A 72,089-nucleotide genomic window follows, 5' to 3' on the forward strand; every position below is an offset into this window, starting at 1 on the left:
AAGGAACATTTGAAAAAAGTGGCGGTGTTTTTTTTTGTTAACGTTAGCACCACGGAGAGCGATTTGGCAGTCATTCAGATGGACGAGTCCATCTATTTAACATAGCCATTTCTGTGACCAGTCACAAGCTCATCACTCAGCTATTTCGATGCTAAATTATCCTGTTTGATTTGTACTAGGTGCCTCTGTGGATGTGTAGGCTTTGACTTTAACATAGCCATTTCTGTGACCAGTCACAAGCTCATCACTCAGCTATTTCGATGCTAAATGATCCTGTTTGATTTGTACTAGGTGCCTCTGTGGATGTGTAGGCTTTGACTTTAACATAGCCATTTCTGTGACCAGTCACAAGCTAATCACTCAACTATTTCGATGCTAAATTATCCTGTTTGATTTGTACTAGGTGCCTCTGTGGATGTGTAGGCTTTGACTTTAACATAGCCATTTCTGTGACCAGTCACAAGCTAATCACTCAGCTATTTCGATGCTAAATTCTCCTGTTTGATTTGTAATAGGTGCCTCTGTGGATGTGTAGGCTTTGACTTTAACATAGCCATTTCTGTGACCAGTCACAAGCTAATCACTCAGCTATTTCGATGCTAAATTCTCCTGTTTGATTTGTACTAGGTGCCTCTGTGGATGTGTAGGCTTTGACTTTAACATAGCCATTTCTGTGACCAGTCACAAGCTAATCACTCAGATATTTCGATGCTAAATTATCCTGTTTGATTTGTACTAGGTGCCTCTGTAGATGTGTAGGCTTTGACTTTAACATAGCCATTTCTGTGACCAGTCACAAGCTAATCACTCAGCTATTTCAATACTAAATTCTCCTGTTTGATTTGCACTAGGTGCCTCTGTGGATGTGTAGGCTTTGACTTTAACATAGCCATTTCTGTGACCAGTCACAAGCTAATCACTCAGCTATTTCGATGCTAAATTATCCTGTTTGATTTGTACTACGTGCCTCTGTGGATGTGTAGGCTTTGACTTTAACATAGCCATTTCTGTGACCAGTCACAAGCTAATCACTCAGCTATTTCGATGCTAAATTCTCCTGTTTGATTTGTACTAGGTGCCTCTGTGGATGTGTAAGCTTTGACTTTAACATAGCCATTTCTGTGACCAGTCACAAGCTAATCACTCAGCTATTTCGATGCTAAATTCTCCTGTTTGATTTGTACTAGGTGCCTCTGTGGATGTGTAGGCTTTGACTTTAACATAGCCATTTCTGTGACCAGTCACAAGCTAATCACTCAGATATTTCGATGCTAAATTATCCTGTTTGATTTGTACTAGGTGCCTCTGTGGATGTGTAGGCTTTGACTTTAACATAGCCATTTCTGTGACCAGTCACAAGCTAATCACTCAGCTATTTCAATACTAAATTCTCCTGTTTGATTTGTACTAGGTGCCTCTGTGGATGTGTAGGCTTTGACTTTAACATAGCCATTTCTGTGACCAGTCACAAGCTAATCACTCAGCTATTTCAATACTAAATTCTCCTGTTTGATTTGTACTACGTGCCTCTGTGGATGTGTAGGCTTTGACTTTAACATAGCCATTTCTGTGACCAGTCACAAGCTAATCACTCAGCTATTTCGATGCTAAATTATCCTGTTTGATTTGTACTACGTGCCTCTGTGGATGTGTAGGCTTTGACTTTAACATAGCCATTTCTGTGACCAGTCACAAGCTAATCACTCAGCTATTTCGATGCTAAATTCTCCTGTTTGATTTGTACTAGGTGCCTCTGTGGATGTGTAAGCTTTGACTTTAACATAGCCATTTCTGTGACCAGTCACAAGCTCATCACTCAGCTATTTCGATGCTAAATGATCCTGTTTGATTTGTACTAGGTGCCTCTGTGGATGTGTAGGCTTTGACTTTAACATAGCCATTTCTGTGACCAGTCACAAGCGAATCACTCAGCTATTTCAATGCTAAATGATCCTGTTTGATTTATACTAGGTGCCTCTGTGGATGTGCAGGCTTTGACTTTAACATAGCCATTTCTGTGACCAGTCACAAGCTAATCACTCAGTTATTTCAATGCTAAATTCTCCTGTTTGATTTGTACTAGGTGCTTCTGTGGATGTGTATGCTTTGACTTTAACATAGCCATTTCTGTGACCAGTCACAAGCTAATCACTAAGCTATTTCAATGCTAAATTATCCTGTTTGATATGTAAACCCATTTGTCAAGGTGCCTCACTTCTCTAAAGCAGCTTAAAAGACGCTACGAATCTTAACAACGTTCATTGAAGCTCTGTCGTCCCGACAGGTCTGTTCCTTTCACCTGAAGAAGGCCACTTGTAAATTTTGATTTAAAGCTTTCGTGACTGCAGTAATTCATAATCTTAGTTTTTTCGGTAAAGTCACGTTGAAGGGAAACAACAAAATAATAAAAAATATATAAAACAATAAAAAAATTCTCACGACGTTTCGACCATAACTCAAACGGTCGTCTTCAGGTGTGTTGGTTTGCATTAATTTATTTATTTAAAAACGGCGCATTTATTTATTTATAAAAAACGTTAGCGCCACGCGCAACGATTTGGCAGTTTATTTAGGACTAGTCCATCTATATTCTGAAAAGAGGAGGGGGGAGACGAAATTTTTTATAATGTATGCTGTCTGAAAGCCACTGTAAGTGTGAACAATCAATTAAGACCTGTTCACGCTTACAGTGGCTTTCAGAATATAGATGGACTAGTCCTGGGCAAACTGCCAAATCGTTGCGCGTGACGCTAACGTTTTTTTATAAATAAATAAATGCGCCGTTTAAAAAAATTTTTATGCAAACCAACACACCTGAAGACGACCGTTTGAGTTATGGTCGAAACGTCGTGATAATTTTTTATTGTTTTATATATATTTTATTATTTTGTTGTTTCCCTTCAACGTGGTGACTTTACCGAAAAAACTAAGGCCACTTGTGTTGTGGCCGAAACGTCGTGAGAATTTTATCGTGTTATTTTATTAAATTATTATTTAATTCTCATTCTACGTGACTTTACCGAAAGAACCAAATAAGATGAGTCCATCTATGTTCGGAAAAGAGGAGGGGGGAGACGAGAAGCCACCGTAAGCGTGAACAATCAATTAAGACCCGAAATGGTTTATCAAATCCTTCCAATGATTGCTCAGCCCAGAATCCATCTTCTCGGTTGAAATTGTCTCCGTGTTTGTATATGTGGATAGCCTCATGAACGAATCTCTCGCAGTAGCAAGATGGCTTGTAAAGAACCTATCTGTCTTGGAGAAGTCAATGTCATGTGAGCCTACTGAATTATAACAGTGATCTGCCACGGCCGAGGTGTTGGTCCTACCGTGTTTAAGGTCTGCTTTGTGTTCACGAATGCGGTCCGAGATATGGCGTTTGGTTTCTCCAATGTAACTACTACCACAGAGGCAACTTAGTTTGTAGACACCAGGGTACTGTACGTCCGGAATCACATCTTTTACAGACGGAACCACATCACGGATTTTATGTAATGTGTTGAAACGGACCTGAATCTTGTGCTTATTCAAGATTTGGATATCTTTTTTGTGATCCCCGCAATGTAGGGTAAAGTGATGGTTTTGAAAGGCTCCTCAAGAGGGTCCTTCTTCATGGTTTGAGTGATAGCTTTACGGATTGTGTAGTCGGAGTAACCATTAGCCTTAAGAGATTGGTGTACGTGCTTGAGTTCACTGGCTATGTGTTCCTGGTCGTATTGCATTGGGCTCTATGGTGCAGAGTCTTGATGAGGGAATTCTTCTGTGATGGATGTTGGTGGAATCCGGTTTCAGGTAAGCATCCGTATGGGTAGCTTTCCTGTAGACAGAGTGGCTCATTGAACCATCATGTCTCCTTTTAATTAAGACATCCAAAAAGGGTAGTTTGCCATCTTTTTCGACCTCCATGGTAAATCTGATGGCTGGGTGTATGGAATTGATGTGGTCAAAGAATTGGTCTAGAGCAGGCCGGCCATGTGGCCAGATGACAAAAGTGTCATCCACGTACCTCTTCCATGAGGTCGGGCGTGGAGTGGCAGTCTGGATGGCGTCAGTCTCAAATTTCTCCATGAAAATGTTAGCTATAACTGGAGAAAGGGGGGAGCCCATTGGGGTGCCCTCAGTTTGTTTGTAGAAAGTTCCATTCCAGGTGAAGTATGTGTTGGTTAAGCAATGTCTCACCAGGGGGAGGGGTACATCAGTGTGCAGTCCTTGATGAACCAAGTCTTCACGGAGAAATTTGAGACTGACGCCATCAAGGGAAACGAATGATGATTTCTTGCTGTGGTTTTCACCACCTGATGATGATTGCTTGTGCTGCAGTCGAAACGTCTTGAGAATTTAATTGTTTTATATTTTTATTATTTTATTGTTTCCCTATGTACGTGGTGGTGACTTTACCGAAAGAACCAATAATAATAATTTTATTATTCTTAGTTTTTTCGGTAAAGTCACGTTGAAGAGAAACAACAAAATAACAAAATATATATAAAACAATAAAAAATTCTCACGACGTTTCGACCATAACTCAAACGGTCATCATCAGGTGTGTCGGTTTGCATAAATTTATTTTGAAAACGGCATATTTATTTATATATATAAAAATAACGTTTGCGTCACGCGCAACGATGGCAGTTTGCCAGGACTAGTCCATCTATTTTTTGAAAAGAGGAGGGGGGAGACGAAATTTGTTTTTATGTATGCTGTCTGAAAGGCACTGTAAGCGTGAACAATCAATCAAGAACTGAAATGATTTATCAAATCTTTCCAATGATTGCTAAGATAGAATCCATCTTCTCGGTTGAAATTGTCTCTGTGTTTGTATATGTGGATAGCCTCATGAACGAATCTCTCATGGAAGCCAGATGGCTTACAAAGAACCTCCGTCTTGGAAAAGTCAATGGCATGTGAGCCTACTGAATTAGAACAATGATCTGCTACGGCCGAGGTGTTGGTCCTACCGTGTTTAAGGTCTGCTTTATGTTCACGAATGCGGTCCGAGATATGGCGTTTGGTTTCTCCAATGTAACTACTACCACAGAGGCAACTTAGTTTGTAGACACCAGGGTATTGTATGTCCGGAATCACATCTTTTACAGACGGAACCAGATCACGGATTTTATGTAATGTGTTGAAACGGACCTGGATCTTGTGTTTATTCAAGATTTTGGAGATCTTTTTTGTGATCCCAGCAATGTAGGGTAAAGTGATGGTTTTGAAAGGCTCCTCAAGAGGGTTCTTCTTCATGGTTTGAGTGATAGCTTTGCGGATTGTATAGTCGGAGTAACCATTAGCCCTAAGAGCTTGGTGTACGTGCTTGAGTTCACTGCTTATGTGTTCCTGGTCGGATATGCATTGGGCTCTATGATACAGAGTCTTGATGAGAGAATTCTTCTGTGATGGATGGTGGTGGGAATCCGGTTTCAGATAAGCATCCGTATGGGTAGCTTTCCTGTAGACAGAGTGGCTCATTGAACCATCAGGTCTCTTTTTAATTAGGACATCCAAAAAAGGTATCTTGCCATCTATTTCGACTTCCATGGTAAATCTGATGGCTGGGTGTATGGAATTGATGTGGTCGAAGAATTTGTCTAGAGCAGGCCGGCCATGTGGCCAGATGACAAAAGTGTCATCCACGTACCTCTTCCATAAGGTTGGGCGCAGAGTGGCAGTCTGGATGGCGTCAGTCTCAAATTTCTCCATGAAAATGTTAGCTATAACTGGAGAAAGGGGGGAGCCCATTGGGGTGCCCTCAGTTTGTTTGTAGAAAGTTCCATTCCAAGTGAAGTATGTATTGGTTAAACAGTGTCTCACCAGGGGGGGTACCTCAGTGTTTAGTCCTTGATGAACCAAGTCTTCAATGATTGCAACGGTGTCAGGTACAGGAACCTTGGTGAATAAGGAAACTACATCAAAACTGACAAGCAGGTCGTCTGGGGACAGGGAAATACCCTTGATTGTTGATACCAGGTGAGTAGAATTTTGTACCGCAGAGGTGGTCTTTCCAGTGAAAGGACGCAGGATTTCAGACAAAAAACGAGCTAGTTTGTAGGTGGGGGAGCTGATAGTAGAGACTATGGGACGAAGAGGTGTATCAACTTTATGTATTTTTGGTAAGCCGTATAATCTTGGTGGCCTGGCAGCAGAAGGTTTCAACGAAAACTGTTTAGATTGATCAATTAATGCGGTTGAATCAGAAATTATTTTGTTGGTTTGTGTGACGAGGCTGTTGGTGGGATCTCTTTTTATTTTTGTATAACTACCATCGTCGAGTAATTCTTTAATTTTGTTGTTGTATTCTATTTTATCCATGATAACAGTAGCATTGCCTTTGTCAGCTGAGAGAACTACAATATCATTCCTCTTTTTTAATTTATATAATTCAAAACGCTCATCTTTGCTGAGGTTGCTAGCTGGCATCTTAGCGTTTTTGAGGGTTGCAGCGATTTCAGATCTTGCTACGTCTGCAGCGATGTGACCCAGGCCCCTGAGAGCAACGTCTACTTGGGCAATTATATCATTAACTGGTATGTGTTTAGGTGTGACTGCAAAGTTTAGACCTTTAGCTAAAACGGATTTAAGACCATCGGAAATAGAACTGTTACTGCGATTAATTACGACTTTATTAACGTCTAACTTTTTGGTGTGTGGGTCCGGTCTTTTGTTTAAGAGGAGGTTAAATTTGGAAATCAGGTTTTCCTTACATTTGGTCGACATAGTAGCAGCTGAAGAGGCAGTCATATTGTCTACATGTTCCCAATCCGATGTGGACATTATTGCCGTCAATGATAAGTGTGATTTGTAGAGTGTCTTGTCTAACTGATCTAGTTCTGTGCGTATAAGTCTGATTTTTTCTGAGATAAGAGCTAAGCTAGTTTTGAAAAGAATTCGTTTCGCATTAGAAGAAGTTACAGTAGCAGAGGTGAGTGTAAATGCGATTGGTATTACCCCAGAGTCGCGGCATCTCTTCAGGAAGGTGAGAGACTCGATCAGCTGAGCTTTCTTATCCCGGAGTTTGTTGAAAGATCTTAAAGTTATGTGAAAACCCTCCCCGTAGAGGCGATTAAATTTTGATTTAAAGCTTTCGTGACTGCAGTAATTCATATTCTTAGTTTTTTCGGTAAAGTCACGTTGAAGAGAAACAACAAAATAACAAAATATATATAAAACAATAAAAAATTCTCACGACGTTTCGACCATAACTCAAACGGTCATCATCAGGTGTGTCGGTTTGCATAAATTTATTTTGAAAACGGCATATTTATTTATATATATAAAAAATAACGTTTGCGTCACGCGCAACGATGGCAGTTTGCCAGGACTAGTCCATCTATTTTTTGAAAAGAGGAGGGGGGAGACGAAATTTGTTTTTATGTATGCTGTCTGAAAGGCACTGTAAGCGTGAACAATCAATCAAGAACTGAAATGATTTATCAAATCTTTCCAATGATTGCTAAGATAGAATCCATCTTCTCGGTTGAAATTGTCTCTGTGTTTGTATATGTGGATAGCCTCATGAACGAATCTCTCATGGAAGCCAGATGGCTTACAAAGAACCTCCGTCTTGGAAAAGTCAATGGCATGTGAGCCTACTGAATTAGAACAATGATCTGCTACGGCCGAGGTGTTGGTCCTACCGTGTTTAAGGTCTGCTTTATGTTCACGAATGCGGTCCGAGATATGGCGTTTGGTTTCTCCAATGTAACTACTACCACAGAGGCAACTTAGTTTGTAGACACCAGGGTATTGTATGTCCGGAATCACATCTTTTACAGACGGAACCAGATCACGGATTTTATGTAATGTGTTGAAACGGACCTGGATCTTGTGTTTATTCAAGATTTTGGAGATCTTTTTTGTGATCCCAGCAATGTAGGGTAAAGTGATGGTTTTGAAAGGCTCCTCAAGAGGGTTCTTCTTCATGGTTTGAGTGATAGCTTTGCGGATTGTATAGTCGGAGTAACCATTAGCCCTAAGAGCTTGGTGTACGTGCTTGAGTTCACTGCTTATGTGTTCCTGGTCGGATATGCATTGGGCTCTATGATACAGAGTCTTGATGAGAGAATTCTTCTGTGTTGGATGGTGGTGGGAATCCGGTTTCAGATAAGCATCCGTATGGGTAGCTTTCCTGTAGACAGAGTGGCTCATTGAACCATCAGGTCTCTTTTTAATTAGGACATCCAAAAAAGGTATCTTGCCATCTATTTCGACTTCCATGGTAAATCTGATGGCTGGGTGTATGGAATTGATGTGGTCGAAGAATTTGTCTAGAGCAGGCCGGCCATGTGGCCAGATGACAAAAGTGTCATCCACGTACCTCTTCCATAAGGTTGGGCGCAGAGTGGCAGTCTGGATGGCGTCAGTCTCAAATTTCTCCATGAAAATGTTAGCTATAACTGGAGAAAGGGGGGAGCCCATTGGGGTGCCCTCAGTTTGTTTGTAGAAAGTTCCATTCCAAGTGAAGTATGTATTGGTTAAACAGTGTCTCACCAGGGGGGGTACCTCAGTGTTTAGTCCTTGATGAACCAAGTCTTCAATGATTGCAATGGTGTCAGGTACAGGAACCTTGGTGAATAAGGAAACTACATCAAAACTGACAAGCAGGTCGTCTGGGGACAGGGAAATACCCTTGATTGTTGATACCAGGTGAGTAGAATTTTGTACCGCAGAGGTGGTCTTTCCAGTGAAAGGACGCAGGATTTCAGACAAAAAACGAGCTAGTTTGTAGGTGGGGGAGCTGATAGTAGAGACTATGGGACGAAGAGGTGTATCAACTTTATGTATTTTTGGTAAGCCGTATAATCTTGGTGGCCTGGCAGCAGAAGGTTTCAACGAAAACTGTTTAGATTGATCAATTAATGCGGTTGAATCAGAAATTATTTTGTTGGTTTGTGTGACGAGGCTGTTGGTGGGATCTCTTTTTATTTTTGTATAACTACCATCGTCGAGTAATTCTTTAATTTTGTTGTTGTATTCTATTTTATCCATGATAACAGTAGCATTGCCTTTGTCAGCTGAGAGAACTACAATATCATTCCTCTTTTTTAATTTATATAATTCAAAACGCTCATCTTTGCTGAGGTTGCTAGCTGGCATCTTAGCGTTTTTGAGGGTTGCAGCGATTTCAGATCTTGCTACGTCTGCAGCGATGTGACCCAGGCCCCTGAGAGCAACGTCTACTTGGGCAATTATATCATTAACTGGTATGTGTTTAGGTGTGACTGCAAAGTTTAGACCTTTAGCTAAAACGGATTTCAGACCATCGGAAATAGAACTGTTACTGCGATTAATTACGACTTTATTAACGTCTAACTTTTTGGTGTGTGGGTCCAGTCTTTTGTTTAAGAGGAGGTTAAATTTGGAAATCAGGTTTTCCTTACATTTGGTCGACATAGTAGCAGCTGAAGAGGCAGTCATATTGTCTACATGTTCCCAATCCGATGTGGACATTATTGCCGTCAATGATAAGTGTGATTTGTAGAGTGTCTTGTCTAACTGATCTAGTTCTGTGCGTATAAGTCTGATTTTTTCTGAGATAAGAGCTAAGCTAGTTTTGAAAAGAATTCGTTTCGCATTAGAAGAAGTTACAGTAGCAGAGGTGAGTGTAAATGCGATTGGTATTACCCCAGAGTCGCGGCATCTCTTCAGGAAGGTGAGAGACTCGATCAGCTGAGCTTTCTTATCCCGGAGTTTGTTGAAAGATCTTAAAGTTATGTGAAAACCCTCCCCGTAGAGGCGATTAAATTTTGATTTAAAGCTTTCGTGACTGCAGTAATTCATATTCTTAGTTTTTTCGGTAAAGTCACGTTGAAGAGAAACAACAAAATAACAAAATATATATAAAACAATAAAAAATTCTCACGACGTTTCGACCATAACTCAAACGGTCATCATCAGGTGTGTCGGTTTGCATAAATTTATTTTGAAAACGGCATATTTATTTATATATATAAAAATAACGTTTGCGTCACGCGCAACGATGGCAGTTTGCCAGGACTAGTCCATCTATTTTTTGAAAAGAGGAGGGGGGAGACGAAATTTGTTTTTATGTATGCTGTCTGAAAGGCACTGTAAGCGTGAACAATCAATCAAGAACTGAAATGATTTATCAAATCTTTCCAATGATTGCTAAGATAGAATCCATCTTCTCGGTTGAAATTGTCTCTGTGTTTGTATATGTGGATAGCCTCATGAACGAATCTCTCATGGAAGCCAGATGGCTTACAAAGAACCTCCGTCTTGGAAAAGTCAATGGCATGTGAGCCTACTGAATTAGAACAATGATCTGCTACGGCCGAGGTGTTGGTCCTACCGTGTTTAAGGTCTGCTTTATGTTCACGAATGCGGTCCGAGATATGGCGTTTGGTTTCTCCAATGTAACTACTACCACAGAGGCAACTTAGTTTGTAGACACCAGGGTATTGTATGTCCGGAATCACATCTTTTACAGACGGAACCAGATCACGGATTTTATGTAATGTGTTGAAACGGACCTGGATCTTGTGTTTATTCAAGATTTTGGAGATCTTTTTTGTGATCCCAGCAATGTAGGGTAAAGTGATGGTTTTGAAAGGCTCCTCAAGAGGGTTCTTCTTCATGGTTTGAGTGATAGCTTTGCGGATTGTATAGTCGGAGTAACCATTAGCCCTAAGAGCTTGGTGTACGTGCTTGAGTTCACTGCTTATGTGTTCCTGGTCGGATATGCATTGGGCTCTATGATACAGAGTCTTGATGAGAGAATTCTTCTGTGATGGATGGTGGTGGGAATCCGGTTTCAGATAAGCATCCGTATGGGTAGCTTTCCTGTAGACAGAGTGGCTCATTGAACCATCAGGTCTCTTTTTAATTAGGACATCCAAAAAAGGTATCTTGCCATCTATTTCGACTTCCATGGTAAATCTGATGGCTGGGTGTATGGAATTGATGTGGTCGAAGAATTTGTCTAGAGCAGGCCGGCCATGTGGCCAGATGACAAAAGTGTCATCCACGTACCTCTTCCATAAGGTTGGGCGCAGAGTGGCAGTCTGGATGGCGTCAGTCTCTACAAACTAAGTTGCCTCTGTGGTAGTAGTTACATTGGAGAAACCAAACGCCATATCTCGGACCGCATTCGTGAACATAAAGCAGACCTTAAACACGGTAGGACCAACACCTCGGCCGTAGCAGATCATTGTTCTAATTCAGTAGGCTCACATGCCATTGACTTTTCCAAGACGGAGGTTCTTTGTAAGCCATCTGGCTTCCATGAGAGATTCGTTCATGAGGCTATCCACATATACAAACACAGAGACAATTTCAACCGAGAAGATGGATTCTATCTTAGCAATCATTGGAAAGATTTGATAAATCATTTCAGTTCTTGATTGATTGTTCACGCTTACAGTGCCTTTCAGACAGCATACATAAAAACAAATTTCGTCTCCCCCCTCCTCTTTTCAAAAAATAGATGGACTAGTCCTGGCAAACTGCCATCGTTGCGCGTGACGCAAACGTTATTTTTATATATATAAATAAATATGCCGTTTTCAAAATAAATTTATGCAAACCGACACACCTGATGATGACCGTTTGAGTTATGGTCGAAACGTCGTGAGAATTTTTTATTGTTTTATATATATTTTGTTATTTTGTTGTTTCTCTTCAACGTGACTTTACCGAAAAAACTAAGAATATGAATTACTGCAGTCACGAAAGCTTTAAATCAAAATTTAATCGCCTCTACGGGGAGGGTTTTCACATAACTTTAAGATCTTTCAACAAACTCCGGGATAAGAAAGCTCAGCTGATCGAGTCTCTCACCTTCCTGAAGAGATGCCGCGACTCTGGGGTAATACCAATCGCATTTACACTCACCTCTGCTACTGTAACTTCTTCTAATGCGAAACGAATTCTTTTCAAAACTAGCTTAGCTCTTATCTCAGAAAAAATCAGACTTATACGCACAGAACTAGATCAGTTAGACAAGACACTCTACAAATCACACTTATCATTGACGGCAATAATGTCCACATCGGATTGGGAACATGTAGACAATATGACTGCCTCTTCAGCTGCTACTATGTCGACCAAATGTAAGGAAAACCTGATTTCCAAATTTAACCTCCTCTTAAACAAAAGACCGGACCCACACACCAAAAAGTTAGACGTTAATAAAGTCGTAATTAATCGCAGTAACAGTTCTATTTCCGATGGTCTGAAATCCGTTTTAGCTAAAGGTCTAAACTTTGCAGTCACACCTAAACACATACCAGTTAATGATATAATTGCCCAAGTAGACGTTGCTCTCAGGGGCCTGGGTCACATCGCTGCAGACGTAGCAAGATCTGAAATCGCTGCAACCCTCAAAAACGCTAAGATGCCAGCTAGCAACCTCAGCAAAGATGAGCGTTTTGAATTATATAAATTAAAAAAGAGGAATGATATTGTAGTTCTCTCAGCTGACAAAGGCAATGCTACTGTTATCATGGATAAAATAGAATACAACAACAAAATTAAAGAATTACTCGACGATGGTAGTTATACAAAAATAAAAAGAGATCCCACCAACAGCCTCGTCACACAAACCAACAAAATAATTTCTGATTCAACCGCATTAATTGATCAATCTAAACAGTTTTCGTTGAAACCTTCTGCTGCCAGGCCACCAAGATTATACGGCTTACCAAAAATACATAAAGTTGATACACCTCTTCGTCCCATAGTCTCTACTATCAGCTCCCCCACCTACAAACTAGCTCGTTTTTTGTCTGAAATCCTGCGTCCTTTCACTGGAAAGACCACCTCTGCGGTACAAAATTCTACTCACCTGGTATCAACAATCAAGGGTATTTCCCTGTCCCCAGACGACCTGCTTGTCAGTTTTGATGTAGTTTCCTTATTCACCAAGGTTCCTGTACCTGACACCATTGCAATCATTGAAGACTTGGTTCATCAAGGACTAAACACTGAGGTACCCCCCCTGGTGAGACACTGTTTAACCAATACATACTTCACTTGGAATGGAACTTTCTACAAACAAACTGAGGGCACCCCAATGGGCTCCCCCCTTTCTCCAGTTATAGCTAACATTTTCATGGAGAAATTTGAGACTGACGCCATCCAGACTGCCACTCTGCGCCCAACCTTATGGAAGAGGTACGTGGATGACACTTTTGTCATCTGGCCACATGGCCGGCCTGCTCTAGACAAATTCTTCGACCACATCAATTCCATACACCCAGCCATCAGATTTACCATGGAAGTCGAAATAGATGGCAAGATACCTTTTTTTGGATGTCCTAATTAAAAAGAGACCTGATGGTTCAATGAGCCACTCTGTCTACAGGAAAGCTACCCATACGGATGCTTATCTGAAACCGGATTCCCACCACCATCCATCACAGAAGAATTCTCTCATCAAGACTCTGTATCATAGAGCCCAATGCATATCCGACCAGGAACACATAAGCAGTGAACTCAAGCACGTACACCAAGCTCTTAGGGCTAATGGTTACTCCGACTATACAATCCGCAAAGCTATCACTCAAACCATGAAGAAGAACCCTCTTGAGGAGCCTTTCAAAACCATCACTTTACCCTACATTGCTGGGATCACAAAAAAGATCTCCAAAATCTTGAATAAACACAAGATCCAGGTCCGTTTCAACACATTACATAAAATCCGTGATCTGGTTCCGTCTGTAAAAGATGTGATTCCGGACATACAATACCCTGGTGTCTACAAACTAAGTTGCCTCTGTGGTAGTAGTTACATTGGAGAAACCAAACGCCATATCTCGGACCGCATTCGTGAACATAAAGCAGACCTTAAACACGGTAGGACCAACACCTCGGCCGTAGCAGATCATTGTTCTAATTCAGTAGGCTCACATGCCATTGACTTTTCCAAGACGGAGGTTCTTTGTAAGCCATCTGGCTTCCATGAGAGATTCGTTCATGAGGCTATCCACATATACAAACACAGAGACAATTTCAACCGAGAAGATGGATTCTATCTTAGCAATCATTGGAAAGATTTGATAAATCATTTCAGTTCTTGATTGATTGTTCACGCTTACAGTGCCTTTCAGACAGCATACATAAAAACAAATTTCGTCTCCCCCCTCCTCTTTTCAAAAAATAGATGGACTAGTCCTGGCAAACTGCCATCGTTGCGCGTGACGCAAACGTTATTTTTATATATATAAATAAATATGCCGTTTTCAAAATAAATTTATGCAAACCGACACACCTGATGATGACCGTTTGAGTTATGGTCGAAACGTCGTGAGAATTTTTTATTGTTTTATATATATTTTGTTATTTTGTTGTTTCTCTTCAACGTGACTTTACCGAAAAAACTAAGAATATGAATTACTGCAGTCACGAAAGCTTTAAATCAAAAATAATTTTATTGTTTAATATTTTTATTATTTTATTGTTTCCCTATCTACGTGGTGGTGACTTTACCGGAAGAACCAAGAATAATAATTTTATTGTTTTATATTTTTATTATTGTATTGTTTTATATTTTTATTATTTTATTGTGTTATATTTTTATTATTTTATTGTTTCCCTTCTACGTGGTGGTGGTGACTTTACCGAAAGAACCAAGAATAATATTTTTATTGTTTTATATTTTTATTATTTTATTGTTTCCCTATCTACGTGGTGGTGACTTTACCGAAAGAACCAAGAATAATTATTTTATTGTTTTATATTTTTATTATTTTATTGTTTCCCTATCTACGTGGTGGTGACTTTACCGAAAGAACCAAGAATAATTATTTAATTGTTTTATATTTTTATTATTTTATTGTTTCCCTATCTACGTGGTGGTGACTTTACCGGAAGAACCAAGAATAATTATTTAATTGTTTTATATTTTTATTATTTTATTGTTTCCCTATCTACGTGGTGGTGACTTTACCGAAAGAACCAAGAATACGTGTTGTCTATAGTCACGTTGAAGGGAAACAATAAAACGATAAAATAATAAATATAAAACAATAAAAATTCTCACGACGTTTCGACCATAACGCAAACGATCGTCATCAGGTGTGAAAAACCAACGACAATAAACATTTGATAGAAGCGGCGGTCCTCATTTATTTATTTATTTTCGAGCGGCGTTTGTGCGTTTATTTATTTATTTATAATAAAAAAAACGTCAGCGCCACGCGCAGCGATTTGGCAGTTTGTTTAGAAGGACGAGTCCATCTATGTTCTGAAACAGAGGAGGGGGGAGATGAAACATTTTAATGTATGCTGTCTGAAAGCCACCGTAAGCGTGAACAATCAATTAAGACCTGAAATGGTTTATCAAATCCTGCCAATGATTGCTATTTTTATTGTTTTATATATATATTTTTATTATTTTATTGTTTCCCTTCAACGTGGTGGTGACTTTACCGAAAGAGCTAAGAATATGAATTACTGCAGTCACGAAAGCCTTAAATCAAAATTTGTCTATAGTTATTTAAAGTTGCGCAATTTGATGTGACGTCACATGTCTCAAACCCCTCCCCCCACCCACCTTCGTCACGCATCGTCGCAAATGTCTGACCCCCCCCTTCCTCCCCCCCCCCCTAGGTGCGTGACGTCATTTATGGACGGCCCCAAAGGACGCCAAAAGGCGTATGACGTAACTTCCGGAAGTCGTGTACCGTCACTTCCGGAAGATCGCGGCGGACATCTTCCGGAAGAACACACCGTAGAGCCAGAATGCCACCGGAAGACATCTTCCGGAAGATGGTGGCGATCTTCCGGAAGATGGTGGACGTCTTCCGGAAGACGGTGGAAGTCTTCCGGTAGAAAGGGTTGGAGGTTCTTCCGGGAGACGGTGGGAGATCTTCCGGAAGACGGTGGCAAGTCTTCCGGAAGACGGTGGGAGTGTCTTCCGGAAGACGGTGGGAGTAACTTCCGGAAGACGGTGGGAGTGTCTTCCGGAATAAGGTGGAAGTGTCTTCCGGAAGACGGTGGGAGTGTCTTCCGGAAGACGGTGGGAGTGTCTTCCGGAAGACGGTGGGTGTGTCTTCCGGAAGACGGTGGGAGTGTCTTCCGGAAGACGGTGGGAGTGTCTTCCGGAAGACGTCTACCGTCCGTTTTGGCGCGGTCGCCGTTGACGGCAGACGGAAGCGTCGCTGGAGAGAGCGCGAGACGGTGGTGAGAAAAAAAAGGCGCGAAAATTTTCACCTCAGCAGCGCGCGCCGATTAATCGATGAGCAATCGATTGCAATTGGCAAAACCGATTGGATTGCTGAGGTGATTAAGATGAGCGCCGTGGAGAGGGAAATGCGGCAGTTCCTGACGAATTACTTCAGGGGACGCGCAGACATCAGGTAAGGGTGGAGAAAGAGGCGTTGATATTTAATGTTATTGTTTAAAATAAAAACGACGTTTCGCCTTTTGGGGGGGGGTTTTGGTTGTTGTTGTTGTCATCATCGTCGTCGTAGTTTGCGAAGGAGTCTAAAGCTGCGTTGTTTCTGCAATGCATGAGCACGTTTTTGTCGCCTGAGTAGCGCTGATGACGGTGATATTTAAGTCCTACCGCACTGTACATTACACTACACTGTACACTGCACACTACACTATATACTACACTATACAGTACTATACACTACACTGTACACTACACTATACACTACACTATACACTACACTATACAGTACTATACACTACACTATACACTACTACACTACACTATACACTACACTGTACACTACACTATACACTACACTACTATACACTACACTACTATACACTACACTATACACTACTATACACTACACTACTACACTATACACTACTATACACTACACTACTACACTACTATACACTATACTACACTACTATACACTACACTACTATACACTACACTACTATACACTACACTATACACTACACTATACACTACACTTCACGTGGCATCAAGGTGCACATGGCCTGGCACAAGCGTCGTGGTGACGTCACCGCCACTTAGTGGCGAATGGCGGTTGTTGTTGTGTGTGTGTGTCTGTGTGTCTGTGTGTGTGTCTGGCAAGGATTATTCAGCATCGCCTTGCCAGGCACGCTGAGGAGAGGCTTGCGGAGCCCCAATGCGGTTTCAGGAAAGGGCAGTCCTGCACAGATGCCATATTTTCTGTCCGTCTGCTACAGCAGAGGTGTAGGGAATTCCAGCAAGACCTACATCTCTGCTTTATTGACCTGGTCAAGGCCTATGATACCATCAGTAGGCCTGGGCTCTGGATTGTTCTTCGTGCTTTTGGAGTACCTGACCCTCTGCTCACGATCATTAAGGACCTTCATGATGGTGAGCGGGCCCGGGTAAAACTACGTGGCCGGGAGTCAGAGCCATTCCCTGTACACCTTGGGGTGCGACAGGGATGTCCTCTGGCTCCCACATTAATTAACATCTATTTTGACCACGTAGTTCGTGAAGCCTTCAATAGCTGTACCGGGGGAATCTCCATATGGTACAGATATGATGGGAGGCTAATCGATGCCCGGGTGCGGTCAAGGGATGGCTCCCTATTGCTCAACCACGTTATGTATGCTGATGATTTGGTAATAGCTGCTCAGTCAGAGGAGGAGTTGGAGACGCTGCTGCTGAGACTGGAGCGTGCCACTAAGAGGTGGGGCCTTACCATCAGCCCCACCAAAACTAAGCACCTGCCTGGGTATTTTGTACCATCGGACACTCCACCCCCACAACTCCCAATCGGTGATGGGGCAGTTGTGGAGAGAGTGGAGAGTTTCCCATACCTGGGCAGTGTGCTTATGACTGGCTCCAGTTTAACAGCAGAGGTCTCACTCCGAATCAGTCGAGCGGCAATATCTTTTCATCGGTTGCGTAACGCTTTGTGGAAGCTACCTGGTCTGTCGCTCCGCACTAAGCTTCAGGTCTTCTCGGCCACGGTCATTCCCTCCCTCTACGCTTGCGAAACGTGGACCCCCCTAATGGAACATCTTCGCCGGTTAGAAACATTTAGGCTGGCCTGCCTACGATCCATCCTGGGTTTAACCAGACTGGATTGTGTGAGGAGCTCACAAATCCTTGAAAGATCTGGGCAGGGTCCCATCGGTGAGCTCCTCCGGCAGGCAAGGCTGCGATGGCTGGGTCATGTAGCCCGCATGCCCAGCCACCGCATGCCGAAACAGCTTTTGTTTGGCCGGATTGAGGGGGCTAAGCGGGCGCAGCACGGGCTAGAGAAGAGATGGAGTGATGTGGTACAGGAGGACATGGAGCTGAGTGGACTTGTCGATGACTGGTACCAGCGGTGTCAAGATCGGCCTCTGTGGAGGAGGCTCGTGAAGGATGCTACTGGGCAGTTGGAGGTAGTCGCCCTCCAACAACAACGGAGGGCGGAGGAGCGACGCTCAGAACAACGAGCGGAGCGCCGGGTGGCTAAAGCACAGCAGGTTGGCACAGTAGGGGGCACAGGTGGTGCATCAGCCAGTCATCTCAGTCAGTCGACCCGTGGCACCTGGGTCTGCCCCGTGACCTCCTGCCAGCGGGCGTTCGACACTTCACGTGGCCTCAGGGTGCACATAGCCTGGCACAAGCGTTGTGGTGACGTCACCGCCACTTAGTGGCGAATGGCGGTTGTTGTGTGTGTTACTGTGTGTGTGACTGTGTGTGTGTGACTGTGTGTGTCACTGTGTGACTGTGTGTGTGTGTTACTGTGTGTGTGTGACTGTGTGTGTGTGACTGTGTGTGTGTGTGACTGTGTGACTGTGTGTGACTGTGTGTGTGTGACTGTGTGTCACTGTGTGTGACTGTGTGTGTGTTACTGTGTGTGTGACTGTGTGTGTGTGACTGTGTGACTCTGTGTGTGAGTGACTGTGTGTGTGTGAGTGACTGTGTGTGTGACTGTGTGTGTGTGTGACTGTGACTGTCATTGTGTGTGTGTGTGTGACTGTGTGTGTGTGACACTGTGACTGTCACTGTGTGTGTGTGACTGTGTGTGTGTAGCTCGTTGACGCTACGCAAGGTGAGGGAGGCGTTTCTCTCCGCCTCGTCGAGGAGCAGCCTGAAGGAGACGGAGCACAGCGTCTTTAAACGTCTCGTCCTGGACGCCCTGCGTACCCACGTGGTACTAACATCATCACCATCATCACCATCATCAACATCATCACCAACATCATCACCAACATCATCACCAACATCACCATCAACATCGTCACTGTCAGCAGCGTCTTTAAACGTCTCGTCCTGGACGCCCTGCGTACCCACGTGGTACTATCATCATCACCATCGTCACCATCAACATCATCACCATCGTCACCATCATCACCATCATCAACATCGTCACTATCAGCAGCGTCTTTAAACGTCTCGTCCTGGACGCCCTGCGTACCCATGTGGTACTAACATCGTCACCATCATCACCATCATCACCATCATCATCACCATCGTCACTGTCAGCAGCGTCTTTAAACGTCTCGTCCTGGACGCCCTGCGTACCCACGTGGTACTATCATCACCATCGTCACCATCATCACCATCATCATCACTATCACCATCATCACTGTCAGCAGCGTCTTTAAACGTCTCGTCCTGGACGCCCTGCGTACCCATGTGGTACTATCATCACCATCGTCACCATCATCACCATCATCACCATCATCATCGTCACCATCATCACCATCATCACCATCGTCACTGTCAGCAGCGTCTTTAAACGTCTCGTCCTGGACGCCCTGCGTACCCATGTGGTACTAACATCATCACCATCAACATCACTATCATCATCATCGTCACCATCATCACCATCATCAACATCGTCACTGTCAGCAGCATCTTTAAACGTCTCGTCCTGGACGCCCTGCGTACCCACGTGGTACTAACATCATCACCATCGTCACCATCAACATCATCACCATCGTCACCATCATCACCATCATCAACATCGTCACTGTCAGCAGCGTCTTTAAACGTCTCGTCCTGGACGCCCTGCGTACCCACGTGGTACTATCATCATCCCCACCATCATCATCAACATCGTCATCATCATCGTCACCGTCATCACCATCAACATCGTCACTGTCAGCAGCGTCTTTAAACGTCTCGTCCTGGACGCCCTGCGTACCCATGTGGTACTAACATCACCATCGTCACCATCATCACCATCATCATCACTATCACCATCACCATCGTCACTATCAGCAGCGTCTTTAAACGTCTCGTCCTGGACGCCCTGCGTACCCATGTGGTACTAACATCACCATCGTCACCATCAACATCATCACCAACATCATCACCAACATCACCATCAACATCGTCACTATCAGCAGCGTCTTTAAACGTCTCGTCCTGGACGCGCTGCGCACACACGTGGTACTATCATCATCATCAACATCGTCATCACCATCAACATCATCGTCAACATCGTCACTGTCAGCAGCGTCTTTAAACGTCTCGTCCTGGACGCCCTGCGTACACACATGGTATCATCATCACCATCATCACCATCAACGTCATCATCAACATCATCGTCACCATCATCATCATCAACATCGTCACCATCATCACCATCAACGTCATCCTCATCAACATCATCACCATCATCATCATCGTCACTATCATCATCGTCACCATCATAACCAACATCATCACCATCATCACCAACATCATCATCACCAACAACATCATCATCATCATCATCGTCACTATCATCATCGTCACCATCATCACCAACATCATCACCATCATCACCAACATCATCATCATCACCAATATCATCATCATCATCAACATCATCATCATCGTCACTATCATCATCGTCACCATCATCACCAACATCATCACCATCATCACCAACATCATCACCATCATCACCAACATCATCATCGTCACCATCATCATCATTGTCACCATCATCATCATTGTCACCATCATCATCGTCACCATCAACATCGTCACCAACATCGTCACTTTTAACATCATCATCACCACCCTGTGTACCACCACCCTGTGTACCACCCACCCTGTGTACCACCCACCCTGTGTACCACCCTGTGTACCACCCTGTGTACCACCCACCCTGTGTACCACCCACCCTGTGTACCACCCTGTGTACCACCACCCTGTGTACCACCCACCCTGTGTACCACCACCCTGTGTACCACCACCCTGTGTACCACCCTGTGTACCACCCTGTGTACCACCCTGTGTACCACCACCCTGTGTACCACCACCCTGTGTACTACCACCTGTGTACCACCACCCTGTGTACCACCCACCCTGTGTACCACCACCTGTGTACCACCACCTGTGTACCAGCACCTGTGTACCAGCGCCTGTGTACCACCCACCCTGTGTACCACCCACCTGTGTACCACCCTGTGTACCACCCACCTGTGTACCACCACCTGTGTACCACCCACCCTGTGTACCACCCACCCTGTGTACCACCACCTGTGTACCACCCTGTGTACCACCCACCTGTGTACCACCACCCTGTGTACCACCACCCTGTGTACTACCACCTGTGTACCACCACCCTGTGTACCACCCACCCTGTGTACCACCACCTGTGTACCACCACCTGTGTACCAGCACCTGTGTACCAGCACCTGTGTACCACCCACCCTGTGTACCACCCACCCTGTGTACCACCACCCTGTGTACCACCCTGTGTACCACCACCTGTGTACCAGCACCTGTGTACCACCCACCCTGTGTACCACCCACCTGTGTACCACCCACCTGTGTACCACCCACCTGTGTACCACCACCTGTGTACCACCCACCCTGTGTACCACCCACCCTGTGTACCACCACCTGTGTACCACCCTGTGTACCACCCACCTGTGTACCACCACCCTGTGTACCACCACCCTGTGTACCATCCTGTGTACCACTACCCTGTGTACCATCCTGTGTACCACCCACCCTGTGTACCACCCACCCTGTGTACCACCACCTGTGTACCACTACCCTGTGTACCACCCACCCTGTGTGCCGTTAGGCCCCCGCCTCATCCTCCTGCTCGTCTGACGAGGAGCCTCTGGCACAGATGCAGGGGCACAGTGAGGCCAAGGGCAGCCGCTCACCAGTGAGGCTCACCCACTCGCTCACCCACTCGCTCACCCACTCGCTCACCCACTCACCCACTCACCCACTCACTCACTCACCCACTCGCTCACCCACTCACTCACCCACTCACTCGCTCACCCACTCGCTCACCCACTCACTCACCCACTCACTCACCAGTGAGGCTCACCCACCCACTCACCCACTCGCTCACCCACTCACTCACCCACTCACTTGCTCACTCACCCACCCACTCACCCACTCGCTCACCCACTCACTCACTCACTCGCTCACCCACTCACTCACTCACCCACTCACTCACTCACTCACCCACTCGCTCACCCACTCACCCACCCACTCACTCACCCACTCACTCACTCACCCACTCACTCACCCACTCACCCACTCACCCACTCACTCACTCACCCACTCACCCACTCACTCACCCACTCACTCACTCACTCACCCACTCACTCACCCACTCACTCACCCACTCACTCACCCACTCACTCACCCACTCACTCACCCACTCACTCACCCACTCACTCACTCACTCACTCACTCACTCACCCACTCACTCACCCACTCACTCACTCACTCACTCACCCACTCACTCACTCACTCACTCACCCACTCACTCACCCACTCACTCACTCACCCACTCACTCACCCACTCACCCACTCACTCACCCACTCACTCACCCACTCACTCACCCACTCACTCACCCACTCACTCACCCACTCACTCACCCACTCGCTCACCCACTCACTCACTCACCCACTCACTCACCCACTCACTCACCCACTCACCCACTCACTCACCCACTCACTCACCCACTCACTCACCCACTCACTCACCCACTCACTCACCCACTCACCCACTCACCCACTCACTCACCCACCCACTCACTCACCCACTCACTCACCCACTCACTCACCCACTCACCCACTCACCCACTCGCTCACCCACTCACTCACTCACCCACTCACTCACCCACTCACCCACTCACTCACCCACTCACTCACCCACTCACTCACCCACTCACTCACCCACTCACTCACCCACTCACTCACCCACTCACCCACTCACTCACCCACCCACTCACCCACTCACTCACCCACTCACTCACCCACTCACCCACTCACCCACTCACTCACCCACTCACTCACCCACTCGCTCACCCACTCACTCACCCACTCGCTCACCCACTCACCCACTCACTCACCCACTCACTCACCCACCCACTCACTCACCCACCCACTCACTCACCCACTCACTCACTCACTCACTCACCCACCCACTCACCCACTCACCCACTCACTCACTCACCCACCCACCCACTCACTCACTCACTCACCCACTCACCCACCCACTCACCCACTCGCTCACCCACTCGCTCACCCACTCGCTCACCCACTCACTCACCCACTCACTCACCCACCCACTCACCCACTCACCCACTCACTCACTCACCCACCCACTCACTCACTCACCCACTCACTCACCCACTCACCCACTCACTCACTCACTCACTCACCCACCCACTCACTCACTCACTCACCCACCCACTCACCCACTCACTCACTCACTCACCCACCCACTCACCCACTCACTCACCCACTCACCCACTCACTCACCCACTCACCCACTCACTCACCCACTCACTCACCCACTCACCCACTCACTCACCCACTCACCCACTCACTCACCCACTCACCCACTCACTCACACACTCACTCACCCACTCACTCACCCACTCGCTCACCCACTCACCCACTCACTCACTCACCCACTCGCTCACCCACTCACCCACTCACTCACCCACTCACTCACCCACTCACTCACTCACCCACTCGCTCACCCACTCGCTCACCCACTCACCCACTCACTCACCCACTCACTCACCCACTCACTCACCCACTCACTCACTCACCCACTCACTCACCACTCACCCACTCACCCACTCACTCACCCACTCACTCACCCACTCACCCACTCACCCACTCACTCACCCACTCACTCACTCACTCACCCACTCACTCACCCACTCACTCACCCACTCACCCACCCACTCACCCACTCACTCACTCACCCACTCACTCACCCACTCACTCACCCACTCACTCACCCACTCACTCACCCACTCACTCACTCACTCACCCACCCACTCACTCACCCACTCACTCACTCACCCACTCACTCACCCACTCACTCACCCACTCACTCACCCACTCACTCACCCACTCACCCACTCACTCACCCACTCACTCACCCACTCACTCACCCACTCACCCACTCACCCACTCACTCACTCACTCACCCACTCGCTCACCCACTCACTCACTCACTCACCCACTCACTCACTCACCCACTCACCCACTCACCCACTCACTCACCCACCCACTCACTCACCCACTCACCCACTCACTCACCCACTCGCTCACCCACCCACTCACTCACCCACTCACCCACTCACTCACCCACTCACTCACCCACTCACCCACTCACTCACCCACTCGCTCACCCACCCACTCACCCACTCACCCACTCACTCACCCACTCACTCACCCACTCACTCACCCACTCACTCACCCACTCACCCACCCACTCACCCACCCACTCACTCACTCACCCACTCACCCACTCACTCACCCACTCACTCACCCACTCACCCACTCACTCACCCACTCGCTCACCCACCCACTCACCCACTCACCCACTCACTCACCCACTCACTCACCCACTCACTCACCCACCCACTCACCCACTCACTCACCCACTCACTCACTCACTCACCCACTCACTCACCCACTCACTCACCCACTCACCCACTCACTCACCCACTCGCTCACCCACCCACTCACCCACTCACCCACTCACTCACCCACTCACTCACCCACTCACTCACCCACCCACTCACCCACTCACTCACCCACTCACTCACCCACTCACTCACCCACTCACTCACCCACTCACTCACCCACTCGCTCACCCACTCACCCACTCACTCACCCACTCACTCACCCACTCACTCACCCACTCGCTCACCCACTCACCCACTCGCTCACCCACTCACCCACTCACTCACCCACTCACTCACCCACTCACCCACTCACCCACTCACCCACTCACTCACCCACTCACTCACCCACTCACTCACCCACTCGCTCACCCACTCACTCACTCACTCACTCACCCACTCGCTCACCCACTCGCTCACCCACCCACTCACTCACCCACTCGCTCACCCACTCGCTCACCCACCCACTCACCCACTCACCCACTCGCTCACCCACTCACTTACTCACTCACCCACTCGCTCACCCACTCGCTCACCCACCCACTCACCCACTCACCCACTCACCCACCCACTCACCCACTCACCCACCCACTCAGCCACTCACTCACCCACTCACTCACCCACTCGCTCACCCACTCACTCACCCACTCGCTCACCCACTCGCTCACCCACTCACTCGCTCACCCACTCGCTCACACACTCGCTCACCCACTCACTCACCCACTCGCTCACCAGTGAGGCTCACCCACTCACTCACCCACTCGCTCACCCACTCACTCACCCACTCACTCACCCACTCGCTCACCCACTCGCTCACCCACTCACTCACCCACTCGCTCACCCACTCGCTCACCCACTCACTCACCCACTCACTCACCCACTCACTCACCCACTCGCTCACCCACTCACTCACCCACTCGCTCACCCACTCGCTCACCCACTCACTCGCTCACCCACTCGCTCACACACTCGCTCACCCACTCACTCACCCACTCGCTCACCAGTGAGGCTCACCCACTCACTCACCCACTCGCTCACCCACTCACTCACCCACTCACTCACCCACTCGCTCACCCACTCGCTCACCCACTCACTCACCCACTCGCTCACCCACTCGCTCACCCACTCACTCACCCACTCACTCACCCACTCACTCACCCACTCGCTCACCCACTCACTCACCCACTCGCTCACCCACTCGCTCACCCACTCACTCACCCACTCACTCACCCACTCGCTCACCCACTCGCTCACCCACTCGCTCACCCACTCACTCACCCACTCACTCACCCACTCGCTCACCCACTCACCCACTCACTCACCCACTCGCTCACCCACTCACTCACCCACTCGCTCACCCACTCGCTCACCCACTCGCTCACCCACCCACTCGCTCACCCACTCACTCGCTCACCCACTCGCTCACCCACTCACTCACTCACTCACTCGCTCACCCACTCACTCACTCGCTCACTCACCCACTCACTCACCCACTCGCTCACCCACTCGCTCACCCACTCGCTCACCCACTCGCTCACCCACTCACTCGCTCACCCACTCGCTCACACACTCGCTCACCCACTCACTCACCCACTCGCTCACCAGTGAGGCTCACCCACTCACTCACCCACTCACTCACCCACTCGCTCACCCACTCGCTCACCCACTCGCTCACCCACTCGCTCACCCACTCGCTCACTCACTCGCTCACCCACTCACTCGCTCATCCACTCGCTCACCCACTCGCTCACCCACTTGCTCACCCACTCGCTCACCCACTCGCTCACCCACTCGCTCACCCACTCGCTCACCCGCTCGCTCACCCGCTCGCTTGCTCACCCGCTCACGCACTCGCTCACCCACTCACTCGCTCACCCACTCGCTCACCCACTCGCTCACCCACTCACCCACTCGCTCACCCACTCGCTCACCCACTCACTCGCTCACCCACTCACTCGCTCACTCACTCGCTCACCCACTCGCTCACCCACTCGCTCACTCACTCGCTCACCCACTCACTCACTCGCTCACTCGCTCACCCACTCACCCACTCGCTCACCCACTCACTCGCTCACCCACTCACTCGCTCACTCACTCGCTCACCCACTCGCTCACTCACTCGCTCACCCACTCACCCACTCGCTCACCCACTCACCCACTCACTCACCAGTGAGGCTCGCATGGGGTCACTCGCTCACCCACTCGCTCACCCACTCGCTCACTCACTCGCTCACCCACTCACCCACTCGCTCACTCACTCGCTCACTCACTCACCCACTCGCTCACTCACCCACTCGCTCACTCACTCACTCACCCACTCGCTCACTCACTCATTCACTCACCCACTCGCTCACACACTCAACCACTCGCTCACTCGCTCACCCACTCGCTCACCCACTCACCCACTCGCTCACTCACTCACCCACTCGCTCACCCACTCGCTCACCCACTCGCTCACCCACTCGCTCACTCACTCGCTCACTCACTCACCCACTCGCTCACACACTCACCCACTCGCTCACACACTCACCCACTCGCTCACCCACTCGCTCACCCACTCGCTCACCCACTCGCTCACCCACTCACCCACTCGCTCACCCACTCGCTCACCCACTCACTCACTCACCCACTCGCTCACTTACCCACTCGCTCACTCACTCACCCACTCGCTCACCCACTCGCTCAATCACTCACCCACTCGCTCACTTACCCACTCACTCACCCACTCGCTCACTTACCCACTCGCTCACCCGCTCGCTCACCCGCTCGCTCACCCACTCGCTCACCCACTCGCTCACTTACCCACTCGCTCACCCACTCGCTCACTCACCCACTCGCTCACTTTCCCACTCGCTCCTCCGCTCGCTCACCCACTCGCTCACCCACTCGCTCACCCACTCGCTCACACACTCGCTCACACACTCACCCACTCGCTCACCCACTCGCTCACCCACTCGCTCACTCACTCGCTCACACACTCGCTCACTCACTCACTCACCAGTGAGACCCGCATGGGGTCACTCACTCGCTCGCTCACCCACTCACTCACCCACTCACCCACTCGCTCACCCACTCGCTCACTCGCTCGTTCACCCACTCACCCACTCGCTCACTCACCCACTCGCTCACTCACCCACTCGCTCACCCACTCGCTCACTCGCTCGTTCACCCACTCACCCACTCGCTCACTCACCCACTCGCTCACTCACCCACTCGTTCACCCACTGGCTCACCCACTGGCTCACCCACTCGCCCACCCACTGGCTCACACACTCGCTCACTCACCCACTCACCCACTCGCTCGTTCACCCACTCACCCACTCGCTCACTCACTCGCTCACTCACCCACTCGCTCACCCACTCACCCACTCGCTCGTTCACCCACTCACCCACTCGCTCACTCACCCACTCGCTCACTCACCCACTCGCTCACCCACTACTCACCCACTCGCTCGCCCACTTGTGTGTGAGCGGGTGTGCGGGTGGGTGAGTGGGTGGGTGGGTGAGTGGGTGGGTGAGTGGGTGGGTGGGTGAGTGGGTGAGTGGGTGGGTGAGTGAGTGGGTGGGTGGGTGAGTGGGTGGGTGGGTGAGTGGGTGGGTGAGTTGGTGGGTGAGTGGGTGGGTGGGTGAATGAGTGAGTGGGTCGGTGAGTGGGTGGGTGAGTGGGTCGGTGGGTGGGTGGGTGGGTGAGTGGGTGGGTGAGTGTGTGGGTGAGTCAGTTGGTGGGTGGGTAAGTGGGTGGGTGAGTGAGTTGGTGGGTGGGTGAGTGGGTGGGTGAGTGGGTGTGTGGGTGGGTGAGTGGGTGGTTGAGTGAGTGAGTGTGTGGGTGGGTGAGTGTGTGGGTGAGTTAGTTGGTGGGTGGGTAAGTGGATGGGTGAGTGAGTTGGTGGGTGGGTGAGTGGGTGGGTGAGTGGGTGGTTGAGTGGGTGGATGAGTGGGTGGGTGAGTGGGTGAGTGGGTGGGTGGGTGAGTGGGTGGGTCAGTGGGTGGGTCAGTGGTGAGTGGGTGGGTGGGTGAGTGGGTGGGTGAGTGGGTGGGTGAGTGGGTGGGTGGGTGAGTGGGTGGGTGAGTGGGTGAGTGGGTGGGTGGGTGAGTGTGTGGGTGAGTTAGTTGGTGGGTGGGTAAGTGGGTGGGTGAGTGAGTTGGTGGGTGGGTGAGTGGGTGGGTGAGTGGGTGGGTGAGTGGTGAGTGGGTGGTTGAGTGGGTGGATGAGTGGGTGGGTGGGTGAGTGGGTGGGTCAGTGGGTGCGTCAGTGGTGAGTGGGTGAGTGGGTGGGTGAGTGGGTGGGTGAGTGGGTGGGTGAGTGGGTGGGTGGGTGGGTGAGTGGTTGAGTGGTGAGTGAGTGGGTGGGTGGATGGGTGGGTGGGTGAGTGGTGAGTGGGTGGGTGAGTGAGTTGGTGGGTGGGTGAGTTGGTGGGTGGGTGAGTGGGTGGGTGGGTGAGTGGGTGGGTGAGTGGGTGGGTGAGTGAGTGAGTGGGTGGTTGGGTGAGTGGGTGGGTGAGTGGTGAGTGGGTGGGTGAGTGGGTGGGTGGGTGAGTGGGTGGGTTTGGTGAGTGGGTGGGTGAGTGGGTGAGTGAGTGGTGAGTAAGTGGTGAGTGACTGTCTCTCAGGTGAGGAAGCGAGATCGTGGCTCAGAGGGTGACTCCTCCGCCTCGGGTGAGTCACCCACTCACCCGGTGAAGAGACGAAGAGCGGAGTCACCCTCACCTGGTGAACCTCACCCACTCACTCACCCACCCACTCACCCACTCACCCACCCACTTACCCACCCACTTACCCACTCACTCACCCACTCACCCACCCACTTACCCACCCACTTACCCACTCACTCACCCACTCACCCACCCACTCACCCACTCACCCACCCACTTACCCACCCACTTACCCACTCACTCACCCACTCACCCACCCACTTACCCACCCACTTACCCACTCACTCACCCACTCACCCACCCACTTACCCACTCACTCACCCACACACTCACTCACCCACCTGCCCACTCACCCACTCACTCACCCACTCACTCACCCACCCACCCCCTCACCCACTTACTCACTCACCCACCCCTTCACCCACACACTCACTCACCTACCTACCCACCCACCCACCCACTCACTCACCCACCCACCCACTCACCCACACACTCGCCCACTCACCCACACACTCACCCACCCCCTCACCCTCTCACCCACCCACTCACCCACACACTCACCCACTCACTCACTCACTCACCCACCCCCTCACCCACCCCCTCACTCACCCACTCACCCACTCACACACTCACCCACCCACTCACCCACCCACACACTCACCCACTCACACACCCACTCACACACCCCCTCACCCACCCACACACTCGCCCACTCACACACCCACTCACACACACACTCACCCACCCACCCACACACTCACCCACCCACACACTCACCCACTCACCCACTCACTCACCCACTCACCCACCCACTCACACACACACCCACTCACCCACCCACTCACCTACCCACCCACCCACTCACTCACCCACTCACCCACCCACCCATCCACTCACCCACACACTCACCCACCCACCCCCTCACCCTCTCACCCACCCCCTCACCCACCCACTCACTCACCCACTCACCCACCCATCCACTCACTCACTCACCCACACACTCACCCACTCACCCACTCACCCACACACCCTCTCACCCACCCCCTCACCCACCCCCTCACCCCCTCACCCACCCCCTCACCCACCCACCCACACACTCACCCACCCACCCACACACCCACACACTCACCCACTCACTCACTCACCCACACACTCACTCACCCTCCCACAGACTCATCGAGCGTTGGACGGAAACCCAGAGGCAGACAAAATGAATCGGCTGCAGGCGGGAAGACAAAGATGGCCGTGAAAACAAAGACGGCCGTGAAAACAAAGACGGCCGGGAAGACAAAGACGGCCGTGAAAACAAAGGCAGCCGGGAAGAGGGCACCGAAAATGTCTGACGATGATGATGATGGTAGTGATGGTAGTGATAGCGATGGTAGTGATGGTGGTGATGTTAAAAAATCCGTTTCCAAACGTAAGAAATCTTCCGTCACGAAGGATAGCGATGATGATGGTAGTGATGGTGGTGGTGGCGATGTTAAAAAATCCGTTTCCCAACGGAAGAAGTCTTCCATCAAAAAGGATAGCGATAGTGATGGCGATGTTAAAAAATCTGTTTCCAAACGTAATAAATCTTCCGTCACAAAGGATAGCGATGATGATGGTAGCGATGGTAGCGATGGCGGTGGTGGCGATGCTAAAAAACCCGTTGCCAAACGTAAGAAATCTTCCGTCACAAAGGATAGCGATGATGGTAGTGAAGGTAGTGATGGTAGTGAGGGCGATGCTAAAAAACCCGTTTCCAAACGTAAGAAATCTTCCGTCACAAAGGATAGCGATGATGATGGTAGCGATGGTGATGGTGGCGATGTTAAAAAATCCGTTTCCAAACGTAAGAAATCTTCCGTCACAAAGGATAGCGATGGTGATGGTAGTGATGGTAGTGATGGCGGTGGTGGCGATGTTAAAAAATCCGTTGCCAAACGTAAGAAATCTTCCATCACAAAGGATAGCGATGGTGATGGTAGCGATGGCGGTGGTGGCGATGCTAAAAAACCCGTTTCCAAGCGTAAGAAATCTTCCATCACGAAGGATAGCGTTGATGATGGTAGCGATGGTAGTGATGGTAGTGGTGGCGATGCTAAAAAATCCGTTGCCAAACGTAATAAATCTTCCGTCACAAAGGATAGCGATGATGATGGTAGCGATGGTAGCGATGGCGGTGATGGCGATGCTAAAAAATCCGTTTCCAAACGTAATAAATCTTCCGTCACGAGGGATAGCGATAGTGATGATAGTGATGGTAGTGGTGGCGATGCTAAAAAATCCGTTACCAAACGTAAGAAATCTTCCATCAAAAAGGATAGCGATGATGATGATGGTGATGGTGGCGATGTTAAAAAATCCGTTGCCAAACGTAATAAATCTTCCGTCACGAAGGATAGCGATGGTGATAGTGATGATAGTGATGGTAGCGATGGCGATGCTAAAAAATCCGTTGCCAAACGTAAGAAATCTCCCGGCGGCGGCGATGGCGACGGATCGAGCACGGAGGAGGAGGAGGAGGAGGAGGATGGGGGGGGCGGTGGTGACGGTGTGGCCAGGAAGTCATCCACCGGCGGAGGGAGACGCTCGCGCGAGCGAGGGAAGGCCGCCGGCCGTGGCAAGTCGAGCGATGGCGGAGGCCGGGGGAAGGGAAAGTCGTCGAAGAAGGCGGCGGAAAGGAAGGTGAGAAATCGCCCGCGGTGGTGTGGCGGGCGGGCAAGTCGTGTGTGTGTGTGTGTGTCTGTGTGTGACAGTGTGTGTGTGTCAGTGTGTGTGTCTGTGTGTGTGTGTGTCTGTGTGTGACAGTGTGTGTGTCTGTGTGTGTGTGTGTGTCAGTGTATGTGTGTGACAGTGTGTGTGTGTGTGACAGTGTGTGTGTCTGTGACAGTGTGTGTGTCTGTGTGTGTGTCTGTGTGTGTGTCTGTGTGTGTGTCTGTGTGTGTGTGTGAGCGGTAGTGTAGCGGTTAGCGCTACGCTGCGCTATGAACCTGGCGACCCGGGTTCGATTCCCGCTCACGGCCAACACCAGTGACGATTATTTGAACCGGTCCCGGGCCTCCCCTAGGTCGACTCAGCCTCAAATGAGTACCTGGTGTGGTGTGTAAACATCGTCACTAGGGAGACAAAGGCGGTCGGGCGTGGTGCTGGCCACCCACCCCCTCGTGTACCGTTCCGGCCTTCATAGGTGCTCGCTAACAGCACTTGCCCCTACAGTCTGTTAAGGCTATACGGGGGATCTTTGTCTTTATCTTTGTGTACACTGTGTGTGTTAGTGTGTGTGTACACTGTGTGTGTGTACACTGTGTGTGTTAGTGTGTGTCTGTGTGTGTGTACACTGTGTGTGTGTACACTGTGTTAGTGTGTGTGTTAGTATGTGTGTGTCTGTGTGTGTCTGTGTGTGTGTATGTGTGTGTGTGTCTATGTGTCTGTGTGTGTGTGACAGTGTGTCTGTGTGTGTGTGTGTCTGTGTGTGTGTGACTGTGTGTGTTTATCCGGCAAAACAACCCCCTACCTCCTCGCGGTGCCGGACGGGCAACTCTGTCGTGGACAGTGCTGTGGGGGGAGATCCAATTTTGATTGGCTCCTCCCCTCATGGCATCTGTGTCCACCACAGGGGCTAAACGGGGGCTCTGGACGGGTGCGAGGGGCTGGTAACCCCTCCACCTTCAATTAATTACCACTAAACCACGAGTTAAACTGAAATATGTAACTAATAAGCTTGTGCCGGAGGCCCCGGGGGGCCAGGCGTCTATGACGTCTCCTGGCCAAACCCCAATTGGCGGAGCCAGGAGATTGAATCTCTACCCTCGGGGCTACTCCAGAAACAACGAAAAGCCACTACGGGTGGCCACGTGGAATGTTCGAACGCTCACTGCGGAGGAGAGGCTGCCACTCCTCTGTCGGGAGCTGGACCGGTACCGCCTGGATCTATGCGACATTCAGGAGGTCCGGTGGACCGGCTCTGGCTCCTGCCACCATGAGGGGTGGACAGTCCTCTACTCGGGGCAGCAGACTGCCAAACAACAGGGTGTGGCTCTTCTTTTGAACAAAAGAATGAAGGGGGCGTGGGAGCGTGGCGGTGAGGTGTGGGAAGCTGTAAGCCCCAGGCTACTTTGGGCTCGCCTTCCCATCAACCGGAGGCGAGGAATGGTGGTCGTGGTTACTTATGCCCCCACCGAAGATGAACATCCGTGGAGGGATGCAGGCAAAGCCGATGAGTCAGATGCCTTCTATGACCTGTCACAGGTGCTGGCTAAAGTGGCCCCTCGGGATAGAGTCATCATGTTGGGTGACTTCAATGCCCGAGTTGGTCATGATACTGGCACCTGGTTTGGAGTGATTGGAGGGCATGGGCCAGATCAGCTCAATAACAACGGTAGGAGGCTGCTAGATTTTTGTGCAGCCCATGGGCTTGTAATTACCAACACGCTGTTCCGGCATCGGCGCATCCACACAACATCATGGATGCATGCTGGGTCCAAGCAAGAACATCTGCTGGACTACATAGTGACAGACCAGCGGATGCGAGCCCATGTCCTTGACACCAGGACCTACCGTGGAGCTGATCTGCCCTCTGACCATCGACTAGTTATCTGTAAGATGCGCCTGCCATTCTTCCACTCCGGTGGTGGGTGTACACCCAGGACCCCATTCCGACCTAAAGTGGCCTGGTCTCAGTTATCTGATGAAAGTTGCAAGTGAGAATTTCATCATCGCTTGCGGCTGGGATTGGCATCATCCCCGACTCCTCCTGATGTTGAGGGTAAATGGGCGAGGTTTAGGACTGTGACTCATGCAGCTGCAATGGCTGCTTTGGGTACGCGGTCCAGACCTCCCCAGAGACCCTGGCTGACAGAGGAGGTGTTCAGGATGGTTGAGAAAAAGCGACAGGCCCACTGCCATCGGCTACAGAATCCCACGTCAGAGAATGAGGAGGCTTACCGCAGCCTTCGCTCGGAGGTTCGGAGAGCCGTGAGGTGCTGCAAGGATGGGTGGTGGTCGCGGGTTGCTGAGGAGATGGAGTCTGCCTCAGTGGCCCGTGATCACAAATCTCTATTTAACTCCATCAAAAAAGTAACCTGCAGCGCCACACCTATTACCATCATTAGGGGAAAAAACGGTGATCCAATCTCCGACCCCCAGGAACAGGTTTGCAGATTTGCTGAGCATTTCTGTGAGGTCCTGGGGGAGGGAAAATCCCTCGGCCAGGAAAACATCGTGGCACAAAGTGAGGATGACCCTGCTGAGGCTGCGGTGCCTCAAATATTGGAAGTAGTCACCCCCTGTGAGTGGCTGGCTGAGGTGCCATCTGTTGAGGAAGTACTGAAGGCGATCCGGAGTCTGAGACCAGGAAAGGCAGCGGGCAGAGATGATCTCCCAAGCGAAATGCTGAGGGAGGGTGGCGTTTGTGCACAGACTGCCCTATATGACATCATAACAACAGTCTGGACCACTGGACGGGTTCCGCAGGATTGGAAGGATGCCCTGGTGGTCCCCCTTTTTAAGAAGGGGCGACCGCACAGACTGTCACAACTACAGGGGCATCTCACTCCTCAGTGTGCCGGGAAAGGTCCTGGCAAGGATTATTCAGCATCGCCTTGCCAGGCACGCTGAGGAGAGGCTTGCGGAGCCCCAATGCGGTTTCAGGATAGGGCGGTCCTGCACAGATGCCATATTTTCTGTCCGTCTGCTACAGCAGAGGTGTAGGGAATTCCAACAAGACCTACATCTCTGCTTTATTGACCTGGTCAAGGCCTATGATACCATCAGTAGGCCTGGGCTCTGGGTCGTTCTCCGTGCTTTTGGAGTACCTGACCCTCTGCTCACGATCATTAAGGACCTTCATGATGGTGAGCGGGCCTGGGTAAAACTACGTGGCCGGGAGTCAGAGCCATTCCCTGTACACCTTGGGGTGCGACACGGGATGTCCTCTGGCTCCCACATTATTTAACATCTATTTTGACCACGTAGTTCATGAAGCCTTCAATAGCTGTACCGGGGGAATCTCCATATGGTACAGATATAATGGGAGGCTGATCGATGCCCGGGTGGGGTCAAGGGATGGCTCCCTATTGCTCAAACACGTTATGTATGCTGATGATTTGGTAATAGCTGCTCAGTCAGAGGAGGAGTTGGAGACGCTGCTGCTGAGCCTGGAGCGTGCCACTAAGAGGTGGGGCCTTACCATCAGCCCCACCAAAACTAAGCACCTGCCTGGGTATTTTGTACCATCGGACACTCCACCCCCACAACTCCCAATCGGTGATGGGGCAGTTGTGGAGAGAGTGGAGAGTTTCCCATACCTGGGCAGTGTGCTTATGACTGGCTCCAGTTTAACAGCAGAGGTCTCACTCCGAATCAGTCGAGCGGCAATATCTTTTCATCGGTTGCGTAACGCTGTGTGGAAGCTACCTGGTCTGTCGCTCCGCACTAAGCTTCAGGTCTTCTCGGCCACGGTCATTCCCTCCCTTCTCTCTACACTTGCGAAACGTGGACCCCCCTAATGGAACATCTTCGCCGGTTAGAAACATTTAGGCTGGCCTGCCTACGATCCATCCTGGGTTTAACCAGACTGGATTGTGTGAGGAGCTCACAAATCCTTGAAAGATCTGGGCAGGGTCCCATCGGTGAGCTCCTCCGGCAGGCAAGGCTGCGATGGCTGGGTCATGTAGCCCGCATGCCCAGCCACCGCATGCCGAAACAGCTTTTGTTTGGCCGGATTGAGGGGGCTAAACTGGCGCGGCACGGGCTAGAGAAGAGATGGAGTGATGTGGTACAGGAGGACGTGGAGCTGAGTGGACTTGCCGATGACTGGTACCAGCGGTGTCAAGATCGGCCTCTGTGGAGGAGGCTCGTGAAGGATGCTACTGGGCAGTTGGAGGCAGTCGCCCTCCAACAACAACGGAGGGCGGAGGAGCGACGCTCACAACAACGAGCGGAGCGCTGGGTGGCTAAAGCACAGCAGGTTGGCACAGTAGGGGGCACAGGTGGTGCATCAGCCAGTCATCTCAGTCAGTCGACCCGTGGTACCTGGGTCTGCCCAGTGACCTCCTGCCAGCGGGCGTTCGACACTTCACGTGGCCTCAGGGTGCACATAGCCTGGCACAAGCGTCGTGGTGACGTCACCGCCACTTAGTGGCGAATGGCGGTTGTTGTTGTGTGTGTCTGTGTCTCTCAGTGCTGTGTGTCTATCAGTGCTGTGTGTGTGTGTCAGTGCTGTGCTGTGTGTGTGTGTCAGTGCTGTGTGTGTGTGTCTGTGTGTGTGTGTGTATATATCAGTGCTGTGTGTGTGTGTATCAGTGCTGTGTGTGTCTATCAGTGCTGTGTGTGTGTGTGTATCAGTGCTGTGTGTGTCTGTGTGTGTGTGTGTCTGTGTGTGTGTCTATCAGTGCTGTGTCTATCAGTGCTGTGTGTGTCTGTGTGTGTGTCTGTGTGTGTGTCTCCCAGAGCGGTGAGGATCACCCCTCGGTGCAGCGCTTGAAGCGCTACCTGGTTGCGTGTGGGGTGCGCTGTCACTACAGCAAGCTGCTTGGTGACTGCCACTCACGATCGGCACGAATTCGCAGGCTGCAGGAAGAGCTGCACCAAGCCGGGATGACCGGTACGGAGAGACACACGGGGAGAGAGACACGGGGAGAGAGAGACACGGGGAGAGAGACACGGAGAGAGAGTGAGAGACACGGGGAGAGAGAGACACAGAGAGAGAGAGAGAGACACGGGGAGAGAGAGACACGGGGAGCGAGAGAGAGACACGGGGAGAGAGACACGGGGAGAGAGAGACACGGGGAGAGAGAGAGAGAGACGGGGAGAGACACGGGGAGAGAGAGGCATGGAGAGAGAGAGACACGGGGAGAGAGAGAGAGAGATACGGAGAGAGAGACACGGGGAGAGAGAGAGAGACACGGGGAGAGAGAGGCACAGAGAGAGAGACACGGGGAGAGAGAGAGAGATACGGAGAGAGAGACACGGGGAGAGAGAGACACGGGGAGAGAGAGATACGGAGAGAGAGAGAGACACGGGGAGAGAGACACGGGGAGAGAGAGACACGGGGAGAGAGAGAGAGACACGGGGAGAGAGAGAGAGACACGGGGAGAGAGAGAGAGACACGGGGAGAGAGAGAGAGAGAGAGACACGGGGAGAGAGAGACACGGGGGGGGAGAGAGAGAGAGAGACACGGGGAGAGAGAGACAGAGACACGGGGAGAGAGAGATACGGGGAGAGAGAGACACGGGGAGAGAGAGAGAGACACGGGGAGAGAGAGGCACGGAGAGAGAGAGACACGGGGAGAGAGAGAGAGATACGGAGAGAGAGACACGGGGAGAGAGAGACACGGGGAGAGAGAGACACGGAGAGAGAGAGAGATACGGAGAGAGAGAGAGACACGGGGAGAGAGAGGGACATGGAGAGAGAGAGAGAGAGACACGGGGAGAGAGAGAGAGAGAGACACGGGGAGAGAGAGACACGGGGAGAGAGAGACACGGGGAGAGAGAGACACGGGGAGAGAGAGACACGGGGAGAGAGGGAGAGACACGGGGAGAGAGAGGCACGGAGAGAGAAAGACACGGGGAGAGAGAGAGAGATACGGAGAGAGACACGGGGAGAGAGAGACACGGGGAGAGAGAGACACGGGGAGAGAGAGACACGGAGAGAGAGACACGGGGAGAGAGAGACACGGGGAGAGAGAGACACGGGGTGAGAGAGACACGGGGAGAGAGAGAGAGACACGGGGAGAGAGAGAGAGAGAGACACGGGGAGAGAGAGAGCGAGACACACAGGGAGAGAGACACGGGGAGAGAGAGACACGGGGAGAGACATGGAGAGAGAGACACGGGGAGAGAGAGACACGGAGAGAGAGAGACACGGGGAGAGAGAGAGATACGGAGAGAGAGAGAGACACGGGAAGAGAGACACGGGGAGAGAGAGACACGGGGAGAGAGAGACACGGGGAGAGAGAGAGACACGGGGAGAGAGAGGCACGGGGGGAGAGAGAGAGAGAGACACGGGGAGAGAGAGACACGGAGAGAGAGAGAGAGACACGGGGAGAGAGAGAGATACGGAGAGAGAGAGAGAGACACGGGGAGAGAGACACGGAGAGAGAGAGACACGGGGAGAGAGACAGAGAGAGAGACACGGAGAGAGAGAGACATGGAGAGAGAGAGACTCGGGGAGAGAGAGAGAGACACGGGGAGAGAGACACGGAGAGAGAGAGGGACATGGAGAGAGAGAGAGACACGGGGAGAGAGAGAGAGACACGGAGAGAGAGACACGGGGAGAGACACGGAGAGAGAGACACGGGGAGAGAGACACGGGGAGAGAGAGACACGGAGAGATTGAGAGAGAGAGAGAGACACGGGGAGAGAGAGAGAGAGACACGGGGAGAGAGACACGGGGAGAGAGAGACACGGAGGGATACAGAGAGAGACATGGGGAGAGAGAGAGACACGGGGAGAGAGAGACACGGGGAGAGAGAGATAAGGGGAGAGAGACACGGGGAGAGATACACGGGGAGAGAGAGACACGGAGGGATACAGAGAGAGACACGGGGAGAGAGAGACACGGAGAGAGAGAGAGACACGGGGAGAGAGAGACACGGGGAGAGAGACACGGAGGGATACAGAGAGAGACACGGGGAGAGAGAGACACGGGGAGAGAGACACGGGGAGAGATACACGGGGAGAGAGAGACACGGAGGGATACAGAGAGAGACACGGGGAGAGAGAGACACGGGGAGAGAGAGACACGGGGAGAGAGAGACACGGGGAAATAGAGACACGGGCAGAGAGAGTAATTGGTGAGTGACTGGTGAGTAATTGGTGAGTGACTGGTGAGTAATTGGTGAGTGACTGGTGAGTAATTGGTGAGTAATTGGTGAGTGATTGGTGAGTAATTGGTGAGTGACTGGTGAGTGACTGGTGAGTAATTGGTGAGTAACTGGTGAGTGACTGGTGAGTAATTGGTGAGTAATTGGTGAGTGATTGGTGAGTAACTGGTGAGTGACTGGTGAGTGACTGGTGAGTAACTGGTGAGTGACTGGTGAGTAATTGGTGAGTGACTGGTGAGTAATTGGTGAGTAACTGGTGAGTAACTGGTGAGTGACTGGTGAGTAATTGGTGAGTGACTGGTGAGTGATTGGTGAGTGACTGGTGAGTAATTGGTGAGTGACTGGTGAGTAATTGGTGAGTAATTGGTGAGTGACTGGTGAGTAATTGGTGAGTAATTGGTGAGTAACTGGTGAGTGACTGGTGAGTGACTGGTGAGTAATTGGTGAGTAATTGGTGAGTTACTGGTGAGTGACTGGTGAGTAACTGGTGAGTCATTGGTGAGTGACTGGTGAGTGACTGGTGAGTAATTGGTGAGTGACTGGTGAGTGATTGGTGAGTGACTGGTGAGTGACTGGTGAGTAATTGGTAAGTAACTGGTGAGTGACTGGTGAGTAATTGGTAAGTAACTGGTGAGTGACTGGTGAGTGATTGGTGAGTGACTGGTGAGTAATTGGTGAGTAATTGGTGATTGACTGGTGAGTAATTGGTGAGTAATTGGTGAGTGTACCAGTGGTGAGGATGATGTTTCTAGTGTCCAGCTCCGTGTGTGTACGAGTGAGTGAGTGGATGAGTTGGTGAGTGAGTGGGTGATTGAGTGAGTGGGTGAGTAATTGGTGAGTAATTGGTGAGTGACTGGTGAGTAACTGGTGAGTAATTGGTGAGTAATTGGTGAGTGACTGGTGAGTAACTGGTGAGTGACTGGTGAGTAATTGGTGAGTGACTGGTGAGTGACTGGTGAGTAATTGGTGAGTAACTGGTGAGTAACTGGTGAGTGACTGGTGAGTAACTGGTGAGTAATTGGTGAGTAATTGGTGAGTGACTGGTGAGTAATTGGTGAGTGACTGGTGAGTAATTGGTGAGTGACTGGTGAGTAACTGGTGAGTAACTGGTGAGTAACTGGTGAGTAATTAGTGAGTAACTGGTGAGTAATTGGTGAGTAACTGGTGAGTAACTGGTGAGTAATTGGTGAGTAACTGGTGAGTAATTGGTGAGTGACTGGTGAGTAACTGGTGAGTAATTGGTGAGTGACTGGTGAGTAACTGGTGAGTAACTGGTGAGTAATTGGTGAGTAACTGGTGAGTGACTGGTGAGTAACTGGTGAGTAACTGGTGAGTAATTGGTGAGTAACTGGTGAGTAACTGGTGAGTAATTGGTGAGTAATTGGTGAGTGACTGGTGAGTAACTGGTGAGTAATTGGTGAGTAATTGGTGAGTGACTGGTGAGTGACTGGTGAGTAATTGGTGAGTGACTGGTGAGTAACTGGTGAGTAATTGGTGAGTAATTGGTGAGTAATTGGTGAGTGACTGGTGAGTAATTGGTGAGTGACTGGTGAGTAACTGGTGAGTAATTGGTGAGTAATTGGTGAGTAACTGGTGAGTAATTGGTGAGTAATTGGTGAGTGACTGGTGAGTAATTGGTGAGTAACTGGTGAGTAATTGGTGAGTGACTGGTGAGTAATTGGTGAGTGACTGGTGAGTAACTGGTGAGTAATTGGTGAGTAATTGGTGAGTAATTGGTGAGTAACTGGTGAGTAACTGGTGAGTAATTGGTGAGTAATTGGTGAGTAATTGGTGAGTAACTGGTGAGTAATTGGTGAGTGACTGGTGAGTAATTGGTGAGTGACTGGTGAGTAATTGGTGAGTGAGTGGTGAGTAATTGGTGAGTAATTGGTGAGTGTACCAGTGGTGAGGATGATGTTTCTAGTGTCCAGCTCCGTGTGTGTACGAGTGAGTGAGTGGATGAGTTGGTGAGTGGGTGAGTGAGTAGTGAGTGGATGAGTGAGTGGGTGAGTGAGGTGGTGAGTGATTGGTGAGTGACTGGTGAGTAACTGGTGAGTAATTGGTGAGTAACTGGTGAGTAACTGGTGAGTAATTGGTGAGTAATTGGTGAGTGACTGGTGAGTAACTGGTGAGTAACTGGTGAGTGACTGGTGAGTAATTGGTGAGTGACTGGTGAGTAACTGGTGAGTGACTGGTGAGTAATTGGTGAGTGACTGGTGAGTAACTGGTGAGTAACTGGTGAGTAACTGGTGAGTAATTGGTGAGTGACTGGTGAGTAACTGGTGAGTTTCCTCACCGCACAGGGAAGCCCACACTGGAGAAGTGTCGGAGGCTGAAGGCAAAACGAGAGGAGGCAGCAGAGGTGGCGGAGCTGGACACTAGAAACATCATCCTCACCACTGGTACACTCACCAGTTACTCACCAGTTACTCACCACTCACTCACCACTAACTCACCCACTCATTACTCACTCATCCACTCACTCATCCACTCATCCACTCACTCATCCACTCACTACTCACACACTCACTCGTACACACACGGAGCTGGACACTAGAAACATCATCCTCACCACTGGTACACTCACCAGTTACTCACCAGTTACTCACCACTCACTCACCACTAACTCACCCACTCATTACTCACTCATCCACTCACTCATCCACTCATCCACTCACTCATCCACTCACTACTCACACACTCACTCGTACACACACGGAGCTGGACACTAGAAACATCATCCTCACCACTGGTACACTCACCAATTACTCACCAATTACTCACCACTCACTCACCACTCACTCACCCACTCACTCACCCACTCATCCACTCACTCATCCACTCACTCACTCGTACACACACGGAGCTGGACACTAGAAACATCATCCTCACCACTGGTACACTCACCACTGGTACACTCACCACTGGTACACTCACCAGTTACTCACCAATTACTCACCACTCATCCACTCACTCACTCATCCACTCACTCACCCACTCACTCATCCACTCATTACTCACTCACCACTCACTCACCACTCACTCGTACACACACGGAGCTGGACACTAGAAACATCATCCTCACCACTGGTACACTCACCACTGGTACACTCACCACTGGTACACTCACCAGTTACTCACCAGTTACTCACCAATTACTCACCCACTCACTCACCCACTCACTCACCCACTCACTCATCCACTCATTACTCACTCACCACTCACTCACCACTCACTCGTACACACACGGAGCTGGACACTAGAAACATCATCCTCACCACTGGTACACTCACCACTGGTACACTCACCACTGGTACACTCACCAATTACTCACCACTCACTCACCAATTACTCACCACTCACTCACCCACTCACTCGTACACACACGGAGCTGGACACTAGAAACATCATCCTCACCACTGGTACACTCACCACTGGTACACTCACCAGTTACTCACCAATTACTCACCAATTACTCACCACTCACTCACCACTCACTCGTACACACACGGAGCTGGACACTAGAAACATCATCCTCACCACTGGTACACTCACCACTGGTACACTCACCAATTACTCACCACTCACTCACCAATTACTCACCACTCACTCACCCACTCACTCGTACACACACGGAGCTGGACACTAGAAACATCATCCTCACCACTGGTACACTCACCAATTACTCACCAATTACTCACCAGTTACTCACCACTCATACACTACTCACTCACCACTCACTCACCAACTCACTCATCCACTCACTCCTCCACTCATTACTCACTCATCCACTCACTACTCACTCACTCACTCGTACACACACGGAGCTGGACACTAGAAACATCATCCTCACCACTGGTACACTCACCAGTTACTCACCAATTACTCACCACTCACTCACTCGTACACACGGAGCTGGACACTAGAAACATCATCCTCACCACTGGTACACTCACCAGTTACTCACCAATTACTCACCACTCACTCACTCGTACACACGGAGCTGGACACTAGAAACATCATCCTCACCACTGGTACACTCACCAGTTACTCACCAGTTACTCACCACTCACTCACTACTCACTCACTCACCTACTCACTCATCCACTCACTCATCCACTCATTACTCACTCACTACTCACTCACTCACTCGTACACACACGGAGCTGGACACTAGAAACATCATCCTCACCACTGGTACACTCACCAGTTACTCACCACTCACTCACCCACTCACTCACTCATCCACTCACTCACTCATCCACTCACTCACTCGTACACACACGGAGCTGGACACTAGAAACATCATCCTCACCACTGGTACACTCACCAATTACTCACCAGTTACTCACCCACTCATCCACTCACTCATCCACTCATTACTCACTCATCCACTCACTCATCCACTCATCCACTCACTCATCCACTCACTACTCACACACTCACTCGTACACACACGGAGCTGGACACTAGAAACATCATCCTCACCACTGGTACACTCACCACTGGTACACTCACCACTGGTACACTCACCACTGGTACACTCACCAGTTACTCACCACTCACTCACCACTAACTCATCCACTCACTCATCCACTCACTCACTCGTACGCACACGGAGCTGGACACTAGAAACATCATCCTCACCACTGGTACACTCACCACTGGTACACTCACCAGTTACTCACCAATTACTCACCACTCACTCATCCACTCACTCACTCATCCACTCACCCACTCACTCATCCACTCACCAACTCACACACTCACTCACTCGTACACACACGGAGCTGGACACTAGAAACATCATCCTCACCACTGGTACACTCACCAGTTACTCACCAATTACTCACCACTCACTCACCACTCACTCACCAACTCACTCATCCACTACTCACTCATCCACTCATCCACTCACTCATCCACTCATCCACTCACTCACCAACTCACTCACTCACTCGTACACACACGGAGCTGGACACTAGAAACATCATCCTCACCACTGGTACACTCACCACTGGTACACTCACCAGTTACTCACCAATTACTCACCACTCATCCACTCACTCACTCATCCACTCACCCACTCACTCATCCACTCACCAACTCACACACTCACTCACTCGTACACACACGGAGCTGGACACTAGAAACATCATCCTCACCACTGGTACACTCACCAATTACTCACCAATTACTCACCACTCATCCACTCACTCACTCATCCACTCATCCACTCACTCACCCACTCACTCATCCACTCATTACTCACTCACTCACTCGTACACAGACGGAGCTGGACACTAGAAACATCATCCTCACCACTGGTACACTCACCACTGGTACACTCACCACTGGTACACTCACCAATTACTCACCAGTTACTCACCAGTTACTCACCAATTACTCACCAATTACTCACCACTCACTCACCAACTCACTCATCCACTCACTCATCCACTCATCCACTCACTCACCAACTCACACACTCACTCACTCGTACACACACGGAGCTGGACACTAGAAACATCATCCTCACCACTGGTACACTCACCAGTTACTCACCAATTACTCACCAATTACTCACCACTCACTCATCCACTCACTCACCCACTCATCCACTCAATCACCAACTCACACACTCACTCACTCGTACACACACGGAGCTGGACACTAGAAACATCATCCTCACCACTGGTACACTCACCACTTACTCACCAATTACTCACCAATTACTCACCACTCACTCACCCACTCACTCACTCATCCACTCATCCACTCACTCGTACACACACGGAGCTGGACACTAGAAACATCATCCTCACCACTGGTACACTCACCACTGGTACACTCACCAATTACTCACCAATTACTCACCACTTACTCACCACTCACTCACCAACTCACTCATCCACTCACTCATCCACTCATTACTCACTCATCCACTCACTACTCACTCACTCGTACACACACGGAGCTGGACACTAGAAACATCATCCTCACCACTGGTACACTCACCAGTTACTCACCAATTACTCACCAATTACTCACCACTCACCAACTCACACACTCATCCACTCATTACTCACTCATCCACTCACTACTCACTCACCTTCTCACACACTCACTCATACACACACGGAGCTGGACACTAGAAACATCATCCTCACCACTGGTACACTCACCACTTACTCACCAATTACTCACCAATTACTCACCAATTACTCACCACTCACTCACCCACTCACTCACTCATCCACTCATCCACTCACTCGTACACACACGGAGCTGGACACTAGAAACATCATCCTCACCACTGGTACACTCACCAATTACTCACCAATTACTCACCACTTACTCACCACTCACTCACCAACTCACTCATCCACTCACTCATCCACTCATTACTCACTCATCCACTCACTACTCACTCACTCGTACACACACGGAGCTGGACACTAGAAACATCATCCTCACCACTGGTACACTCACCAGTTACTCACCAATTACTCACCACTCACTCACCACTCACTCACCAACTCACGCATCCACTCATTACTCACTCATCCACTCACTCACTCACTCGTACACACACGGAGCTGGACACTAGAAACATCATCCTCACCACTGGTACACTCACCACTCACTCACCACTCACTCACCACTCACTCACCACTCACTCACCCACTCACTCATCCACTCACTCACCACTCACTCACCACTCACTCACCAATTACTCACCACTCACTCACCCACTCACTCACCCACTCATCCACTCACTCATCCACTCACTCACTCACTCGTACACACACGGAGCTGGACACTAGAAACATCATCCTCACCACTGGTACACTCACCACTGGTACACTCACCAGTTACTCACCAATTACTCACCAATTACTCACTACTCACTCACCAACTCACTCACCCACTCACTCATCCACTCATTACTCACTCATCCACTCACTACTCACACACTCACTCGTACACACACGGAGCTGGACACTAGAAACATCCTCACCACTGGTACACTCACCAATTACTCACCAATTACTCACCACTCACTCACCACTCACTCACCACTCACTCACCCACTCACTCACCCACTCATCCACTCACTCATCCACTCACTCACTCGTACACACACGGAGCTGGACACTAGAAACATCATCCTCACCACTGGTACACTCACCAATTACACTCACCAATTACTCACCAATTACTCACCACTCACTCACCACTCACTCACCCACTCACTCACCCACTCATCCACTCACTCATCCACTCACTCACTCGTACACACACGGAGCTGGACACTAGAAACATCATCCTCACCACTGGTACACTCACCAGTTACTCACCAATTACTCACCACTCACTCACTCATCCACTCACCAACTCGCTCACTCACTCACCAACTCACACACTCACTCACTCATACACACACGGAGCTGGACACTAGAAACATCATCCTCACCACTGGTACACTCACCACTTACTCACCAATTACTCACCAGTTACTCACCAATTACCACTCACTCACCACTCACTCACTCATCCACTCATCCACTCACTCACCAACTCACACACTCACTCGTACACACACGGAGCTGGACACTAGAAACATCATCCTCACCACTGGTACACTCACCAGTTACTCACCAATTACTCACCACTCACTCACCAACTCACACACTCACTACTCACTCATCCACTCACTCATCCACTCACACACTCACCAACTCATCCACTCACTCACTCACTCGTACACACACGAAGCTGGACACTAGAAACATCATCCTCACCACTGGTACACTCACCAGTTACTCACCAATTACTCACCACTCACTCACCACTCACTACTCACCCACTCACTCATCCACTCACTCATCCACTCACTCATCCACTCACTACTCACTCATCCACTCGCTACTCACTCACCAACTCACACACTCACTCGTACACACACGGAGCTGGACACTAGAAACATCATCCTCACCACTGGTGCACTCACCAGTTACTCACCAATTACTCACCAATTACTCACCACTCACTCACCCACTCTCTCATCCACTCATTACTCACTCATCCACTCACTACTCACTCACCAACTCACACACTCACTCGTACACACACGGAGCTGGACACTAGAAACATCATCCTCACCACTGGTACACTCACCAATTACTCACCAATTACTCACCACTCACTCACCACTCACTCACCCACTCACCCACTCACTCATCCACTCATCCACTCACTCATCCACTCATCCACTCACTCATCCACTCACTCACTCACTCGTACACACACGGAGCTGGACACTAGAAACATCATCCTCGCCACTGGTACACTCACCAGTTACTCACCAGTTACTCACCAATTACTCACCAATTACTCACCACTCACTCACACACTCATTCATCCACTCATTACTCACTCATCCACTCACTCACTCACTCGTACACACACGGAGCTGGACACTAGAAACATCATCCTCACCACTGGTACACTCACCAGTTACTCACCAATTACTCACCACTCACTCACCACTCACTCACCCACTCACTCACCCACTCACTCATCCACTCACTACTCACTCATCCACTCACTCACTCGTACACACACGGAGCTGGACACTAGAAACATCATCCTCACCACTGGTACACTCACCAATTACTCACCAATTACTCACCACTCACTCACCACTCACTCACCACTCACTCACCCACTCACTCATCCACTCACTCATCCACTCATCCACTCACTCATCCACTCACACACTCACTACTCACTCATCCACTCACTCTTCCACTCACTCATCCACTCACTACTCACTCATCCACTCATCCACTCACACACTCACCAACTCACTCACTCACTCATCCACTCATCCACTCACTCACTACTCACTCATCCACTCACTCACCAACTCACACACTCACTCACCACTCATCCACTCACTCATCCACTCACTACTCACTCACTCGTACACACACGGAGCTGGACACTAGAAACATCATCCTCACCACTGGTACACTCACCAGTTACTCACCAATTACTCACCAATTACTCACCACTCACTCACTACTCACTCACCCACTCACTCATCCACTCACTCATCCACTCACTCCTCCACTCACTACTCACTCACCAACTCACACACTCACTCGTACACACACGGAGCTGGACACTAGAAACATCATCCTCACCACTGGTACACTCACCAATTACCAATTACTCACCAATTACTCACCACTCATCCACTCACTACTCACTCATCCACTCACTACTCACTCATCCACTCATCCACTCACTCGTACACACACGAAGCTGGACGCTAGAAACATCATCCTCACCACTGGTACACTCACCAATTACCAATTACTCACCAATTACTCACCACTCACTCACTACTCACTCACTCACCCACTCACTCATCCACTCATTACTCACTCATCCACTCACTACTCACTCACTCACTCATCCACTCACTCACCAACTCACACACTCACTCACTCACTCGTACACACACGGAGCTGGACACTAGAAACATCATCCTCACCACTGGTACACTCACCAATTACTCAACAATTACTCACCACTCACCACTAACTCATCCACTCGCTACTCACTCATCCACTCACCAACTCACTCACTCGTACACACACGGAGCTGGACGCTAGAAACATCATCCTCACTGCTGGTACACTCACCAATTACTCACCACTCACTACTCACCCACTCACTACTCACTCACACCTACTCGCTCGCTCACTCATCCATTCACCAACTCACTAACCCACTCTCTCGCCAACTCACACTCACTCATCCACTTACCCACTCACCCACTCACCCACCCACCCACACACCTTTACACTTACCCAGCCACTCACTCTCACTCACTCACCCACTCACTCATCCATTCACCAACTACTCACTCACTTATCTACTCATCCACCCACTCATTCACCCACTCATTCACCCACTCACCTACTCACTATTCACCCACTCACTCAGACTCACTCACACTCATTCACCCACCAACTCACTCACCCACACACCAACTCACCCACCCACACACCCACTCACACACCCACCCACTCACCCACCCATTCACACACCCACCCACACACCCACCCCCATACACACCCACACACCCACCCACCCACACACCCACCCACCCACTCACTCACTCACCCACCCACTCACTCATCCACTCACTCATCCACTCACTACTCACTCATCCACTCACTACTCACTCACCAACTCACACACTCACTCGTACACACACGGAGCTGGACACTAGAAACATCATCCTCACCACTGGTACACTCACCAGTTACTCACCAATTACTCACCAATTACTCACCACTCACTCACCCACTCTCTCATCCACTCATTACTCACTCATCCACTCACTACTCACTCACCAACTCACACACTCACTCGTACACACACGGAGCTGGACACTAGAAACATCATCCTCACCACTGGTACACTCACCAATTACTCACCAATTACTCACCACTCACTCACCACTCACTCACCCACTCACCCACTCACTCATCCACTCACTCATCCACTCATCCACTCACTCATCCACTCACTCACTCACTCGTACACACACTGAGCTGGACACTAGAAACATCATCCTCGCCACTGGTACACTCACCAGTTACTCACCAGTTACTCACCAATTACTCACCAATTACTCACCACTCACTCACACACTCATTCATCCACTCATTACTCACTCATCCACTCACTCACTCACTCGTACACACACGGAGCTGGACACTAGAAACATCATCCTCACCACTGGTACACTCACCAGTTACTCACCAATTACTCACCACTCACTCACCACTCACTCACCCACTCACTCACTCATCCACTCACTACTCACTCATCCACTCACTCATCCACTCACTACTCACTCATCCACTCACTCACTCGTACACACACGGAGCTGGACACTAGAAACATCATCCTCACCACTGGTACACTCACCAATTACTCACCAATTACTCACCACTCACTCACCACTCACTCACCACTCACTCACCCACTCACTCATCCACTCACTCATCCACTCACTCATCCACTCACACACTCACTACTCACTCATCCACTCACTCTTCCACTCACTCATCCACTCACTACTCACTCATCCACTCATCCACTCACACACTCACCAACTCACTCACTCACTCATCCACTCATCCACTCACTCACTACTCACTCATCCACTCACTCACCAACTCACACACTCACTCACCACTCATCCACTCATCCACTGATCCACTCACTCATCCACTCACTACTCACTCACTCGTACACACACGGAGCTGGACACTAGAAACATCATCCTCACCACTGGTACACTCACCAGTTACTCACCAATTACTCACCAATTACTCACCACTCACTCACTACTCACTCACCCACTCACTCATCCACTCACTCCTCCACTCACTACTCACTCACCAACTCACACACTCACTCGTACACACACGGAGCTGGACACTAGAAACATCATCCTCACCACTGGTACACTCACCAATTACCAATTACTCACCAATTACTCACCACTCATCCACTCACTACTCACTCATCCACTCACTACTCACTCATCCACTCACTACTCACTCACCAACTCACACACTCACTCGTACACACACGAAGCTGGACGCTAGAAACATCATCCTCACCACTGGTACACTCACCAATTACCAATTACTCACCAATTACTCACCACTCACTCACTACTCACTCACCCACTCACTCATCCACTCATTACTCACTCATCCACTCACTACTCACTCACTCACTCATCCACTCACTCACCAACTCACACACTCACTCACTCACTCGTACACACACGGAGCTGGACACTAGAAACATCATCCTCACCACTGGTACACTCACCAATTACTCAACAATTACTCACCACTCACTCACCACTAACTCATCCACTCGCTACTCACTCATCCACTCACCAACTCACTCACTCGTACACACACGGAGCTGGACGCTAGAAACATCATCCTCACTGCTGGTACACTCACCAATTACTCACCACTCACTACTCACCCACTCACTACTCACTCACACCTACTCGCTCGCTCACTCATCCATTCACCAACTCACTAACCCACTCTCTCGCCAACTCACACTCACTCATCCACTTACCCACTCACCCACTCACCCACCCACCCACACACCTTTACACTTACCCACCCACTCACTCTCACTCACTCACCCACTCACTCATCCATTCACCAACTACTCACTCACTTATCTACTCATCCACCCACTCATTCACCCACTCATTCACCCACTCACCTACTCACTATTCACCCACTCACTCAGACTCACTCACACTCATTCACCCACCAACTCACTCACCCACACACCAACTCACCCACCCACACACCCACTCACACACCCACCCACTCACCCACCCATTCACACACCCACCCACACACCCACCCCCATACACACCCACACACCCACCCACCCACACACCCACCCACCCACTCACTCACTCACCCACCCACTCACTCATCCACTCACTCATCCACTCACTACTCACTCATCCACTCACTACTCACTCACCAACTCACACACTCACTCGTACACACACGGAGCTGGACACTAGAAACATCATCCTCACCACTGGTACACTCACCAGTTACTCACCAATTACTCACCACTCACTCACCCACTCTCTCATCCACTCATTACTCACTCATCCACTCACTACTCACTCACCAACTCACACACTCACTCGTACACACACGGAGCTGGACACTAGAAACATCATCCTCACCACTGGTACACTCACCAATTACTCACCAATTACTCACCACTCACTCACCACTCACTCACCCACTCACCCACTCACTCATCCACTCACTCATCCACTCATCCACTCACTCATCCACTCACTCACTCACTCGTACACACACTGAGCTGGACACTAGAAACATCATCCTCGCCACTGGTACACTCACCAGTTACTCACCAGTTACTCACCAATTACTCACCAATTACTCACCACTCACTCACACACTCATTCATCCACTCATTACTCACTCATCCACTCACTCACTCACTCGTACACACACGGAGCTGGACACTAGAAACATCATCCTCACCACTGGTACACTCACCAGTTACTCACCAATTACTCACCACTCACTCACCACTCACTCACCCACTCACTCACTCATCCACTCACTACTCACTCATCCACTCACTCATCCACTCACTACTCACTCATCCACTCACTCACTCGTACACACACGGAGCTGGACACTAGAAACATCATCCTCACCACTGGTACACTCACCAATTACTCACCAATTACTCACCACTCACTCACCACTCACTCACCACTCACTCACCCACTCACTCATCCACTCACTCATCCACTCACTCATCCACTCACACACTCACTACTCACTCATCCACTCACTCTTCCACTCACTCATCCACTCACTACTCACTCATCCACTCATCCACTCACACACTCACCAACTCACTCACTCACTCATCCACTCATCCACTCACTCACTACTCACTCATCCACTCACTCACCAACTCACACACTCACTCACCACTCATCCACTCATCCACTGATCCACTCACTCATCCACTCACTACTCACTCACTCGTACACACACGGAGCTGGACACTAGAAACATCATCCTCACCACTGGTACACTCACCAGTTACTCACCAATTACTCACCAATTACTCACCACTCACTCACTACTCACTCACCCACTCACTCATCCACTCACTCCTCCACTCACTACTCACTCACCAACTCACACACTCACTCGTACACACACGGAGCTGGACACTAGAAACATCATCCTCACCACTGGTACACTCACCAATTACCAATTACTCACCAATTACTCACCACTCATCCACTCACTACTCACTCATCCACTCACTACTCACTCATCCACTCACTACTCACTCATCCACTCATCCACTCACTCGTACACACACGAAGCTGGACGCTATAAACATCATCCTCACCACTGGTACACTCACCAATTACCAATTACTCACCAATTACTCACCACTCACTCACTACTCACTCACTCACCCACTCACTCATCCACTCATTACTCACTCATCCACTCACTACTCACTCACTCACTCATCCACTCACTCACCAACTCACACACTCACTCACTCACTCGTACACACACGGAGCTGGACACTAGAAACATCATCCTCACCACTGGTACACTCACCAATTACTCAACAATTACTCACCACTCACTCACCACTAACTCATCCACTCGCTACTCACTCATCCACTCACCAACTCACTCACTCGTACACACACGGAGCTGGACGCTAGAAACATCATCCTCACTGCTGGTACACTCACCAATTACTCACCACTCACTACTCACCCACTCACTACTCACTCACACCTACTCGCTCGCTCACTCATCCATTCACCAACTCACTAACCCACTCTCTCGCCAACTCACACTCACTCATCCACTTACCCACTCACCCACTCACCCACCCACCCACACACCTTTACACTTACCCACCCACTCACTCTCACTCACTCACCCACTCACTCATCCATTCACCAACTACTCACTCACTTATCTACTCATCCACCCACTCATTCACCCACTCATTCACCCACTCACCTACTCACTATTCACCCACTCACTCAGACTCACTCACACTCATTCACCCACCAACTCACTCACCCACACACCAACTCACCCACCCACACACCCACTCACACACCCACCCACTCACCCACCCATTCACACACCCACCCACACACCCACCCCCATACACACCCACACACCCACCCACCCACACACCCACCCACTCACTCACTCACCCACCCACTCACTCATCCACTCACTCATCCACTCACTACTCACTCATCCACTCACTACTCACTCACCAACTCACACACTCACTCGTACACACACGGAGCTGGACACTAGAAACATCATCCTCACCACTGGTACACTCACCAGTTACTCACCAATTACTCACCAATTACTCACCACTCACTCACCCACTCTCTCATCCACTCATTACTCACTCATCCACTCACTACTCACTCACCAACTCACACACTCACTCGTACACACACGGAGCTGGACACTAGAAACATCATCCTCACCACTGGTACACTCACCAATTACTCACCAATTACTCACCACTCACTCACCACTCACTCACCCACTCACCCACTCACTCATCCACTCACTCATCCACTCATCCACTCACTCATCCACTCACTCACTCACTCGTACACACACTGAGCTGGACACTAGAAACATCATCCTCGCCACTGGTACACTCACCAGTTACTCACCAGTTACTCACCAATTACTCACCACTCACTCACACACTCATTCATCCACTCATTACTCACTCATCCACTCACTCACTCACTCGTACACACACGGAGCTGGACACTAGAAACATCATCCTCACCACTGGTACACTCACCAGTTACTCACCAATTACTCACCACTCACTCACCACTCACTCACCCACTCACTCACTCATCCACTCACTACTCACTCATCCACTCACTCATCCACTCACTACTCACTCATCCACTCACTCACTCGTACACACACGGAGCTGGACACTAGAAACATCATCCTCACCACTGGTACACTCACCAATTACTCACCAATTACTCACCACTCACTCACCACTCACTCACCCACTCACTCACCCACTCACTCATCCACTCACTCATCCACTCACACACTCACTACTCACTCATCCACTCACTCTTCCACTCACTCATCCACTCACTACTCACTCATCCACTCATCCACTCACACACTCACCAACTCACTCACTCATCCACTCATCCACTCACTCACTACTCACTCATCCACTCACTCACCAACTCACACACTCACTCACCACTCATCCACTCATCCACTGATCCACTCACTCATCCACTCACTACTCACTCACTCGTACACACACGGAGCTGGACACTAGAAACATCATCCTCACCACTGGTACACTCACCAGTTACTCACCAATTACTCACCAATTACTCACCACTCACTCACTACTCACTCACCCACTCACTCATCCACTCACTCCTCCACTCACTACTCACTCACCAACTCACACACTCACTCGTACACACACAGAGCTGGACACTAGAAACATCATCCTCACCACTGGTACACTCACCAATTACCAATTACTCACCAATTACTCACCACTCATCCACTCACTACTCACTCATCCACTCACTACTCACTCATCCACTCACTACTCACTCACCAACTCACACACTCACTCGTACACACACGAAGCTGGACGCTAGAAACATCATCCTCACCACTGGTACACTCACCAATTACCAATTACTCACCAATTACTCACCACTCACTCACTACTCACTCACTCACCCACTCACTCATCCACTCATTACTCACTCATCCACTCACTACTCACTCACTCACTCATCCACTCACTCACCAACTCACACACTCACTCACTCACTCGTACACACACGGAGCTGGACACTAGAAACATCATCCTCACCACTGGTACACTCACCAATTACTCAACAATTACTCACCACTCACTCACCACTAACTCATCCACTCGCTACTCACTCATCCACTCACCAACTCACTCACTCGTACACACACGGAGCTGGACGCTAGAAACATCATCCTCACTGCTGGTACACTCACCAATTACTCACCACTCACTACTCACCCACTCACTACTCACTCACACCTACTCGCTCGCTCACTCATCCATTCACCAACTCACTAACCCACTCTCTCGCCAACTCACACTCACTCATCCACTCATCCACTTACCCACTCACCCACTCACCCACCCACCCACACACCTTTACACTTACCCAGCCACTCACTCTCACTCACTCACCCACTCACTCATCCATTCACGAACTACTCACTCACTTATCTACTCATCCACCCACTCATTCACCCACTCATTCACCCACTCACCTACTCACTATTCACCCACTCACTCAGACTCACTCACACTCACTCATTCACCCACCAACTCACCCACCCACACACACACACCCACCCACCAACTCACCCACCCACACACACACACCCACCCACCAACTCACTCACCCACCCACTCACCCACCCATTCACACACCCACCCACTCACTCACCTGCATACACACCCACACACCCACTCACTCACTCACCCACCCACACACCCACTCACCCACCCACTCACCCACCCACTCACCCACCCACTCACACACTCACACACTCACCCACTCACACACCCACTCACTCACCCACTCACCCACCCACACACTCACCCACTCACACACCCACTCACTCACCCACTCACCCACCCACACACTCACCCACTCACCCACTCACTCACACACCCACTCACCCACCCACACACTCACACACTCACCCACTCACACACCCACTCACTCACCCACACACTCACCCACTCACTCACTCACCCACTCACCCACCCACTCACACACCCACTCACTCACCCACACACCCACTCACCCACTCACTCACCCACCCACCCACCCACTCACCCACCCACTCACCCACTCACCCACTCACCCACCCACCACCCACCCACCCACCCACTCACCCACCCACCCACCCCCTCTACAAATGTTCACAATCCCACGCCCCTCCGCCTCGTCCCAGGCCGCCCCAAGCGAACCAACGTGTGGAGTCTTTACAACGCCCCCTTCACCGCCACCGCTGCCACCACCAACAAAACGCAGCAGGAGGATGATGAGGATGATGATGAGGATGAGGATGATGAGCAGGAGCAGCTTCACGGCCACCTCCGGCAGTCCCCGCCGAAGCTGCGAGCGCTCCCCTCGGACGACGACGACGACGACGACGACGACTCAGCAGCGGCAACAGTGGCCGTGGCGGCGACGGACGACGACTCAGCGGCAGCGGACGACGACTCAGCGGCAGCGGCGGCCGCCGTGGCGACGGACGACGACTCAGCGGCAGCGGTGGCGGCAGCCGTGGCGACGGACGACGACTCGGCAGCAGCAGCGGCAGCGGCGACGGACGACGACTCAGCAGCAGCAGCAGCTGTGGCCGTGGCGACGGACGACGACTCGGCAGCAGCAGCGGCGACGGACGACGAGTCAGCGGCAGCGGACGACGACAACGACGACGACTCAGCAGCAGCAGCAGCGGCAACCGTGGCGACGGACGACGAGTCAGCGGCAGCGGCCGTGGCGACGGACGACGACTCAGCAGCAGCGGCGGTGGCGACGACGGACGACGACTCGGCGGCAGCGGCGGCCAGGAGAGGCCTGTCGGGCTGGGCCCGGCCCCGCGGGGTCGTCAGTGACGACGGGGACAGCGGTGGCGATGACGAGTGACGTGAGGAGGAGGTGGTGGTGAGGAGGTGGTGAGGAGTGACGTGATGAGGAGGTGGTGAGGAGGTGGTGAAGTGGTGGTGGTGAGGAGGTGGTGAGGAGTGACGTGATGAGGAGGTGGTGGTGAGGAAGTGGTGGTGAGGAGTGACCTGAGGTGGTGGTGGTGAGGAGGTGGTGAGGAGGTGGCGGTGAGGAGTGACGTGAGGAGGTGGTGGTGAGGAGGTGGCGGTGAGGAGGTGGTGAGGAGGAGCCACTTGGCATTGCAAGGCCCGGTTTCCACATTCTGTGTCTCATCAGCAGGCCAGGCTCAGCGTGAACCACTGCTGGTGTGTGTGTGTCACTCAGAGGAGTGGTTTCCACATTCTGTGTCTCATCAGCAGGCCAGGCTCAGCGTGAACCACTGCTGGTGTGTGTGTGTCACTCAGAGGAGTGGTTTCCACATTCTGTGTCTCATCAGCAGGCCAGGCTCAGCGTGAACCACTGCTGGTGTGTGTGTGTGTGTCACTCAGAGGAGTGGTTTCCACATTCTGTGTCTCATCAGCAAGCCAGGCTTAGCGTGAACCACTGCTGGTGTGTGTGTGTGTCACTCAGAGGAGTGGTTTCCACATTCTGTGTCTCATCAGCAGGCCAGGCTCAGCGTGAATCACTGCTGGTGTGTGTGTGTGTGTCACTCAGAGGAGTGGTTTCCAGATTCTGTGTCTCATCAGCAAGCCAGGCTTAGCGTGAACCACTGCTGGTGTGTGTGTGTGTGTCACTCAGAGGAGTGGTTTCCAGATTCTGTGTCTCATCAGCAGCCAGGCTCAGCGTGAATCACTGCTGGTGTGTGTGTGTGTGTCACTCAGAGGTGCACTCCGTTGAAACTTCACGTAGCTTCTAGTGGGGTGGTTTTTGGAACGTTACTTTTAATGGTCAATAAAATGTTGTGTTTTTAAAATCTGATTTTGTACCGCCTATTCTGTGGGTTTAAACCCAGTCAGAGACCCATAGACTCACTCACACAGAGACCCATAGACTCACAACCACATAGAGACCCATAGACTCATTCACACAGAGAGCCATAGACTCACTCACACAGAGACCCATAGACTCACTCACAGAGACCCATAGACTCACTCACACAGAGACCCATAGACTCACTCACAGAGAGACCCATAGACTCGCCACACAGAGACCCATAGACTCGCCACACAGAGACCCATAGACTCACACAGAGACCCATAGACTCACAACCACATAGAGACCCATAGACTCATTCACACAGAGAGCCATAGACTCACTCACACAGAGACCCATAGACTCACTCACAGAGACCCATAGACTCACACAGAGACCCATAGACTCACTCACAGAGAGACCCATAGACTCGCCACACAGAGACCCATAGACTCGCCACACAGAGACCCATAGACTTACACAGAGACCCATAGACTCACACAGAGACCCACAGACTCACTCACAAAGAGACCCATAGACTCACTCACACAGAGACCCATAGACTCACCACACAGACTCACCACACAGACCCATCGACTCACCACACAGAGACCCACAGACTCACCACACACATAACGTGGTTGAGCAATAGGGACCCATCCCTTGACCGCACCCGGGCATCGATCGGCCTCCCATTATATCTGTACCATATGGAGATTCCCCCGGTACAGCTATTGAAGGCTTCATGAACTACGTTGTCAAAATAGATGTTAAATAATGTGGGAGCCAGAGGACATCCCTGTCGCACCCCAAGGTGTACAGGGAATGGCTCTGACTCCCGGCCACGTAGTTTTACCCGGGCCCGCTCACCATCATGAAGGTCCTTAATGATCGTGAGCAGAGGGTCAGGTACTCCAAAAGCACGAAGAACGACCCAGAGCCCAGGCCTACTGATGGTATCATAGGCCTTGACCAGGTCAATAAAGCAGAGATGTAGGTCTTGTTGGAATTCCCTGCACCTCTGCTGTAGCAGATGGACAGAAAATATGGCATCTGTGCAGGACCGCCCTTTCCTGAAACTGCATTGGGGCTCCGCAAGCCTCTCCTCAGCGTGCCTGGCAAGGCGATGCTGAATAATCCTTGCCAGGACCTTTCCCGGCACACTTAGGAGTGAGATGCCCCTGTAGTTGTTACAGTCTGTGCGGTCCCCCTTCTTAAAAAGAGGGACCACCAGGGCATCCTTCCAATCCTGCGGAACCCGTCCAGTGGTCCAGACTGTTGTTATGATGTCATATAGGGCAGTCTGTGCACAAACGCCACCCTCCCTCAGCATTTCGCTTGGGAGATCATCTCTGCCTGCTGCCTTTCCTGGTCTCAGACTCCGGATCGCCTTCAGTACTTCCTCAACAGATGGCACCTCAGCCAGCCACTCACAGGGGGTGACTTCTTCCAATATTTGAGGCACCGCAGCCTCAGCAGGCTCATCCTCACTTTGTGCCACGATGTTTTCCTGGCTGAGGGATTTTCCCTCCCCCAGGACCTCACAGAAATGCTCAGCAAATCTGCAAACCTGTTCCTGGGGGTCGGAGATTGGATCACCGTTTTTTCCCCTAATGATGGTAATAGGTGTGGCGCTGCAGGTTACTTTTTTGATGGAGTTAAATAGAGATTTGTGATCAAGGGCCACTGAGGCAGACTCCATCTCAGCAACCCGCGACCACCACCCATCCTTGCAGCGCCTCACGGCTCTCCGAACCCCTGAGCGAAGGCTGCGGTAAGCCTCCTCATTCTCTGACGTGGGATTCTGTAGCCGATGACAGTGGGCCTGTCGCTTTTTCTCAACCATCCTGAACACCTCCTCTGTCAGCCAGGGTCTATAGGGGAGGTCTGGACCACGTACCCAAAGCAGCCATTGCAGCTGCATGAGTGATAGTCCTAAACCTCGCCCATTTACCCTCAACATCAGGAGGAGTGGGGGACGATGCCAATCCCAGCCGCAAGCGATGATGAAATTATCGCTTGCAACTTTCATCAGATAACTGAGACCAGGCCACTTTAGGTCGGAATGGGGTCCTGGGTGTACACCCACCACCGGAGCGGAAGAATGGCAGGCGCATCTTACGGATGACTAGTCGATGGTCAGAGGGCAGATCAGCTCCACGGTAGGTCCTGGTGTCAAGGACATGGGCTCGCATCCGCTGGTCCGTCACTATGTAGTCCAGCAGATGTTCTTGCTTGGACCCGGCATGCATCCATGATGTTGTGTGGATGCGCCGATGCCGGAACAGCGTGTTGGTAATTACAAGCCCATGGGATGCACAAAAATCTAGCAGCCTCCTACCGTTGTTATTGAACTGATCTGGCCCATGCCCTCCAATCACTCCAGACCAGGTGCCAGTATCATGACCAACTCGGGCATTGAAGTCACCCAACATGATGACTCTATCCCGAGGGGCCACTTTAGCCAGCACCTGTGACAGGAGGTCATAGAAGGCATCTGACTCATCGGCTTTGCCTGCATCCCTCCACGAATGTTCATCTTCGGTGGGGGCATAAGTAACCACGACCACCATTCCACGCCTCCGGTTGATGGGAAGGTGAGCCCAAAGTAGCCTGGGGCTTACAGCTTCCCACACCTCACCGCCACGCTCCCATGCCCCCTTCATTCTTTTGTTCAAAAGAAGACCCACACCCTGTTGTTTGGCAGTCTGCTGCCCCGAGTAGAGGACTGTCCACCCCTCATGGTGGCAGGAGCCAGAGCCGGTCCACCGGACCTCCTGAATGCCGCATAGATCCAGGCGGTACCGGTTCAGCTCCCGACAGAGGAGTGGCAGCCTCTCCTCCGCAGTGAGCGTTCGAACATTCCACGTGGCCACCCGTAGTGGCTTTTCGTTGTTTCTCGAGTAGCCCCGAGGGTAGGTATTCAATCTCCTGGCACAGTGACACACACACAGTGACACACACACTCCGCACACACACACACACAGTAACACACACACAGTAACACACACGCACAGTGACACACACACACAGTGACACACACACACCCCACACACACACAGTGACACACACCCCACACACACACACAGTGACACACACACCCCCCACACACACAGTGACACACACCCCACACACACACACAGTGACACAACAACAACAACAACCGCCATTCGCCACTAAGTGGCGGTGACGTCACCACGACGCTTGTGCCAGGCTATGTGCACCCTGAGGCCACGTGAAGTGTCGAACGCCCGCTGGCAGGAGGTCACTGGGCAGACCCAGGTGCCACGGGTCGACTGACTGAGATGACTGGCTGATGCACCACCTGTGCCCCCTACTGTGCCAACCTGCTGTGCTTTAGCCACCCGGCGCTCCGCTCGTTGTTCTGAGCGTCGCTCCTCCGCCCTCCGTTGTTGTTGGAGGGCGACTGCCTCCAACTGCCCAGTAGCGTCCTTCAAGAGCCTCCTCCACAGAGGCCGATCTTGACACCGCTGGTACCGGTCATCGGCAAGTCCACTCAGCTCCACGTCCTCCTGTACCACATCACTCCATCTCTTCTCTAGCCCGTGCCGCGCCCGCTTAGCCCCCTCAATCCGGCCAAACAAAAGCTGTTTCGGCATGCGGTGGCTGGGCATGCGGGCTACATGACCCAGCCATCGCAGCCTTGCCTGCCGGAGGAGCTCACCGATGGGACCCTGCCCAGATCTTTCAAGGATTTGTGAGCTCCTCACACAATCCAGTATGGTTAAACCCAGGATGGATCGTAGGCAGGCCAGCCTAAATGTTTCTAACCAGCGAAGATGTTCCATTAGGGGGGTCCACGTTTCGCAAGCGTAGAGAAGGGAGGGAATGACCGTGGCCGAGAAGACCTGAAGCTTAGTGCGGAGCGACAGACCAGGTAGCTTCCACACAGCGTTACGCAACCGATGAAAAGATATTGCCGCTCGACTGATTCGGAGTGAGACCTCTGCTGTTAAACTGGAGCCAGTCATAAGCACAATGCCCAGGTATGGGAAACTCTCCACTCTCTCCACAACTGTCCCATCACCGATTGGGAGTTGTGGGGGTGGAGTGTCCGATGGTACAAAATACCCAGGCAGGTGCTTAGTTTTGGTGGGGCTGATGGTAAGGCCCCACCTCTTAGTGGCACGCTCCAGTCTCAGCAGCAGCGTCTCCAACTCCTCCTCTGACTGAGCAGCTATTACACACACACCCCACACACACACACAGTGACACACACACCCCACACACACAGTGACACACACACCCCACACACAGTGACACACACAGTGACACACACACACAGTGACACACACCCCACACACACCCCACACCCACACACAGTGACACACACACAGTGACACACACACACAGTGACACATACACACACCCCACACCCACACACACCCCACACACACACACCCCACACACACACACCCCACACACACACAGTGACACACACAGTGACACACACACAGTGACACACACACAGTGACACACACACAGTGACACACACACAGTGACACACACACACACCCCACACACACACACACCCCACACACACACACCCCAAAAACACACAGTGACACACATACAGTGACACACACACAATGACACACACACAGTGACACACACACAGTGACACACACACACAGTGACACACACACACCCCACACACACACACCCCACACCCACAACGCGCATGCGCACTGGCCTCCCGGGCCCTCACTTATCAATCCTCGCTCTCCCCGCCGTTGCCGCTGTGTCTCCGCTTCGACGTTTCGCGTCATGACCGAGCAGTCTGCCCTGCTGCTGAGGCGGCAGCTTGCGGGTGAGGACGACGACGAGGAGGAGGAGAGAGGAGGGGGAGGAGATTCTCCCCCGACTGGCCTCGGAGTTTTTTGTGATAAAGAGACGGGGCCCTCGGAAGGGGGAGCAGGGGAAGGGGGGGGTGTTGCGGCCTAGTTGGCTCTGCCGGCCGAGGCGCGTCTCGCTCGGTAGGGGAGGCTATCCTAGCGGGGTGGGTGGGGAAGGGTAGTGCGGCCTAGTTGGCCTTACCGGCCGAGGCGCGCCTGGCTCGGTAGGGGAGGCTATCCTAGCGGGGTGGGTGGGTGGGGAAGGGTAGTGCGGCCTAGTTGGCCTTACCGGACGAGGCGCGCCTTGCTCGGTAGGGGAGGCTATCCTAGCGGGGTGAAGGGGGTGATGCGGCCTAGTTGGCCTTACCGGCCGAGGCGCGTCTCGCTCGGTAGGGGAGGCTATCCGACGGGGGGGGGGAGATTTGTCTGCGGCGTTCGCTCCTTGTGTGTGGTGATGTGCAGGGCTTGGCCATGGTAACGTGGAATGTAGGGGGGTGTTGTAAATATCAGCATCACCACCACCGTCACTACCACCGTCAACACCGCCATCATCATCGTCAACACCACCATCAACACCATCATCGTCACCGTCAACACCACCACCATCATCGTCAACACCATCATCATCGTCATCAACACCACCATCATCATCATCGTCAACATCATCGTCAACACCATCATCATCGTCATCAATACCATCATCGTCATCAACACCACCATCATCACCATCATCATCGTCAACACCATCATCGTCAACACCATCATCGTCAACACCATCATCACCACCGTCACCACCATCATCGTCACCATCATCGTCAACATCATCATCGTCATCAACACCATCATCGTCATCACCATCATCGTAATCACCATCATCATCGTCAACACCATCACCACCGTCATCATCGTCATCAACACCATCATCATCATCAACACCATCATCGTCAACACCACCATCATCATCGTCAACACCATCATTATCGTCAACACCATCATCATCGTCATCACCATCATCATTATCGTCATCACCACCATCATCATCATCATCGTCAACACCACCATCATCATCATCGTCAACACCACCATCGTCATCATCGTCAACACCACCATCATCATCGTCAACACCACCATCGTCATCACCATCATCATCACCACCGTCAACACCACCATCGTCAACACCACCATCGTCATCACCATCATCATCACCACCGTCACACCACCATCATCGTCATCACCACCATCATCATCGTCAGCTGTGTGTCTATCTGTGTGTGTCTATCTGTGTGTGTGTCTATCTCTGTGTCTCTCTGTGTGTCTATCTGTGTGTCTCTATCTGTGTGTGTCTATCTGTGTGTGTCTGTGTGTGTGTCTGTGTGTGTGTCTATCTGTGTGTGTGTCTATCTGTGTGTGTGTTTATGTGTGTGTGTCTATCTGTGTGTGTGTCTATCTGTGTGTGTGTCTATCTGTGTCTATCTGTGTGTGTATCTGTGTGTGTCTATCTGTGTGTGTCTATCTGTGTGTGTCTATCTGTGTTTGTCTCTCTCTGTGTGTTTGTATCTGTGTGTGTCTATCTGTGTGTGTGTCTCTATGTGTCTCTGTGTGTGTCTCTCTGTGTGAGTCTCTGGGTGTGTGTGTGTGTCTGTGTGTGTGTTTGTGTGTGTGTGTCTCTGTGAGTGTCTACGCGTGTCTCTCTACGTGTCTCTGCGTGTGTCTGTGCGTGTGTCTCTGTGTGTCTGGGTGTGTCTCTCTGTGTGTGTCTCTGTGTTTCTATGTGTGTCTCTGTGTGTGTCTCTCTGTGTGTGTCTGGGTGTGTTTCTCTGTGTGTGTCTGGGTGTGTCTCTGTGTGTGTCTCTGTGTGTGTCTCTGTTTGTCTGTCTGTGTGTGTATCTGTGTGTGTGTTATCTGTGTGTGTGTATCTGTGTCTGTCTCTGTGTGTCTGTGTGTGTGTCTGTGTGTGTGTCTATCTGTGTGTGTCTGTGTGTGTGACTGTGTGTCTGTGTGTGTGTGTCTGTGTGTGTCTGTGTGTGTGTCTGTGTGTGTGTCTGTCTGTGTGTCTGTCTGTGTGTCTGTCTGTGTGTGTGTCTGTGTGTGTGTCTGCGTGTGTGTGTCTGCGTGTGTGTGTCTGTGTGTGTGTCTGCGTGTGTGTGTCTGCGTGTGTGTGTCTGCGTGTGTGTGTCTGCGTGTGTGTGTCTGTGTGTGTGTGTCTGTGTGTGTGTGTGTGTCTGTGTGTGTGTCATGTGTGTGTGTCATGTGTGTGTGTCTGTGTGTGACTGTGTGTGTGTGTGTGACTGTGTGTGTGACTGTGTGTGTGTCTGTGTGTGACTGTGTGTGTGTCTGTGTGACTGTGTGTGTCTGTGTGTGTCTGTGTGTGTCTGTGTATGTGTGTGTCTGTGTGTGTGTGTGTCTGTGTGTGTGTCTGTGTGTGTGTGTGACTGTGTGTGTGTGTTTGTGTGTGTGTGTGTGACTGTGTGTCTGTGTGTCTGTGTGTGTGTGTGTGTCTCTGTGTGTGTGTGTGTCTGTGTGGCAAAACAACCCCCTACCTCCTCGCGGTGCCGGACGGGCAACTCTGTCGTGGACAGTGCTGTGGGGGGAGATCCAATTTTGATTGGCTCCTCCCCTCATGGCATATGTGTACACCACAGAGGCTAAACGGGGGCTCTGGACGGGTGCGAGGGGCTGATAACCCCTCCACCTTCAATTAATTACCACGAAACCACGAGTTAAACTGAAATATGTAACAAATAAGCTTGTGCCGGAGGCCCCGGGGGGCCAGGCGTCTATGACGTCTCCTGGCCAAACCCCAATTGGCGGAGCCAGGAGATTGAATACCTACCCTCGGGGCTACTCCAGAAACAACGAAAAGCCACTACGGGTGGCCACGTGGAATGTTCGAACGCTCACTGCAGAGGAGAGGCTGCCACTCCTCTGTCGGGAGCTGGACCGGTACCGCCTGGATCTATGCGGCATTCAGGAGGTCCGGTGGACCGGCTCTGGCTCCTGCCACCATGAGGGGTGGACAGTCCTCTACTCGGGGCAGCAGACTGCCAAACAACAGGGTGTGGGTCTTCTTTTGAACAAAAGAATGAAGGGGGTGTGGGAGCGTGGCGGTGAGGTGTGGGAAGCTGTAAGCCCCAGGCTACTTTGGGCTCACCTTCCCATCAACCGGAGGCGAGGAATGGTGGTCGTGGTTACTTATGCCCCCACCGAAGATGAACATCCGTGGAGGGATGCAGGCAAAGCCGATGAGTCAGATTCCTTCTATGACCTCCTGTCACAGGTGCTGGCTAAAGTAGCCCCTTGGGATAGAGTCATCATGTTGGGTGACTTCAATGCCCGAGTTGGTCATGATACTGGCACCTGGTCTGGAGTGATTGGAGAGCAAGGGCCAGATCAGCTCAATAACAACGGTAGGAGGCTGCTAGATTTTTGTGCAGCCCATGGGCTTGTAATTACCAACACGCTGTTCCGGCATCGGCGCATCCACACAACATCATGGATGCATGCCGGGTCCAAGCAAGAACATATGCTGGACTACATAGTGACGGACCAGCGAATGCGAGCCCATGTCCTTGACAGCAGGACCTACCGTGGAGCTGATCTGCCCTCTGACCATCGACTAGTTATCTGTAACATGCGCCTGCCATTCTTCCACTCCGGTGGTGGGTGTACACCCAGGACCCCATTCCAACCTAAAGTGGCCTGGTCTCAGTTATCTGATGAAAGTTGCAAGCGAGAATTTCTTCATCGCTTGCGGCTGGGATTGGCATCGTCCCCGACTCCTCCTGATGTCGAGGGTAAATGGGCGAGGTTTAGGACTGTGACTCATGCAGCTGCAATGGCTGCTTTGGGTACGCGGTCCAGACCTCCCCAGAGACCCTGGCTGACAGAGGAGGTGTTCAGGATGGTTGAGAAAAAGCAACAGGCCCACTACCATCGGCTACAGAATCCCACGTCAGAGAATGAGGAGGCTTACCGCAGCCTTCGCTCGGGGGTTCGGAGAGCCGTGAGGCGCTGCAAGGATGGGTGGTGGTCGCGGGTTGCTGAGGAGATGGAGTCTGCCTCAGTGGCCCGTGATCACAAATCTCTATTTAACTCCATCAAAAAAGTAACCTGCAGCGCCACACCTATTACCATCATTAGGGGAAAAAACGGTGATCCAATCTCCGACCCCCAGGAACAGGTTCGCAGATTTGCTGAGCATTTCTGTGAGGTCCTGGGGGAGGGAAAATCCCTCAGCCAGGAAAACATCATGGCACAAAGTGAGGATGACCCTGCTGAGGCTGCGGTGCCTCAAATATTGGAAGAAGTCACCCCCTGTGAGTGGCTGGCTGAGGTGCCATCTGCTGAGGAAGTATTGAAGGCGATCCGGAGTCTGAGACCAGGAAAGGCAGCGGGCAGAGATGATCTCCCAAGCGAAATGCTGAGGGAGGGTGGCGTTTGTGCACAGACTGCCCTATATGACATCATAACAACAGTCTGGACCACTGGACGGGTTCCACAGGATTGGAAGGATGCCCTGGTGGTCCCCCTTTTTAAGAAGGGGGACCACACAGACTGTAACAACTACAGGGGCATCTCACTCCTCAGTGTGCCGGGAAAGGTACTGGCAAGGATTATTCAGCATCGCCTTGCCAGGCACGCTGAGGAGAGGCTTGCGGAGCCCCAATGCGGTTTCAGGAAAGGGCGGTCCTGCACAGATGCCATATTTTCTGTCCGTCTGCTACAGCAGAGGTGTAGGGAATTCCAACAAGACCTACATCTCTGCTTTATTGACCTGATCAAGGCCTATGATACCATCAGTAGGCCTGGGCTCTGGGTCGTTCTTCGTGCTTTTGGAGTACCTGACCCTCTGGTCACGATCATTAAGGACCTTCATGATGGTGAGCGGGCCTGGGTAAAACTACGTGGCCGGGAGTCAGAGCCATTCCCTGTACACCTTGGGGTGCGACAGGGATGTCCTCTGGCTCCCACATTATTTAACATCTATTTTGACCACGTAGTTCATGAAGCCTTCAATTGCTGTACTGGGGGAATCTCCATATGGTACAGATATAATGGGAGGCTAATCGATGCCCGGGTGCGGTCAAGGGATGGCTCCTTATTGCTCAACCACGTTATGTATGCTGATGATTTGGTAATAGCTGCTCAGTCAGAGGAGGAGTTGGAGACGCTGCTGCTGAGACTGGAGCGTGCCACTAAGAGGTGGGGCCTTACCATCAGCCCCACCAAAACTAAGCACCTGCCTGGGTATTCTGTACCATCGGACACTCCACCCCCACAACTCCCAATCGGTGATGGGGCAGTTGTGGAGAGAGTGGAGAGTTTCCCATACCTGGGCAGTGTGCTTATGACTGGCTCCAGTTTAACAGCAGAGGTCTCACTCCGAATCAGTCGAGCGGCAATATCTTTTCATCGGTTGCGTAACGCTGTGTGGAAGCTACCTGGTCTGTCGCTCTGCACTAAGCTTCAGGTCTTCTCGGCCACGGTCATTCCCTCCCTTCTCTATGCTTGCGAAACGTGGACCCCCCTGATGGAACAACTTCGCCGGTTAGAAACATTTAGGCTGGCCTGCCTACGATCCATCCTGGGTTTAACCAGACTGGATTGTGTGAGGAGCTCACAAATCCTTGAAAGATCTGGGCAGGGTCCCATCGGTGAGCTCCTCCGGCAGGCAAGGCTGCGATGGCTGGGTCATGTAGCCCGCATGCCCAGCCACCGCATGCCGAAACAGCTTTTGTTTGGCCGGATTGAGGGGGCTAAGCGGGCGCGGCACGGGCTAGACAAGAGATGGAGGGATGTGGTACAGGAGGACGTGGAGCTGAGTGGACTTGCCGATGACTGGTACCAGCGGTGTCAAGATCGGCCTCTGTGGAGGAGGCTCGTGAAGGATGCTACTGGGCAGTTGGAGGCAGTCGCCCTCCAACAACAACGGAGGGCGGAGGAGCGACGCTCACAACAACGAGCGGAGCGCCGGGTGGCTAAAGCACAGCAGGTTGGCACAGAAGGGGGCACAGGTGGTGCATCAGCCAGTCATCTCAGTCAGTCGACCCGTGGCACCTGGGTCTGCCCCGTGACCTCCTGCCAGCGGGCGTTCGACACTTCACGTGGCCTCAGGGTGCACATAGCCTGGCACAAGCGTCGTGGTGACGTCACCGCCACTTAGTGGCGAATGGCGGTTGTTGTTGTTATGTGTGTGTGACTGTGTGTCTGTGTGTGTGTGTCTGTGTGTCTGTGTGTGTAATGTCTGTGTGTGTGTCTGTGTGTGTAATGTCTGTGTGTGTGTAATGTCTGTGTGTGTGTGTATCTGTGTGTGTGTGACTGTGTGTGTGTGTGACTGTGTGTGTGTGTGACTGTGTGTGTGACTGTCTGTGTGTGTGTGACTGTGTGTATGTGTGTGTGACTGTGTGTGTGTCTGTGTGTGTCTGTGTGACTGTGTGTGTGTGTGTCTGTGTATGTGTGTGTCTGTTTGTGTGTGTGTCTGTGTGTGTGTGTGTGTGACTGTGTGTCTGTGTGTGTGACTGTGTGTGTGTTTGTGTGTCTGTGTGTGTGTGTGACTGTGTGTGTGTGACTGTGTGTGTGTGCGTAGAGCTGAACCGGAACCCAGTGGAAGGGTTCTCAGCAGGACTCATTGAGGATGAAGACATCTACCACTGGGAGGTGGTCATCATTGGTTCTCAAGACACCATCTAGTGGGTCACCAGCACACTCACCACCACGCTCACCACCACGCTCACCAGCACACTCACCACCACGCTCCCCGCCACGCTAACCACCACACTCACCACCACACTCACCACCACGCTCACCAGCACACTCACCACCACGCGCTGTGTGGAAGGTACCTGGTCTGTCGCTCCGCACTAAGCTTCAGGTCTTCTCGGCCAAGGTCATTCCCTCCCTTCTCTACGCTTGCGAAACGTGGACCCCCCTAATGGAACATCTTCGCCGGTTAGAAACATTTAGGCCGGCCTGCCTACGATCCATCCTGGGTTTAACCAGACTGGATTGTGTGAGGAGCTCACAAATCCTTGAAAGATCTGGGCAAGGTCCCATCGGTGAGCTCCTCCGGCGGGCAAGGCTGCGATGGCTGGGTCATGTAGCCCGCATGCCCAGCCAACGCATGCCGAAACAGCTTTTGTTCGGCCGGATTGAGGGGGCTAAACGGGCGCGGCACGGGCTAGAGAAGAGATGGAGTGACGTGGTACAGGAGGACGTGGAGCTGAGTGGACTTGCCGATGACTGGTACCAGCGGTGTCAAGATCGGCCTCTGGAGGAGGCTCGTGAAGGACGCTACTGGGCAGGTGGAGTCAGTCGCCCTCCAACAACAACGGAGGGCGGAGGAGCGACGCTCAGAACAACGAGCGGAGCGCCGAGTGGCTAAAGCACAGCAGGTTGGCACGGTAGGGGGCACAGGTGGTGCATCAGCCAGTCATCTCAGTCAGTCGACCCGTGGCACCTGGGTCTGCCCCGTGACCTCCTGCCAGCGGGCGTTCGACACTTCACGTGGCCTCAGGGTGCACATAGCCTGGCACAAGCGTCGTGGTGACGTCACCGCCACTTAGTGGCGAATGGCGGTTGTTGTTGTTGTGTGTCACTGTGTGTGTGTGTGTCACTGTGTGTGTCACTGTGTGTGTGTGTGTCACTGTGTGTGTGTCACTGTGTGTGTCACTGTGTGTGTCACTGTGTGTGTGTGTCACTGTGTGTGTGTGTCACTGTGTGTGTCACTGTGTGTGTCACTGTGTGTGTGTGTGTCACTGTGTGTGTGTGTGTCACTGTGTGTGTCACTGTGTGTGTGTCACTGTGTGTGTCACTGTGTGTGTGTGTGTCACTGTGTGTGTCACTGTGTGTGTCACTGTGTGTGTGTGTCACTGTGTGTGTGTCACTGTGTGTGTCACTGTGTGTGTGTCACAGCGAGGGAGGGGTGTTCAAGGCCCACCTCACCTTCCCCAGGGACTATCCACTCAGGCCGCCCAAGTTGAGGTTCATCACAGACATCTGGCACCCAAATGGTGAGGAGCTCCTCACCCCACCCACCCACTCACCCACTCACCCACTCACCCACTCACCTACTCACTCACCTACTCACTCACTCACCTACTCACTCACTCATTCACTCATTCACTCACTCACCCACTCACTCACCCACTCACTCACTCACCCACCCACTCACTCACTCACTCACCCACTCACCTACTCACTCACCTACTCACTCACCCACTCACCCACTCGCTCACCCACTCACCTACTCACCCACTCACCCACTCACCCACCCACTCGCTCACTCACCTACTCACCTACTCACTCACTCATTCACTCATTCACTCACTCACCCACTCACTCACCCACTCACTCACTCACCCACTCACTCACCCACCCACTCACTCACTCACTCACCCACTCACCTACTCACTCACCTACTCACTCACCCACTCACCCACTCGCTCACCCACTCACCTACTCACTCACTCACCCACTCACTCACCCACTCACTCACTCACTCATTCACTCACTCACCTACTCACTCACCCACTCACTCACCCACTCACTCGCTCACCCACTCACCTACTCACTCACCCACTCACCCACTCGCTCACCCA

General features: G+C 51.1%; 2 protein-coding genes across 5 annotated transcripts in view; both read left to right on the forward strand.

Annotated features, from left to right (window-relative positions):
• The first annotated feature begins 16,053 nt into the window (after window positions 1-16,053).
• HIRIP3 (HIRA interacting protein 3) lies at window positions 16,054-58,637 on the forward strand. Of its 4 annotated transcripts, XM_076057725.1 has the most exons (8): window positions 16,054-16,319; window positions 18,953-19,073; window positions 21,951-22,037; window positions 29,427-29,526; window positions 30,640-32,141; window positions 36,906-37,059; window positions 41,583-41,681; window positions 57,006-58,637. In XM_076057725.1, the coding sequence occupies exons 1-8, from the start codon at window positions 16,252-16,254 to the stop codon at window positions 57,704-57,706; spliced, it is 2,832 nt and encodes a 943-aa protein (XP_075913840.1). In that variant the 5' UTR covers window positions 16,054-16,251; the 3' UTR covers window positions 57,707-58,637. The 4 variants fall into 4 exon arrangements, with proteins under 4 accessions (XP_075913840.1, XP_075913843.1, XP_075913841.1 ...); XM_076057728.1 differs by lacking the exons at window positions 16,054-16,319; window positions 18,953-19,073 and adding an exon at window positions 19,108-19,451; XM_076057726.1 differs by lacking the exons at window positions 16,054-16,319; window positions 18,953-19,073 and adding an exon at window positions 19,477-19,948.
• Window positions 58,638-63,307: 4,670 nt separating this feature from the next.
• The window catches only part of LOC116938060 (ubiquitin-conjugating enzyme E2 G1), a 14,563-nt gene continuing 5,781 nt past the window's right edge, over window positions 63,308-72,089 (forward strand). The window contains exons 1-3 of the mRNA XM_032945233.2: window positions 63,308-63,467; window positions 70,079-70,181; window positions 71,404-71,501. Coding sequence (XP_032801124.1) covers window positions 63,425-63,467; window positions 70,079-70,181; window positions 71,404-71,501 — 244 coding nt within the window. The 5' untranslated portion in view covers window positions 63,308-63,424. The remainder of the gene's footprint in view (window positions 63,468-70,078; window positions 70,182-71,403; window positions 71,502-72,089) is intronic.

This window comes from Petromyzon marinus, chromosome 84 (assembly GCF_048934315.1).
Source record: "Petromyzon marinus isolate PM22_M1 ecotype Great Lakes invasive population chromosome 84, UKy_Petmar_22M1.pri1.0, whole genome shotgun sequence".
NCBI classification, from domain to species: domain Eukaryota; kingdom Metazoa; phylum Chordata; class Hyperoartia; order Petromyzontiformes; family Petromyzontidae; genus Petromyzon; species Petromyzon marinus.

Coding starts and splice junctions, on each gene's coding strand:
- HIRIP3 (XM_076057725.1), top strand. CDS start 16,252: ATGAGCGCCGTGGAGAGGGAAATGCGGCAGTTCCTGACGAATTACTTC. Junction 29,527..30,639: donor AGCGGAGTCACCCTCACCTG/GTGAACCTCACC, acceptor ACCCTCCCACAG/ACTCATCGAGCGTTGGACGG. Junction 32,142..36,905: donor AGAAGGCGGCGGAAAGGAAG/GTGAGAAATCGC, acceptor TGTGTCTCCCAG/AGCGGTGAGGATCACCCCTC.